Source organism: Chroicocephalus ridibundus, unplaced genomic scaffold, assembly GCF_963924245.1.
Source record: "Chroicocephalus ridibundus unplaced genomic scaffold, bChrRid1.1 SCAFFOLD_84, whole genome shotgun sequence".
Classification (NCBI taxonomy): domain Eukaryota; kingdom Metazoa; phylum Chordata; class Aves; order Charadriiformes; family Laridae; genus Chroicocephalus; species Chroicocephalus ridibundus.
In genome coordinates, this window is record NW_026961297.1 from 39,691 (window position 1) to 110,384 (window position 70,694).

The 70,694-nt window shown below is 51.7% G+C and overlaps 1 protein-coding gene across 1 annotated transcript; it reads left to right on the forward strand.

Annotated features, from left to right (window-relative positions):
• Positions 1-2,678: 2,678 nt before the first annotated feature.
• Positions 2,679-33,643, forward strand: LOC134509198 (microtubule-associated tumor suppressor candidate 2-like). Its single transcript, XM_063321677.1, has 9 exons — positions 2,679-2,753; positions 5,441-5,507; positions 10,596-10,810; positions 21,731-21,836; positions 23,660-23,733; positions 25,294-25,392; positions 27,175-27,294; positions 29,910-30,007; positions 33,274-33,643. Exons 1-9 carry the CDS (start codon positions 2,679-2,681, stop codon positions 33,488-33,490), a joined length of 1,071 nt encoding a protein of 356 aa, XP_063177747.1. The 3' UTR covers positions 33,491-33,643.
• Positions 33,644-70,694: the final 37,051 nt, after the last annotated feature.

The window sequence follows — 70,694 nt, forward strand, 5'->3', positions numbered from 1 at the left end:
TGTTTGAACAACACCAGTGTCTTGACCATCCTCAGGCCTGCATCATGGCATCTTTTACCAAGTTATTTTTCCAGGTCCTCACATGCAGTTATTTCGAAGTCCTGCAGATTTCTTTTTCTGAACTACACTGCTCAGTTTTGGCCACTGTTCCATTTAATTGGACAACATAGGAAGTTCTGATCAAATGTGAGAAAGAAAAATTCCTCCTTCCTTCCCACCTCTCTGCCTACCTGCCTGGCTATCTGCCAGTTTTTCTGGAGCTGCTCAGATACTGCACCAATATAAGTCATACCTCAGTCTGTCCTCAGGGAGTTTTGACTTGAATGGAGAATACATCAGGGCAATTTTCAGTGTCTTTTTTGCTTGATGAAATGCAGTCCATCAGCGAGCCTTTCGTGGCAGAAATACTGGGAGGTCTGTACCTTAGAAAGCTGATGATAGGAAAAAGAGTTGCTACTGTGTCTTCTATTCAACAGCGCAGTAGTTTAAGCATAGAACAAACGTGTTGTTCTATTTTTCTTTCTGTCTGAGGAGACAGGACATATTCCAGACAGAAGACTTAATCATTGTGTTGTAGAGTACAGGTATGAGGAAGAAGGCTTCCTTCATCTCCATCATGAGCGTAGTTTTATTTTATGAAAATTACTTCAATATCAGAGTCATTTCCTGGGATGCAGCCAATGGAAAACCTTTCTCATCAGTTTTCCAAGCAATAATGAAATCCCTCATTCACTAAAAGTACCTGAAAAATGAATGCAACATTTTAATTTGTACAAAAGCCACTGTTTTGGTTTCACATTTTGACCAAAAAAAAGAAAAATTAATCCCAGATCACATCAAAGCAATTTTTTTCTCCCTTGCCATTGAACTGTCACACTGAAATGCCAGATATTTTCACAATCTCCTTACAGCGCCTATGACCTTTTCACCCACGGGAAACAGCTGTGTCATTAGTATGGACATTGAGCCTTTGGCCCTTAGTGCTCACCCTCAGTGGCTGTACTCACACCCGTGCCCGGTGAAGGGAGCCTACAAAGCTCCTTTGATACGCCGACCCTGTTCGACACAAAACTCTCGGGAGGGCAACAAAGGTTCCTGCTTACTCCGCCTTCCCTTTCAAACTTTGTTGAGATAAATGTGAATGAAGATTGATTAATTCAATGGGATATCCCGTTAATTTGGCTTCTTACACATTTGTTTTGGCAGATTTTTCCTCGCATGCTTGTGAGTTTTCTAGTTGCTTTGGTGTTTTGACATTGGACATATATGAACTGCAGCATTGGACCTGATAGCTTTCCATTCTCACGTCAGATCCAGTTTTGCTCTACTGTCATGTTTGGTTTCCTAAGCACTGGCATTCCCAATTTCCTGGCTGCACTGACACTGAAGTGCTGGTTATCTCCAGAGCCACATTGATGATAACGAGGACAGGCTTTTTCATTTGGTATTAGCATTGTGTTTACACTGTTTGCAAGAACACGTGCAGACCAAATCTGTCATGTTACACTGACAAAGCAGGTTACAGGAACAGAAAATATCAGGGGTTTGTAAGTTCCCTGAGCATCCAGGAGACCATGAGGATGATCCGAAGGTTAGCCAAAACTACCCCTTGCCTGTCTTGCAGAAGAGGAAGATAAGGACTCGTGTTATTGCTTTCTAAAAGAACCCCCAGAGAATGAGGGGCTGTTTGAGGCCTGGTCACTGAGGGCAACCCTTGCACATCTGACCTCCCAGGAAACATAACCGTGAGGTCCCAAAGAGCAGTCAGAAAGCTCTAACCAAAATAAAATACAATGCAAGAAGTACTGGTAGGGTAGGGACATGACAGTGAAGGCACCTCAGTTGTGCCAACACCAGTGGCTCAAGATAGCCCCAGAGGCTGCTCTGGAGACCACAGCCCCAGCGTGGTGGGAGGCAGCCAGGAGGTCCACTGTTCTGGTAGGGTGGTGTCCATGCTGGCGCCTGAGTTATGGGATAGCATTTTTAAGCTGATACCATGGCGATTCTCCACTGTTCTGGAGAGGGTCTCACCACCAAATGTCCTTAAGGGTAGGACAAACCAGCACCCACCCAGATGGATACTGGTATCCAGGCCAGAGGCTGTGAGCAATGCCACAGCCTTTCACTGGCAGCGGACAACAATGCTGACCATGGCTGTGTGCGGTGTGAGCAGGTTGATGACCTGCTCAGCCAGGTGGCACAGCTCCAAGATGAAGAGATGGAGTTCCGAGAAGAGCTGAATAGATTGAGTAGATTGAGAGAGGAAGTTCCACCTAAACATGAGAAGGATCTTCTTTCCTTTGAGGGTGGCAGAGCACTGGAACAGGCTGCCCAGAGAGGTGGTGGAGTCACCGTCTCTGGAGACATTCAGAACCTGCCTGGACACGTTCCTGTGCAACCTGCTCCAGGTGACCCTGCTCTGGCAGGGGGGTTGGACTAGATGATCTCCAGAGGTCCTTTCCAACCCTATGATCCTATGATTCTATGATTCTATGATTGAGGAACATCAGAGAGAGTGAGAGGGAAACTGACCATTTCCACAAACTGCTCTCTACAAAAACAGAACGGGACATAACTCTTAGTGGACCAGAGGATTCCATATCCTTTCACCAGCAAGCCCCCCAGCTGTCCCGTAGTAACCCGCATGAGCAGGGTCAATGGGAACAGGTCTCTGTCCGATGGAACAAAAGAAAGAAAGGGAGCAAGCAGGTTCCTTTAAGAAGTGCACCACCTACAGTGCCCTTGCAGAACAGGTATGGGGCTCTGCAGAAGGAACTGGTTGCAAGCAAGGAAGAGGGCTCTCGAAGGTCAGAAGAGCCTCCAAGGCCAACTCACCTCAGGCCAACCATCAAAACTGACCCTGAAAAGAAAAATCGAAGGGTCATTGTTGTAGGTGACTCCCTGCTGAGGGGAGCAGAGGGCCCAATATGCAGACTGAAGCCGCTTCAGAGAGAGGTCTGCTGCCTCCCTGGTGCCCGGGTAAAGGACATCGTAGGTAAACTCCCCACCCTTGTGAGCCATTCAGATTATTACCTACTTCTGGTCTTTCAGGTGGGAAGTGATGAGGTAGCAATGAGAGGCTCACAATCATTTAAAAGAGATTTCAGGGCCTTAGGGCAACTGGTAAAGGGATCAGGAGTTCAGGTTGTGTTCTCCTCCATCCCTCGGACATCAGCGATGGACAAGGGAATATATAGGAGGAGTCAACAGGTCAGTTCATGGCTCCGGGACTGGTGTTGTAGACAGGGCTTTGGCTTTTATGATCACAGCTTGGTATGTGAGGCACCAGAGCTGCGAGCAGCTAATGGGATGCACTTATCCCAGAAGGGGAAAAGGATTCTGGGGCAGGAGTTCTGGGGCAGGCCTCATTGATAGGGCTTTAAACTAGATTGGAAGGGGGAAGGGGTCAATAATGTCATGCTTGCCTGTGCCAAACAGTGGGGCAGCACATCAGGGGCAGAGGGATGGAGTCCTAGTAAGGGCTCTCAACTTGTTGCCCTAAGGCAAGCCAGAGATGACGCACCGGGACACCCCAAGGGAATCAAGGGAGATTCCCGCAAGAGGGTGACAGGGCCAGCCCAGCTGAAGTGCCTCTATGTGAATGCACGCAGCTTGGGCAATAAACATGATAAATTAAGGGCCACTGCGACATAGTGGCTATTACTGAAACTTGGTGGGATGATTCCCGTGACTGGAATGTAGGGGTAGATGGATACAAGCTCTTTAGGAAGGACAGGCAGGGTAGGAAGGGAGGAGGTGTTGCCCTCTACATCAGTGACCAGCTAGAATTGGTAGAGCTCCACATGGGGAAGGACGATGAGCTGGTTGAGAGTGTATGGATTAAGATTGAAGGGAAGATAGGGGAAGGTGATGTCACAGTAGGGGTCTGCTACAGGCCACCTGCCCAGCAAAGCCAAGCAGATGAGGCCCTCCATAGGCAGAGAGAAGTGGCTTCACGTTCACAGGCCCTGGTCCTCGTGGGGGATTTCAACCACCCTGACATCTGCTGGAGGGACAACACTGCAAGGCACCAACAAGCCAGGATGTCCCTGGAATGCATAGATGACAACTTTCTCCTCCAAGTGGTAGAGGAACCAACCAGAAAAGGTGCTATACTGGACCTTGTTCTCACCAACAGGGAAGGGCTGGCAGATTCCGATTTCCTGCTATTACAAAAAATAAAGCTGTTGTGTTATTTCCCTTTACAGAGTTAAAAACTAGATGCAGGAAAAATAAGCAGAAACATTAAGCTCTGAAATCTTTCTTTTTTTCCACTTTCCTTTTGGTAAAACAGAGTTAATATGCTCTCCTACCTGCTCTGTATCCTGCTGCTGAACTAATCCTTTCTGTGCCCTAGATTTTTATTAGCCTTGCTTGCTTATTACCAAAAGATTTACTTTCTAGGACTCTTTCTAATTCCATTTACTACTACATTGCCTTTTCTCTTGAATATACTTTTTTTTGTAGTGTCCTTGAAATATTCGTGGCCTTTTCTAACCTAGGACATATTTATAATAGCCTGATCTATTTTTCCTAATCACTGGTGATCTTCCCAGCAGGATATGTTCCTTTGTCTTCTTCCTAATGTGATTCAGGATACATTCCAATTTAAAGTGCCCTTATGTTTGAACCGTTATGCCGGGATTTATTGGACTAAACCAAACTCCAGGAGAATTTCCTGAGGTTTTTCTTTGTCAGTTTGCACAGCACTCGTGAGATGCTGACAAAGTCCTTGCGTTTTAGCAATAACACCTTAGCATTGTTAACATAAATATGTTTTAATTTTCCTTTGGCCAGCTCATCTGCTTTGATTCCTTAAGTATTCAGATTTCTGTTGAGACAGGTCAAGGAAAGGAGCTCTTGTCCTTTACAGAAACTAAAATATCAGAAATAAATGTGGAAATAGGCATGAACGTCAGGCTGTTATTGGTGTCTGTATGGGTATGCCCACCATGCCTAGAACGGTGTAAGTACAGTAATCTGCTCTTCAAATTTGGCGCTGTGAGCTTATCACTACGTCTGGAGGTGGTTAAATGCAGGCATGAGTAGATAAAAGTGTTTTACCAGAATTAGTAAAACCATCTTGTACGTATGCAGTCCAGCCATAAATGGTGCACAGATCGAACACAAAATGATAGAAAAATAGAAATGTCTTTTTAGATACATAGGAGTAAATAGAGTATTCTGTGCTGCCCTGTGCACCTGAGTGTGTGTATATGCATTCATAGAGATACAAGGTATTTGTAGCCAGTGAGTTGTGGCTCCTAAGCTTGGTTTAAAAACTGAATGAGTTCATTATAATCCATGCCACTCGCCAAAAAAAAAGTGGAAAAAAAATACCTGAGGAATCAATCTAATCTGTTTTACTCAATGAACATGTGAAAGTGCTTATCTGGGATAAACCTGGGGACTCTACATATTTCTCTCTCTTTTTCCTTAGAATGAAAATGCCCTTGTGAAAATAAAGGAGTCAGGAGTCGAGCTTGCAAAGATCAGGGATGAAGTTGGTAAGTAGTACAAGCAAAGTCCTTTTTCTCACTTTACACAAAAGCTGTAATTCCCTGGGACCTGGTCCTGGGGAACCTGCATACATACGGTGAAGTGTCTTCTGAAGCCCAGTGGCAAGGGGGTTTGGGGCTTTGCAGGGAACCATGGTTTTACCCCTTTGTTGTGGAGGTGGGTCCATCACAACACACACTGGAGCTGGTTGTGCATCATCTTTACCAGACAAATGGTTCTTCACAAACTCATAGCTTCCGTTCTCAAACTATGTACCACCACTGCCAAGGAGAAAGCAGAGCGTGATGAGAAGTGGGAACTTGGGTCTGTTGTGGTGCACGGTGCCTGGGAATGCATCGCTTGTATGTACGTTTGCGTGTTTTGCAGTTCAGCTACAAACTGAAGGACACCAAGCTCAGAACTTTCTTGTTAGTGACAGGTCTCTTCCTGGTTGAAAGGCGGCAAAAGCAGCATGTTTGTGCTTTTGTCTGTGTATTCCCCCTGTATCTGCGTGCATCATTTTTCCTGTCTGGTTTCTGATCTAGACAGGAGAGACAGGGAGGGCATAAAGACATTTCAATTCTTGAGAGAGAAGATGGGCTTTTGCGCTGGCTTCAGTCAACAGGCTGAGTTCTTTTGGGCTTAAACCTCCCCAGAATGGGTGTGACATTGGGTTCATCTACCGCAGGGCAAATGGAGAAGAGGAAGGGCCCCTGGAGGGAGGACCATCAGGGCAGGGGACACCCTGAGTACCAAAAGGTGTTGGAACCACTGGTGACTGGAGCTGTGAACAGGGGGGACCTCTCAGCTTTCCCTGCAAGTGGGAGCCCAGGTGCTGGGTCGCACAGTAAGCCCAGATTATGCCATCTGGCAGGACGGTTTGCAAAATGGGGCTCAGACCCTGTGAGCTGGGCAGAGCTGCAGATCCTCCCTGTGATGCTTCTTCACCTTGGCGATGACAACCCAGTGCAGAGAAGCTGATCCCAGCCCTTTTTTCATGCCCAACAGCTTGTGCTCCCTGCTGTGCTCCTCTTCAATTCTTCTGTCTGATCATCATTTCACAGCGAGCTTTATTGTCCCCGTGGCCAAAGCATACTGCAGCAATAGGAAAGCAGCATTTCTAATTATTCCCTGATGCCTGCCTTCATCCATCCTCTGCATCTCCACAGCTCTCACAGAGAAGTTGTTGCCACCAGTGCATTCTTTAGCCAGGGCACACCCAAAGCTCTCCATTGAATACCCACTTCTAATCTGAGAGAGAAGTTGGGTTTGCTCATTTTCATGAGTGCTTTTGCAAGTGGCGGTGACATGGGAAGGAAAGAGAGGTACGGTGCTGGAGATAAAGAGCTCTGCTTCCTTTACCCCATGTTTGTACAGCTGAAGTGAATAGAAATCACTGGTGGTTTTGTGGGAGAACTTTGCCAGGGAGGTAACTGAGTGCCCATGCGGGGGTCACAGAGCAGCATGTGCAGGAGATCACTGCACTGCCTGCCCTTGCCACTGCTCCTGTGCATGCAGCAATAGATACCTCCTCTGCACAAAACCCGAGTCCTGGTGGAGTACGTGGAGACAGTTTTGGTAGGAACACCCAAATACTCCGGCAGAGCAGTCTGAGGTCTCAGCTGAGCTGTAACTGCTTCAGAAGGGAGATTAGCCATGGATATGTATGTGCTTTCTTTCTCGGAGAGGGGAAAGATGGTGTGAAATAGTCCTTTCCTCAGTGGTCCTGTGGGCATGTGTACTGGAGAGGAGCCATCACAGGCCACCTCTTCCTGAGCTAGCCATCACTCTGGGAGACACCGAGATGCTGAACAGGGGTGGCTGGTGACCTGTCCTGCTTGTTGGAGGTAATCCTCTCTGTACAACCCCGAGATGCAACATGCCCAGGCAGAAGGATTCCCAGTAGGGATGGACAAAAAGATGAACATGGGCAGGTATTGCACTCCAGCAGGATGTGAAAAAATTCATCAGTAGTACAAATCCTGGTATGTGTCCATACATATGGAAGATGAATGTGTATGTTTTTTAGTGTAAGTCAAAAATTGCTGGACAGTCTGTTTTCCTTTGGAAGAAAATTATAAAATTAAGTTTTGTGAAACTGCCAGTGTTTTAAATCCACGGGCAAGGTGAAACGGCAAATGGCAGGTGCATGAGAGTGGCTCTCGTCAGTGCAGTTCTCTGCTGTCTCGAAAGCAGTGCAAGCTGTGGCTCAGGGTGCTGCTGGATCCATGAAGCCCACCTGCATTATAGGAAGGTTATTTTGGTCTTGCTATCAGATGAATCCATATGTTGAACAATATTGTACACATTGTGCCAAGCTTTATGCAAATAAAGAATGAAACCGTCATTTATTTGACAACAGCAATTATTGTATGAAGAAGTTTAGGGAAAATCTGCAGAGCAGGTTATTTTGACTACAACCAGGTTGTAGTTCTGACTTGTCTCGGTCACTTTGATAAGTAGTCTCTCATTAATTTAAAAATAACCAGTCTGGTTAAACCGCATGGGTGGTGGTCAGAAATTCCTGATTTCTCATGTGTAAGCTCACCGTGTCAGACTCACTGCTGCAAATGCCTGGATGAGTCAGTACAAGAAGGCTGGACTAGCCAGGGTTGATACAGGCCGTGTGTTCAGCATTGAGTTGTTTAGGCAACAGCTCTAATTCAGAATTGTGATTTAGGGCCTGAATGTGCTTGGTTTTGAAAGCACACAGTCTTTGTTAGCTTCAACAGAAACTGCAGGATTCTGCTATAAAAAGCAATGAAACTGGGAGATGCAATCCACTGTTCAGAAAAATGAAATGTATTTTTAAGGAAATCTCTTTTGGTAAATAAAACCACTGCTGAAGCAAGTGGTTTCAGATGGACTTGCTTTTGGTTAGAGCATGTCATTTCATTGCCCAGCCCTCCCTGTGTGCTGGGTAATCTCATTAGAGTGGCTAGAGAGAGAGAGTGTTCATTACGGCTCCAATTTAAAGCTTGAGTAAATTTGAATTCTACTGAACGCAGAGCTGCGAGCGTTATCCGTTGTCCTCCAGCTCCGGGATCGCTTTGCATGCCAAAGAAAATCAAGAAGCAAAAAGCAAGAGAGAGAGTTTAGAGGGATAAACCAAACTGCCAGGAGACAAGACCTTTCAGCTAATGGCCATATAAATTGTGCTCTTCCATTTTGGGTATGAGGCAGGTAGGAAAGCTTTCTGTGTGCCGCTGCTGCCGTGCTAAGCTCGCTGGTTCAGGCTCACTTTCTCTCTTTCTGTAAGCAGCGGAGAGCTTGAAAGGGACACAGAGTCCCTCTTAGTGCTCCAGAAGACATCAGGATCAGAACAGGACCCCAGTAATGATATTTGTTTGGATGTACTGAGCAAGTCCGGATATTGGTGTCCGCTGAGTGTGGAAGCAGAGATCTAAACAGGGCGAAAAATAGCTCTGTGGAAGGGGATGGCTAGCGTGGGTGCACAAATTACTGTGCACGGATGCACCTAACATGAGCTGTGGTCACAGCTGTAGGTAACTTTGACAAATTGTTGCTATCCTGAAAACAAATGAGCATAGTCTGATACCATAGTAGAAAGAGACAGGAAAACATCGGGGGCTTTGCCAGATACTGAGCAAATATATGGTCGTAGGATAAACACGTTTTTGAAACGTTGAGAAGTTGTCTACCCAAGGAGACAGCTGCTTCCAGCTCACTGATTTACAATGCCATACCGGTCTGTGCATGGCACGTGCATTTTGAAAGGCAAAGGATGGATGAGTGGCTAATACAGATGTTACATCCAAAACGTGATCATTTTTCTAAACCCGCTATGGGTCTAAATCAGAACAAAGGCCTAGCAGTGCCATTAAAATCACATCTCTTCTTCTCTAGTGCTGTTCTAAACGTTATGGTCATGATGATTTTAGTTATTTCTTACCTGTTAGATCTTTGCAAGTGAGCAAACTTGCTGTCTAAATGTAGTCTGGCTGACCTTGTCCAATTTACAACAGGTCTTCCATCTGGATTGATTGCAACCGTTCTTTAGCAAAGCAAAAGGCCAAGACACAGTGTTCGTGACACTGCTGTCCTGGGACCTGGGGAACAATATAGGTCAGGAACCAAATGGGGAAATAAACTGGATATCCTTGAATAGAACTGTTGGAGTTGCACCTCCTGAAACTAGTTGTAGACATGGTTGTGTATTTGGAGACATGGTCACTGGGTTAGTTCACAAGAGTAAAAATTTCACAACTTCTGATTGCCTTCAGTACCAGCCTTTCGTTTGCACTCTTGGACTCCGTGAAGCACACAAGATAGTGGTTTCAATATATAAAAATATTTTAAGCAAGTATGCATTCATGGATTCAAGAGGTCCTTGATGGAGTTGGTGAAAAAAACAGGTTTATGGTGTGAGCAGCTTCTAACAGCCGGAAAACGGGAGGCATGAGATGTATCTCCTTCTCCCAGTCAAGTGGCCAATCGTACCCCCTGCATACCATATGCATAGGATGCACCTTGAGAGCCCCGGCATCCTCTGCCTTCCTGGCACATCATTGGAAGTGGCGACTTAGCCAAGACTGTGGCTTGAGAGAAGGAAATAAGGAAAATCTCATATCCCAGTTGAAAGGCTTTGTGTCAAGCGACTGTCTCACATGCTGTTTCTTATATCCAAGGCAAAGTAAAAGCCCCAACGCCTCAATTTGTGGATCCAAGACTATGCTGGCCAGGAGCGGACATCCCGTCACCCTGCAGGTCCACGGAGTTCCCTGCTTTTAATTATTATTATTATTATTATTATTATTATTATTATTATTATTATTATTGTTATTGTTATTGTTATTGTTATTGTTATTGTTATTGTTATACTTAATCAGATCCCAGTTTTGCATTGGCCTTTGCATAGTCTGGCAGTGCCTCTATTTAGACAAGTGCCTGTGTGTATGTGTGTGTGAGAGATGGGGACAGAGAGAGAAGGGACAGCGAGAGCTTGTTGATGGCTGAGATTCATGGGAGCCCCAGGGTCGGCGAGAACGACTGCGCTCAGTGCTGCACAAACAGATCAACGCCACTGTTTGCTCCCGAGGAGCTCAGAGCCTGACCGTACGGTCTTGTCTCCACAGCCCTCAACACAGAGAGGTGGAAGAAACTACAGAGCGAGAAGGAGGAGCTGGAGAGGCGCTTTGAGGAGGAGTGGAAGCGGCTTGGCAGGCAGCAGCAGGAGGAGCTGCAGGCGCTGGAGCAGCAGCTGCAGAAGGAGTACGACACCAAGAGGGAGAGCCTGCAGGAGCAGCACAGCCTCCAGCTGGAGCAAGTCAAATTGCAGCATCAGGATCAGGTCAGTCTCTGCCTGTTCCCTGTGAAGAGTAGACCATGCCAATACTGAGTGGGTGTAGGTAATGAAATATATTGAACACTCCATCATAGAATCATAGAGTCTTCGTGGCTGGAAAGGACCAACCATACACACACAAAAAAACCCCTACAATCTCTGCCACTAGAACATGCCCTGAAGTGCCACATCTACACGTTTCTTAAACACCTCTAGGGATGGTGACTCAACCACCTCCCTGGGCAGGCTGTTCCAGTGCCTGACCACTCTTCCAGTAAAGTCATTCTTCCTAATATCTAATCTAAACCTCCCCTGCCGCAACTTCACACCATTTCCTCTGGTCCTGTCATTATTCACCCGGGAGAAGAGGCCAACACCCACCTCTCTCCAACCTCCTTTCAGGGAGTTGTAGAGGGCAATGAGGTCTCCCCTCAGTCTCCTCTTCTCCAAGCTAAACATGCCCAGCTCCCTCAGCCTCTCCTCATGAAGGTGTTGGTAACGAACTGATGACTGGAATAATATATTCCTGATTATCTTTATTGCTTTTCCTCCCTATTATTCCTATAGGTATTTTTACATAGTAGCACATTACATTTCCATGTCTTGTCTTCACATGCTTCCAGATGTTTTACAACACAAATATTAAGACTAGCTCTGCTCCCCATGCATACTACTACCCAACCCACCTATTGTAGCCAATGTATATGAAACCAAGGGTTGAACAAGAATCTGCTTAACACAGGTAAGGCCAGCATAGTCCTGCCTGTTGTTATTTGCAATGCTAATTAAAGGGCGGTAGAGCAAAGTGATAGGGCCCATGCAACACGTAGCCGAAACACCGGTGATACACTCTGTGTTCCCTGATTTCTGCTCCACCGTTCAGTCTAATCTCTTAGATTGTACATTCCAAGTGTTTCTCCCTGCTTTGCTTTCTGCAGGTAGGTAGGAATACTACTCTCTGCAGGTAGGAATACTCTCACATGCAGCTACTTTAGTCTTATTTTTAATGGCTGGAGTGAACAAACACTAACTCACCTATGGGCACCTCTCACATGGTGGCAGAACATCCTGCTCTGGGTTGTGGCAATAATGCCTTTACCTTGCCTTTTCTCATTTGGAACTCAGTGAGCATGGGATACAGATCTGATTTTTCCAGCTGCAACCCTTACTATTGCCCACAGTTCGTGAGGGCTTTTCTCACACGAGTATCTGCTGCACTCAGGTGCACTCTGCAGTCTGTGCCCTCGCACTTTGACATGCCACAGCCCTGGCTGCCATGGGCATGCCACCCAGGTGTCTGATGCAGTACAAGGGCCAGAGATCTGCGAAACGTGAGCCTAGCCAACAGACCCCCTGTTTGCCAGCATCGTTCTCTCCATCCTGGGGATTTTGCCAATGCCCAGGGCAGCTGGAGTTGGTAGAGGGTGACTTTTTCCCTCTCTCAGGCAACGTAAATTGGCAGCAACAACCTTTGGCAACGAAAGGTCGAGGAGAAGGTTTTATGTCTGCATGCTCTGTATCTCAGGGTATCTCTAGTGCGCATTTTGGGGCTGCTGCCTGAAGCAGGAGCCTGTGGCCAAGCAGGAGCCTGTGGCCAAGGCTCCAGAGCTGCTGCTCCACCCTGCTCGTGCCCAGGGCAGAGCACAGACGTGCCCCACGTGGTTCCCAAGGACGATGACAGCGCTAGCTGTGGGCTTCAGAAGCAAACCACCCCCATCAGCAGAACCCTGTGCCTGAGCTAATTTCCACCATTTAAGAGGTAAAGGCTGGTGCAGCACTGTGTGGCCGTAGCTGAAGCGCCTCCAGGAGCCAGGGAGGGGGGCTGGCCTGCGGGGAGCTCATGGGAGAGGAGAGCACCGACACAGCGCAGCAGAGGCGGCAGCCCACTGTCTTTAAGGTCAACTGTTTGTAAAACGGGAGATGACACCATTTGCTGCCTGTGCTTGATGCACTGTAAAACACTCCTGGGATGGGAATGCAAATACAGACTGAGACGGTGACAGTTTTATGTCACTCATGCCACAGCTGCCCGGTGTTAGATTTATTGTGTAACAGCAACGGTACGCCGGGGCCGGGCACAAGCGTGGTCCTCGCTGGCACGTGGGTCAGACAGCCAGGTCAGACACACGGCATCCCAGCCTGTGCCCCAGAGTTCCTGCTGCCCTGGGGACAGCCATGCAATTTGGTTTGATTCTTCAGTGGGGGGTTTGCTGAAGAACTCTTGCTGGATTTTACCTATTTCAGTTGCTGTGCCTGCTAGTTGTTCCTGATTTGCAGGCTTATAACATGCAACACAAAGGCTTTATCTGACTGGGTTGTTTTGTCCTGGACAAACTACCTTTTTCTGTTAGGGCATTGATTTTCAAAGATGCATTAGAAGGTGCTGTCAAATAGGTTTTTGTGTTCTAAACCAGATTTTTCAAAATCTTTCTCTGTAAATTCTTACAGATGAAGATTTGGTTCTGATTTCAGTTTATGCAAGACGGTTTTCTTGCAATGCCCCTCAAATTTTCTGCTTTGCTTTCTGATATGAAGGATGGGTGGTATTCCCAAAAGCCTTGGCTTCTTTTTCCTTTCACTGTGTCAGTGTGCCAGTTTGCCTAGTAGAAGATATTAGCTCTAGCTGCAAGCCTTGCCTCTCCTGGATCACCAGGCATAAGCATTTATGAAGGAATTTGTTCTGCGAGTTAATTTTTTGCTGAGATAGTTTCTCTCTGCTGCTCTTTGAAGTGTTTCTGCAAACTTCCGAGACCACAAGAACAGATGGTGGGTTTTTTTCCCTCAAGTTGATCAGTGCAAGAAAGGGTGATATAGGTCACCATAGGACTTGACTAGAAGTATACTTAATTTTCTCCTGTTCTTATCTATTGCCATTCTATTAATCACCACACAGAAACAATGGAAACACATCTTTCCTTCTGTTGGGCAAATAGTTCTGTCTCCTCCAGCCCTTTGGTTTGCTCCAGGGCTCTTTGTTCCTTGAATTACTGAAGTTAAGACAAACATTTTTCTCTACTGCTTTGAAAGTGCTGCTGTGAGCCTAGTATCTCAGAGTTTAAGCCCATCTTTTCAATCCATGGTTCCGTTAGCATCTCATGATGAGTTTTAGCAGGTTTTCCCTTTCAATTCCTACTCTGGCGTACACCCATCCTGTGTCAAGTGCTCTTGGATCGGAGGAGGCTGACAGGCTGGACTGGGAAGCTGCTCACCGGGAATGTTTCTTGGCCAAGGAGAAGGAGAACTTTTTTAGCCTAGGAACCAAGGTGCATGAGGAATAAGGATCCCTAACGGCTGCCGACCCAAAGGGTTTGTAATCCTCTGGTTCTTCCTTCCCCTTCTCAGAGGAGGAGGAGGAGTTCCTGGCTCAGACCATGCCAAAACAAGCAAGCCTACTCAAGGGACTGGACTCATTCAGCTCCAACGCTGCTGAGCTGGGACTGGTCCCAACCAGCATTAGACCAGAGGCACTGTCCTGGTTCCGGTGGGGATAGGGTTAATTTTCCCTGGTATTCCATGCCATGTGAGCCACGCCCACCCTGAGCTGCCGGGGGAGGGGGCAGGAAGTTGCTGCTTAAAAGCGGGCTGGGGCGTCCCGGGGCCGGCCGGTCGGCGAGCGGTGGGGAGCGGCGGTTCCGTAATCGCGTTTGTATATTCCCCTACCCGTGTTGTTGTTGTTGTTGTTTGCCTGTTCCCTTTGCTGTTCTGTTAAACTGCCTTTGTCCCAACCCAAGAGTCTTGCCTTTTCTTACGATCCTTCCTCTATTAGGAAGGCACGTGCGAGCGGCACGTGGTTCTTTGTTACCATCTGAGGCTAAACCACGACAGTCCTTTTTGGCGCCCAACGTGGGGCACGAAGGGTTGAGATAACGACAGAATCCAACTAGAACGTGGAAAAAACGGTTTTGGGTTTTTTTTTCTTCTTGTATGCATTTATTTTATTAGGTAAATAGTCACTGGTCATCATGTTGCTTGGTTTGTTCTCATGGCTGTGTTACATAAATTCCTATATGGCTTATGTACTCCCTGCGATGCTGTTTACCATGTCTGGAAGAGGGATGAGGATTATCATTCTGCTGTCCTGTGCGATATCTGTTTATGATATGATAACATCACTGTTCAGACGGCTATTTTGGGGTGTTTATGTGGTTTTGTTGTCCTGTCCGTACATTGGACACTGTCTCTCAGAATTTGTTAATAGTTTCCCCAGCCCTTTTGCCTCCCTTTTCTCCTTCGGGTCAGGTATGACAGCTTTTGAGAATCTTGAATATCCTTGGGATACTCAAACCAGCGTGTTCCTAGTGTTATGTCTCCTGAATACGTTCCAGGTCTTGTTTAGGGTTAAACGACTATTTAAGACTACCACCCGGAGACCTGCTCCGAGGCTGGATAGTCAGGGGTGGCACGGCATGTGGGAGAGCATGGGCAGGTACCTAGAGAACTACTCACCTCCAATGGTCTGGGACTTCACCCCTGAACAATTACAGGACCCTGATAAAGTGGTAGAATATTTGAAGGGAAAATGCTGTGGCTATTCTAGAGAGGCACAACTCACCGCGCTGTGCTGGGCCCTGGCCAGTATCTACCAGGCACTGCTCAGAATTATGCAGCACCCTCAAGGGGAAGAGATGGAAACCAGACTGGTGGCCCCTGCGGCGGGCCCTGCGGTGGCCCCTGCGGCGGCCCCTGCGGCTACTGCAACCCCTGCGGCGACCCCTGCGGCTACTGCAACCCCTGCGGCAGACACTGCGGCTACTGCAACCCCTGCGGCAGACACTGCGGCTACTGCAACCCCCGTGGTAGCCACTGCCACTGAACCAGGAAACCAACCCGTGCCGGTATCAGTTGCCCCCATACAGAAGAAGAAGTACACAAAGAAATCAGTTCGCTTAGTAAGAGATGATGATGAACCAGGGCCATCACGAGAGCAGGAGGAAGAGGCAGAACCAGAGATAATTACTCGATCCCTATCCTTGAGTGAGCTGCGGGATATGCGAAAAGATTTCAGCCGACTTTCAGGCGAGCACATTGTCACCTGGCTGCTCCGGTGCTGGGATAATGGGGCCAGTAGCCTGGAATTAGAGGGTAGGGAGGCCAGGCAGCTGGGATCCCTGTCTAGGGAAGGCGGCATTGACAAGGCGATTGGGAAAAAGACCCAAGCCCTCAGCCTCTGGAAACGACTCCTGTCAGGCATGAGGGAGAGGTACCCCTTCAGTGAGGATGTTGTATGACAACCAGCAGGTGGATCGGGCCGCCAGGATTGAAGTGGCTCAGGTGGATCTGGACTGGCAACGTAAGGGTGAACTATTCATAGCTCGGTGGGCCCATGACTCCTCAGGCCATCAAGGGAGAGATGCGACATATAGATGGGCTCGTGACCGAGGGGTGGACTTGACCATGGACGCTATTGCACAGGTCATCCATGAATGTGAGACATGCGCTGCGATCAAACAAGCCAAGCGTTTGAAGCCTCTTTGGTATGGAGGGCGATGGCTGAAATACAAATCTGGGGAGGCCTGGCAGATTGATTATATCACACTGCCACAAACCCGTCAAGGCAAGCGCTATGTGCTCACAATGGTGGAAGCAACCACTGGATGGCTGGAAACATACCCTGTGCCCCATGCCACTGCCCGGAACACTATCCTGGGCCTTGAAAAGCAAGTCCTGTGGCGACATGGTACCCCAGAGAGAATTGAGTCGGACAACGGGACTCATTTCCGAAACAGCCTCATAGACACCTGGGCCACAGAGCATGGTATCGAGTGGGTGTATCACATCCCCTATCACGCACCAGCCTCTGGGAAGATTGAACGATACAATGGACTGTTAAAAACTACACTGAGAGCAATGGGTGGTGGGACTTTCAAACACTGGGATACACATTTAGCAAAAGCTACCTGGCTAGTTAACACCAGGGGATCTACCAATCGGGCTGGCCCTGCCCAATCAAAACTTCCACGTACTGTAGAAGGGGATAAAGTCCCCGTAGTGCACATGAAGAATATGCTAGGGAAGACAGTCTGGGTTAGTCCTGCCTCAGGCAAAGGCAAACCCATCCGTGGGATTGCATTTGCCCAAGGACCTGGGTGCACTTGGTGGGTGATGCGGCAGGATGGGGAAGTCCGATGTGTACCTTATGGGGATCTGATTTTGGGCGAGAATAGCCAATGAATCAGATTGTGTGCTGTTAATTGCTAAGTAACACTGTCATTGTATGTCCTCATTGCTATAATTACTATCAGTTGTACTACAAGTAAGGCACAGGGATGATGGGATAAGAACTGATCTCAACAGCTGGCGCCCAGCAGTTTCCTCAAGATCTACATCTTCAGCCCACGGACCGCGTGCATGAGCCACACCAGGTGCACCAGTCACAAGCTCCGAAAAATACAGCATGCAACAGACCAGCACCACCCAGCATCTCACCTGCCCTGAGAGACTGTTCTAACAGATGGAGCCCAAAGCCGTGGATTAAAAGAACTCAACGGACACTTTGGAGGGATGACCCATAAACTAAGGGCATTATATGTGTGTATATATATATATATATATATCAGGGGAAAGTGGTGGCAATTCATTGGAACCTGCTGGGCATGGCATAGATGGTATGGAATAAGGGGTGGATAATGTCCTGGTTCCGGTGGGGATAGGGTTAATTTTCCCTGGTATTCCATGCCATGTGAGCCACGCCCACCCTGAGCTGCCGGGGGAGGGGACAGGAAGTTGCTGCTTAAAAGCGGGCTGGGGCGTCCCGGGGCCGGCCGGTCGGCGAGCAGCAGGGAGCAGCGGTTCCGTAATCGCGTTTGTATATTCCCCTATCCGTGTTGTTGTTGTTGTTTGCCTGTTCCCTTTGCTGTTCTGTTAAACTGCCTTTGTCCCAACCCAAGAGTCTTGCCTTTTCTTACGATCCTTCCTCTATTAGGAAGGCACGTGCGAGCGGCACGTGGTTCTTTGTTGCCATCTGAGGCTAAACCACGACAGGCACCTAACCCACGAGCTAAAGAGCTCTTACGCTGGGCATGGGAAAAGCCTTGTCCTTGAGCTGTCCGTCTGTGCAGGCTAATTTGGAGCTTGTGTTCATGGCGTCAATAACAACGGCAAAATTTGCAACGTTAGTCATCCCACTTCATGGTTTCCAGTCACAACTGAGTCTTCCGCACTGTATTGCTGTAGTCACCTTTTACTTTTGCACAAGATCTGAAAGGTCCCTTCCAACCTAGGTGATTCTATGATTCTAAGGTAGCTGTTGTTTCTTTGGATACACAGTTGTCAGGTTTTGAAGGCTCATCTGTCTCTGAGGAGGTGAAGGCAGCTCTTTCGGCATAGCTGAGCGTGAGAGCCAAACTCCTCACAAACAAGTCATGTGTGACAATGCATCCCAATAGTCCTCATATCTCCTTGCAAAGTAAAGGCTGCGATCCTGGCTTGCCAGCGTTTCTTGCTTGAGCTGCTCAGCTCAAGCTGTTTTGTCCACCAACTTATTGAACTTGTCCCACTAGAGCCTCCACTTGATTTTGCTTTATTAAGCCTTAAAAATCCCACCTGAACTTCTCTTTGTAGCCAGAAATAGCCATGACACAGGTTGAGTTGATCAAGCCGATAGAGAAAGTTAGTGGCAAAGCTGGAATTAATATCCAAGAGATCTGATTCCCAGTGCTAAGTAGACTATCTGCCATGAAAAACTGCAGACAGGAGGTCACGCTGGAAGATTAGAGAGAGTCATGTGGGATGTGGATATGAAACGTACAGAAGACAGAAAAATCCCTGGAGACCATTTGGAACATATTACTTGGCTTTGTAGATAAATAACCTGCCAAGGATGGTGGCAACGAAAGGAGACCCCTTCACCTTGTGAAGGCGTTGGAGTTGAGCGTAATCATTCCTATGGGGAGCTGCTCAGCTGAGAAGCAATTAGAGTATGAATAAAGACTTAAGCAAGGGAGAGGTAAAGAACATGGCGATGCTCATGAGGGTTCAGCGCACAGACACGGTATACAAGGACATGGTGCTCTGGGAAAAGTCAAGTGATATTCTCTATCCCGTTAGTAGCCCATTGAGTCATGGGCCCCCCCTTCCCCTGCTCTTTCATGCAATATATCAGCAGGCTGAGTCTCCGTTGTTTTGCAAACAGTTCTTCACCACTGAATTGTCTCCCATATTATTGTGAAAATGAGTTTGGATAACTTTAAATGCCTGTCTTTCATTCTAAGAGCATGCTTTCTCCAATACAGTTGGAAAATTTGCTTCTGTTGGATAATCTAACACATACATTTGACAGTTAGACACAGTGAAATAACACTTATTCCAGTCAAGACATGCTCAGCTGCAGTAACTTTCTACCATTATTTAACATAAGAGTGAGGAAAAAAGCTGTTTCAAGTCAAGTCACTTTGCAATGAACAGCTGTTTCATTATAAAAGTGAAATAGTTTGATCCTCTGAATTCCCAGATATCACAGAGAACGTGTTAAATGTAGAGAATAAGATCACTGTGATTACAAAACCCAGAAAAGCAAATCGATGCCTTGCATTCAGAAACTGCTCTGGACCACTGACTTAACCTTGATCACTGCTTTTCTCTGTATCTTCTTTAACGATGCATATCAAAACACCATTGTTAGGGATCTGGCTTTGCCTTTAGCCAAGTCTAGTCACAAGCAATGTACCGAAGGAGCCCCAAACCCATCGGGTGCACCCGAGCACAGGCTGCCCACTGCCCTCTTCCAGCTGCCTCCCCTGCTCCCCTTATGGCTGCGTGTGGTGGGGTGCAGTTTGCTGGGCAGCCTGCAGCAGCAGGACCTCTTTCTGGCCTCAATATGAGAGCGGGAGAAGGTTTTGTAGCCTCACCGTCACCTTGGTTACTTCCACACCCGCATGAAAACTCATGTGTCTGCACAAAGGTTCTGTCATATCATTCATCAGTTTATTAGATGTGGACTCCAAACACACGATTCAAGAGGACACAGGAATTTGGGTATTGGCGACTTCGTAGATACTCTTTTTCATGTAAAAGTGTAGAATCATAGAATCATTTAGGTTGGAAAAGACCCTTGGGATCATCGAGTCCAACCATCAACCCCACTCTACAAAGTTCTCCCTTACACCATATCCCTTAACACCTCCTCTGCACTCGCTGCAGCACCTCGATATCTCTCTCATATTGAGGTGCCCAGAACTGGACACAATACTCCAGGTGTGGCCACACCAGTGCTGAGTACAGGGGGACAATCACCTCCCTCCTTCTGCTGGTCACACTAGTTCTAATACAAGCCAGGATGGCATTGGCCCTCTTGGCCACCTGGGCACACTGCTGGCTCATGTTCAGCCCCTTGTCAATTAGAACCCCCAGGTCCTTTTCTGCCAGGCAGCTCTCCAGCCACACTTCCCCAAGCCTGTAGCGATGCATGGGGTTGTTGTGGCCCAAGTGCAGGACCCGGCACTTGGCCTTGTTGAAGCTCATACCGTTAGCATTGGCCCATCGGTCCAATCTACCCAAGTCTCTCTGTAGAGCCTCCCTATCCTCATGTAGATCAACACTCCCGCCTAGCTTCGTGTCATCTGCAAACTTGCTGATGATACACTCTATGTCCTTATCAAGCTCGTCAATAAAGATGTTAAACAGAAATGGTCCCAACACTGAGCCCTGAGGGACACCACTTGTGACCGGCCGCCGGCTGGATTTAACACCATTGACCACCACTCTTTGGGACCGCCCATCCAGCCAGTGCTTGATCCAGCAGATCGTATGCTCATCCAGGCCGTGAGCCGCCAGTTTTTCCATGAGAATTCTATGGGGGACAGTGTCAAATGCTTTTCAAAAGTCTAGGTAGACAATGTCCACAGCCTTTCCCTCATCCAATAATTGGGTCATCTTGTCATAGAAGGAGATCCGGTTCGTCAGGCAGGACCTGCCTTTCATAAACCCATGCTGACTAGGCCTGATCCCCTGCCTGTCCATTATATGACTTGTAATGGCACTCAAGATGATCTGCTCCATGACCTTCCCTGCTACCCAGGTCAGACTGACAAGCCTATAGTTTCCCGGATCCTCCTTTCTGCCTTTTTTGCAGATGGGTGCTACATTTGCTACCCTCCAGTCCGTTGGGACCTCCCCAGTTAGCCATGACTTCAGGTAGACCATGGAAAGTGGCTTGGCGAGCACGTCTGCCAACTCTTTCAGCACTCTTGGATGTAACCCATCCGGTCCCATAGACTTGTGCGCATCCAAGCGGTGTAGCAGGTCACTGATCACTTCCTCTTTCATTGCGATGACCTCGTCCAGCTTCCCCTCCCTGTCTCCTAGCTCATGAGGCTGGGTGCCCACGGAATAGCTAAAGACTGAGGCAAAGTAGGCATTGAGCACCTCAGTTGATAGAGTGCAATTCATTTTGCATACCCACTAGTAATAATGTCAATGTTTCTCTAGAAATAAGTATTTTACAGATATGAATAATTCATAGGCACTTTCCATGGAAGTTAATTCAAGACCTTACAATAAACATCATTGCAGCAAAGTGCCGTGAAGACAAAAACCAGGGTGGCTCAGAACTGTGTATGTTTATCTGACCATCAGAGGGAGTCGGGTCATTAATATAATTTAGATTAACGGAACGTTGAGATTTATGAACATTTCATGAATGGCTGTTTTTGCTTAAGGGCTTTTTGGCCTTTTGCTTTGTTATGTACCTCTTTTATCACCGTTAAGTTAAAAGAGCAAAAATGCTACCACCAGTGACTACACGCTACCACTCAAGGCGTCAACATGCCTGTTTCGTAATGAATAAACCTGCTCAGGTGCTGGCAGTGTCACGCTCAGGAGATCCCTTTACTGTTTTCAGCTCACTGGAGCTCTTTCGCAGTGGCTTGTCAGTGTGCCACAGCATGCCTAATCGTGTCTCCATGTCTCCATCCATTGTCGTTGGAACAGGTGGAAGATATCACAGCTTCACACGAGGCTGCACTGTTACAGCTGGAAAATAACCACGCAGTTGCCATTACAGTACTGCAGGATGAGAATGACTGGAAGATTCGAGGTAAGCCAGCGACAACCCAATGGCTACAGAGCTCTTCCAGAGCGGAAATTAGCGCTGTAGTGAGATTGTGTAAACCTGGATTTTCTTCCTCCAGAGTAGATGATAGAGAAAGTTCGTGTTGGTCTAGTGCTTTCACGTGGGGTGGACCACCAGGTTCGTGCTAGTGGTGAGGGAGAGCTGTATGCAGTGTGTACAGCATCTCACTTGGACCTGAGACTATCGGAGGGGTCTCTGCGACAACAATAAGGCTCTCTCCATGGGCTGCTGAACACAGAGTCCAAGTTCCACCTCACTTCACACCCAGACTTTTCTCAAGAGCCTCAGGAGGTGTTCAGGAGGCTAGAGCTCATTGAAGATCTCCAAATTTAGGTGCTTAAATGCCTGCACTGCTTCTAAAAACAAGACTCATCATTTTCAGTAGCACAAGTCTGGCCATGCTGAGCTGACCAAAGCCACATGCCGGTGCAAATCTGCACCTCAGCACCGTTACCTTAATTTTATGTTATGGTTTTTCCACAGGATCGGATGCTGCAGAGAGAGCTGCTTCCTCCCTACCAGCTCAGTATCTAAATAAATGTCTTTGTACATGCTTTAGCTGACATTTAGCAGATATCTGTACAATCGCCCTCTTTTTTTTTTCTTTTAAATATAAGCATGGTCTAATATTTAAATAGCTCTGGTAGGTTTTCCCACAGCTTTCCCCAGACCAAGCCACATTGCTTAGCTCTGCACTGTGTCAATTAGAGACACAGTCGACAGCACAACTTGAGCTGAGAACAGCCTATTCCCCTTTCCCGTAGGCAGAGATGGTATCATCTAGCGTACGATTTTTAAATTAACATATACAATTTCGAAAATAACAAAAGAAGAGCTGTTCCTTGCTTGAGGATGTTCATATCTGTCCATTTGCGTTAGTATTTTCTGACGATAAATCTTGGCAGCGGTTTATCAGGGCTCTGGTGGCCAAAGTTTGTACTCCCTGCTCCTGGTGTGGCTACGAAATGCCCTCCTGCGCATGGAAAAGGCATTGCAGCAGCTGCCGTCTGGTGCCATGTACAGGGCACTAGAGCAATAGTAGTATTATTGCTGTTATTGTGGCTAGCGAGCAATAGTTCGAGGGAAAAACCCCATAGATCTGGGGGTAAAGACACAAAAAATAAAGTGTCCGAGTACCAAAAAGGTAGGTTCTACTGCTGTACTGAATGACAATTTGATGCCATTGGTTTAGAGATTAAACTTTATACTGCTTTGGTTATTATTAAGTCCAGTGTGAGTTGTTCTAGTAAGGAAACCTTAAGTCATGTAATATAAATAGAGGAGTTTTTTCTCTTCGGGGTCTGTCAGTCTCACTGATGCAATAAACCTCACGGGTCATTCGCCACAGCTCCTGGAGAAGTACTATCACATGTATTTTTGCATCCCAGTTACTGGCCCCTCTATCTCCCCAAAGAAATTCCAACCCAAGCTTTTAAGTATATTCAGTGTAAAACTCTTTGATTTGGGGACATTCACTCTGAACGGGTATGTCAGACTGACCCTTTTCAGATCAGAGCCCCTGAGAGCCGGGAATTCTGAGCAGTTCTGAAAAGTCAGAATCTGTTCGTGTAGAAATAGAGGTACCCGCAGCCACCGAAAGGGCAGGAAATCCTGATGCTCAAAACAATTCACCTAAGGTCACAGAGTAGATTACGACCAGTTTCCTACTCAACCTCCATGCCCTAAAACTCCATCCCGAATTGCGCTTGGCTCCTGATGTCTGTGCTCTTGGACCCTGGCTTGCTGGATTTCACTTAGCAGTGTCGTGTCTGTGTGTCTTCCCCCAGAACTGAATACTGCTCACAAGCTGGAAAAGGCACAATTAGAAGAGAATTTTGAAAAGCTGCGGCTGTCACTCCAGGTTAGCAGTTTTGTTATTCCCCACCCCTGGAATGATGTTGTGGAGCAGCTGACGGGGCAGCCCCAGCCCCATTGCCGGCTGCTTCTTACCAGCTCTAGTACCTCTTGTCCTCTGCCCGGCCAAACTGGGATCTGGCAGCAAAGGTGCCCCCTCAGGTTTTTTCCTCCCCTGCCTTGGCTGGTTCAGCAAAATACTATCTGAAAGAGGAGAGAGGGAAAACCTAAAGGGAGGAAAAGGCAGCTGGATAAAGCAACGAAATGTCCTTTTGACCCTGCTGGCGGCTGGCCCAGCATAAGGAGCAAAGATGAGCTCTTCCCTGCATGGTGGGGAGAGCTCCAGCACCTGCCGTGCCTGTGAGCATCACCTTCTCTACGTGCTACCCTCGGGCAGACACCCCCGGGGCTCAGAAACGCTCGCCTCTCCCTGCCTGGCCCTGTGCCTGTGCTCTCAACTCTTTCCCACTGCCTGAAGACAGAGGAGCCAGTCCCGCGTGTAGACACATCGCCATTCCCACCGGAAGGCAATGCGGTCCCTGGTGAGGGATGCCCCGGGGCTGGCCCTGCTGTGCAGCCAGGCTGTGGCTGGCCAGGATCAGCCCTGCCCATCATATCTCCCACATCCCACTATTTAACACCAAGCTCAAGATCATCTTGGCTTTTTCAGTCCTTCTAACAACTCCATGCTGTTCTCACTCTCTAGATGAAGAAATCCCAAGGAGTGGAGGGCAGAAACATGCCCCTGGGATTCATGCTAAGTTTGGAAATCTTGTGTGAACAAATGAAAATGCCACAGCAAATAATGCAAGCGCTGTTTGATTTCCTAGGCAGAGATGAATTGCACTTTTTAAAACCCCTGACGAGCACATATCGTTGCACCCAGCAACTGCCACTGCCTTCCTCAGGCGGCTGTGACAGTTTGAGGCGTGTCAGCAGTTTTGCAATGAGCACTGATGTACTGTTATGGCCAAGAAATTACATGTATGAAAGATAAGACTACCAATTTCACGGCAACGGTGGCTTTTACAGATGTTGTATATAGAGAGGTAACACAAATATGATTGCTTAAAATAACGTGTTGTTCCTGTGTATAGCTCTGAGATGAAATGACGATCTTTTAAAGCCCACACCACTAATTCATCGTTGCGTGTTACCATGTTAGAAGCCCAGAAAGGTGAAGGAAGCAGGGACGGGGTAGCTACCGCCTCATTCAGGCTCTAGGGACCGCACAAATGATCTCTTTCATGCCTCTGATAGTAAATGCCAGCTCACTTAAGGAAGGACATGCTCGTTCTCATCCAGCCCAAGGTGATGGCGTGATTTAGCATCCAAGAAACTTCATGAACTAGTTCCAGTTAGCGTCAGCCAGCCTCAGGCGTTGCAGAGATTTTGGGATTTCCTGAGGCACTGGGTTATCACTGTATGTTCAAGTGGCCTTGCATAAAACATACCACCTTGCAGAAGTTTCTAAGCCTTGTTCGACTCCCCTGGTGGTTTCTCAGTGCAGATTGACTTGTATGAATGTAAGAGGGGTGATAACACGGTTGATGTGTCTCCCGTCCAGGACCAGGTAGACACCCTCACCTTCCAGAACCAATCTCTGAAGGCCAAAGCAGACCGATTTGAAGAGGCTCTGAAGAAAAACACCGAGGAACAGCTGAAGGTAGATGGCGACTATAACTGTACGGTCATCAAGATACATGTTTCTAAGTATGACTCACATCATGCGATTAAGTGGATGGCAATGGGATCCTTACCCCAGGGACTGGGGGGCAGGTCCCAACCAAGACCCCAGTTAGCTTTGACGAGGAGTCAGAAATCTTAGTCTAGGTTCATAATTTTCTGATTTTACTTCTTTTTATTTATTCTTTCACCCAGCGTTTGTAGCTCTATTTCCAACACATTTCACATTTCATTAACTCCATCTAGTACATCCTTACTGTTGTCTATTCTTCTTTCCCTTCTTCCTCTCTTTACTTTTTGTCTTTTCACATTTAGGTTTCTTTTTTTTGTTGTTGAGTGCCTTCTGAACTAACTTCTTTGATATCCTCTTGTCGTGGTTTAGCCTCAGATGGCAACAAAGAACCACGTGCCGCTCGCACGTGCCTTCCTAATACAGGAAGGATCCTAAGAAAAGGCAAGACTCTTTGGTTGGGACAAAGGCAGTTTAACAGAACAGCAAAGGGAACAGGCAAACAACAACAATAACAACACGGATAGGGGAATATACAAACGCGATTACGGAACCGCCGCTCCCCACCGCTCGCCGACCGGCCGGCCCCGGGACGCCCCAGCCCGCTTTTAAGAAGCAACTTCCTGCCCCCTCCCCCGGCAGCTCAGGGTGGGCGTGGCTCACATGGCATGGAATACCAGGGAAAATTAACCCTATCCCCACCGGAACCAGGACACCTCTGTATCCCCTCATTTGTTTCTGGGCTTGCAGGGGACAGCCCTGTCATATGAAATATTTATTCAGCTGCTGTCTATGGGGGCCATGCTGCTTATTTACAGCGTGTAAGTAAACACACACTGCAATTATTTATCTGAAATGAAATAAATAACACTGAAATGACCCTCCAAAAAGAGGTTTCTTTTAACCTGGGGCATTTCCGTGTGTTCACAGCACAACCCCATCGGCAGTTGTATCAACAGGACAGGGGGGACAGAAGAAAAACAGTGGGGTGAGGAAAGGGCTCAGTGAGTTTTTAGGTGAGAGCACTCCTTAGGAAAGGAGCACAAATGTCTGGAACAGGTTTGGCCATGGGACACAGGGAGCATCTGTCCCTTTCCACCTCCACTGAACTGATTTATGTGAAAGGACAAATTCTGCTGTGTCACAGTGATGTTAATGCTGAGTACCACCAGGCAGTTCACTGGGAAAAATACAAACAGCTGAAGTCAGCAACAGTATTTCATCAGTGTAATTCAGAGCACATCTTTTGCCCATGAATCGAACCCTGGTGTCCCCTACCTCTGAAGTTCTCAAGCAGAGGAGGAATTTTTTCCCACTGGATCTGATCTTTGTTAACGGGCACCGTGATGCAGTGATGCAGGCAAGGCAGAACACTGTAGTTTTCCCTTCCAGCCCCCTTTTCCAGTTTCCTCAGTTTCGGGTTTGTACTTTTCCTAAGCCAAAATACCTGCACAATCATAAAACACCTCATGCAATTCCCAAGCTATGAGTAGGAATGAGGTTGCTGAACAACCTGGCAGCCCATTCTTCTAGCCATGAGGCTGGTCAAAAGAAAGGTACCACTAGCTATCCAGCCAAAGGGATGGTCTCAAGGAGAATATCAGGGTTCAGATGGGCTGTGGAGGCCCAAGTCCAGGTGCTTTTCACATCACTGAGACTCTCAAACCACTGTCTGCATTGAGGAAACTTTATCTTATGGTGGAAGATGCATTTATGACTGATATGTATCCAAATCACTGGTATATGTCCTAGATTGTACGAGCTCCGTATCTGCACTTAGAAGAAGATCTGAAGAGCTTCAAACATGTTCTGGAAATGAAGAACCATCAGATTCACCAACAGGAGAAGATGATTATGGAGCTAGAAATGCAGGTGAGTTGTCATTTTTCCTCCAGAGGAGACGTCACAGAGATGATAAAGTAAAAGTTTGGTTACAGCAGATGAACTTAAAAAGGGTGAGACAACACATGGTGTTGGGGAAAGACACAAAGAGGTTCATAAATGGCTATGTATTGTGCTGTTCCACTGTCAGCCTGCGTAGCTGATTCTACTGTACCATGTGTCAGGTTTTCACTCAGAAATTGGGATCTTATCCCATCCCTTGATTTCTCCTACACATCCGTTGATCTATGTTGCTTTTTCATGCCATACCGGCTCAGCCTGTTACGTTAGCCAGTGAGGCAAGTGGTGTAGGAAGAATGGAGGAAGGGGAACTTTGTGGAAGGCCAGGGCTTTATTTTGTACACCAGCCTGCACCGTGTGCCCCAACAGGAGTCAGGTTCAGGGCTGGAAAGGACAAGTGGAGGAAGATTGAGATGTGTGTGTCTTGCTGCTGCTTGTGCAGGCATTTAGGGAGCTCCCAGCCGCGAGTATGAATTAGCGATATTCAGCAAGCAGTCCCTATGCTGGGAAAGGTCTCTCCAACCCTAAAGCGATGCTTTTCTGCAGCCTGTGCTGTTTTCTCATCCTTTGCTTGTCGGGGTCCCTAACGAAGAACTCCCCGGTTCACCATCAATTACATTTTTTTGTTGGAAAGGGGATTGATTTTGTAAGGCATATCCTACAGTGACAGTAAACGTGTGGCGTGGTGAGAGGATGAGGCACCACCTCAGCTGGGGAGCCAGAACAGCTGGTTCAGCACAGCATTCAGCAAGATTTGTTTCCATTTACGGGGAAATTGGAGAACTCTGATGGTGATTTTGCTGAACAGATGCTTGAGTAAGTGGAAGTAGAGAGAAGTGCCTCTACAACTGAGGCTTGTTAACTGTGCTCCTTCCAACACGCTGCTCCTGGAGCAAAGCCAGCATCTGAAAACATGCGCTGTAGTGTTATACTGAAAAAACAAAAAATCCCAAACAACAACCTACATAGTTCCTGGTCATTTTGCTGCTTTTGCTAATTAACCCCATGTGAGCACACAGGCCTGCTCCTGCCTTTTATCACAGTAAAACACTGGCCCTACTGTTGTCCAAAGGCACAACTGCTTTCTCTTTAAAGAGTTACCTTTGTAGGTGCAAGAACATCTTCAGGGCATCTCCAAATGCTCTGAAAGATGGGGTGCCTCACAAGGGAGCAGGAGGGCATTTCAAATACAGGGTCAGGCTTGGCTCCTTGTCCTCCCTAAGGGAGGCTAGAAATGAAGGTGGCAGGAGAGGAGTGGTATAGGGTGAGGGTTGCAGTGGAGGGGGAAGGAGATGCACAGATCTCTTCCATGCTTCATGCTGGCATAGCTACTACTTATTAGAACTACTGAGGAAGCAGAGAGGCTAGCCGTGGTAGTGATGCCTCTCTCAGAGCATTTCAAAACAGGGCCAGAATCCTTGTGCTGCTCTAACAAAATGTACTGGGAGAGGCCAGAATATCTAAGAATCGGGAGTATCCTTTACAGTTACCTGCATAGACTGGGAACCACTGCACAAAACTGATGTCTCCACCATGAAGTGTGAGTTATTGCAAACTCCTGTGCACAATATTTTGGTTCTTTATAAAAGGTTGGGAAATTGAGTAACCGAGCTCACACAGAAATAAGGTTACCCTGTGATATCTTGTTTTCTTCCAAAAGTGTTGAATCCAGCAAAATTCAAACTGCTGGAAAACCAAGAACTAAGGTGATAAATTATGTCATATTCCAAACTTGGGGAAAAGAGGGCATCTGAGGCTGTGCTACATTTTACTGATGTTTTAATACACTGCTATTGACATGCTCAAACTTTGTCCTTGAACTGTCCTGAGGAAAAGCTACCTATGCTTGGGATGGGATTAATGTCATTTAATTGTAGCTTAAAGTTAAATGACTAGTTTAAGCCTGTCATTTAAGCCAACACTGCCAGCAGTGGAGGGAAGTGTCTCCAAAGGGCAGCCCACCTCATGTGAATGCAGCAGCCATCTAAGGCTGCTTCTGGGCGTAATCCGCCCTGGTGGGTAACTCCTTCCTCCCCATACCCATGGAATCACAATCCTAGAGGTTGGATACCAGACATTTATGTCCAATGAGGTTAGTTGAGCTGGATGAGGCACATCATACCACCTGGCATTCCTCCTTCATCGATATGATGAAGTGGGCTGACCACTCCCACTACAGTGTCCTCTTCATGCTGGGCATCCCCATGCTTCCCAGGTGCCACCAGCTCCCTGTCCACAACAACAGCTGGTAACGCTGGCGCCTGAGGGATGGAAGTTGTCAGGGCATCATCAAGGAAGACGTTTCATTTGTGCTGACAAGACTAAGAACCTCCTTTTCCTCAGTTAGAAGTAAGGGTTGGTTCGGCTCTGCCTCCACTCCATGCTCTGCTGATGACCCCACTTGCTTCACCAGTATGATGTGGTGTGAGTCAGACCTCTAAGTCTTAGCTGCATCTCAAGATGACCACATCCATCTATCCCCAAATTTTAGAATTTGCTCTAGGGACAAATAAAGATAAAGAACAAATCCTCTTGGATCAGGTGTTGGGCTTTCTTCAGACTTAACGAACCTTCTTTTGTTGCAGGTTGAGAAAAATTTTAAACTGGAAGAGAAAATCACCATGCTGCAACAGCAGAATGAAGAACTCAGAGCCAGAATTGAGCAAAACACTGTCATAACAAGGTTTGTGCTGGTATTTGCAATCTGTCTGAGCCTGAAAGGAGACTGCAGATCTTGACTGCCCACGGCTGACACTTATTTCAGAAGGGGAAAAACTTACTTCCTCCTGAACGTCTATTGGTGTCCTGATCTGCTTGTTTTATTAAACAATCCTTTTTATATCGGGGTTTGCTTACTCTAACTTAAGGAATGCCACATATCTGTCTGTGTATTTCCATGATTTTGACATGCTGCTGAGAGCAAAGTTGCCGGTGGCTTCTGATCTCAGTGTCAGTGCCCTGAGACCCCTCAGTCAGTGGGTAACAAAGGTGGGAAATGGGGCAATTTCAGAAGAGACATCATCACGGTGCCACTGTCACTCAGGCAGGGTTATCCTTAGGTGGGTTTTTTCATCTGCACTGTCTATTTGCACCCTTGTCACAACCTGATAAGGGTGACACGGCTCCGTGTGTTAGGTAGTGTAGAAATAGAGAAGGGTAGGACAGTCCCTGTCCCAGAGAGTTCATAGTCTGCTGTAAGGGAAGAGACGGCAGCTGGAGCCAGGCAGAAAGGGTACCAGGGGGAGACGCTGGAGCTGAACTTGTCCCAACACACCAGCTGTCACTGTTGCCCCAAATTATGCCATTGGCCTAAAATGCAATTTAATTTTTAGCTGACTTTTTAAAGCTTTGGTGTCTCATCTCTGGTTTCAATTTAGTTTTTATCTTTCCGGTGCCTCCTCTATTAACGGTTTAGCCTTTTAAAAAAATTGTCTCTTGCGTGTAGATATTTTTAAAAGGCAGCATTGCTTGTACTAACATTCAGGTTGGGCTGAGGATTATGTTTCATCACGCCTGATTGTAAATAGCTGTAACACACGTGTCACTGTCTGAGGAGGGTATCTACATACAGCCTTTCTGTGCCCGGGGAGGAAAAGCAGGAATTTTTAAGGTCTGGTTCACCAGACCAGTTTGGGACACCCGCTTTTGGACTGGACGAATTGTGGTCTGGAAGTGGCAGTCTCTCTCCAGGCCTGTGACGGCAGCCAGGGTGCCTGGTTCGGTGCTTGGTGTCTCCCTGCGCAGCAGCTCCCTGCCCTCGGCTGGGCGAATAGCACCCTCCACCCCCTGCCAGCAGCCGGCTGCAGCGTTTTGCTTCGTGCCTGTAACTGTGTAGGTACTGGTTTCGAAGAACATCTACCAGGAGAAATTCTGAATTTGAGGTCGGCCTGAAAAGTCAACTTAGAGGACAGTCATTTTCAGCAGTAGCAGTTTGGGGACAGCATCAGACAGGGCTTTGAAGCTGGAGTTGTTAAAACATGTGTTTTCCTGGCAGCGGTAGCCACCCCAGCTGCTCGTTTCTGTTGTGCTGGCACTGCCTGGGAAGTGCAGGGTGAACGAGCTCAGGGAGCTGCCCTTGCCGGGGAACAGCGCGGATTAGAGCTATTTCTGTTGATTTGCAGTTTGGGAGCCTGCACGGCCGTGGCAGCCCAGCAGCAGCAAGAGGAGGGAGGGGAGCAGGAGGGATGAGGACAAGAGCAAAGCCAGCCTTTGCAGCACGGCCAGGATGGGGGTCCTGGAGGCATCAGGGGGCCGAGGGGCGCACTACAGAGCTATTTCCAATCATAAGCCAAGGGCAGGTTCAAAGGAAGGGAGAAGAGCCTTGCAGGTAGATCATGCACCAGCTTTGGGCACAGGAACTCCACAGAATCTCTGCTGGGACTTCCCCAAGTGCTTGAATAAATCATCTGATTTCCCAACATCTCAGATTCTCCCTCCAAATTAACCAGCATTTTCTTGGTTCTCTGGACTGGGGATGTTTGAGGAATGGTTGTTTCCAGCACCCTAGAGATGAAGGTGACCAGGAGGGTGTCTGGTCTCTGTTGGCATAACCTAGGCACCTACTGACCTCTCAGCCTTTTGGGAGAGGCTTTAACATGAGTTGAGGGCACGACTCAAGTGCTTTCCCCTGCATCCCTACCATGTCAGTGTGCCCCTGCAGACCTCTGTGGCTTTATGGCTGTGATTTGTTACAGCTCCTCAAACTGCAGGGAGGCTGGCAGAGGAAGGCGTCTGATCCTAAGTCTGCAGTGCTGGGGATAGGTTAGGTCTAAAATTGGAGCATATATCTCAAGATACAAACTCAATAGTGAGAACACATTTGCTTTTACATTGCCTCTCTTCCTTCTTCTGTCTGAATGATGAAGAGGGGCTGAACGGGCATCTCTGCCTTTTAGAAGCAGCAACGCTGCATCTGCCCATCTCCCTGCCCCTGGCGCAGCAGAGGCAGATGCAGGTTGGCTGGGCTGAAGGCAGAGTCTCTGCTAAAGGATGCCGGCACTGCTGGGCTGTGCGAGCTGCCACTGTCTCCATGTGGCATGAAGGTGGCTCTGCCTGTGTCCGGTCACGTCACCTTAGGTGACACAGTGTAAATTACCAGCGCAATGTGCACGAGGCTAAAATAAGTGCGATAAGCTCCTTTCTCCATCCACGTGCCAAAGCAGGTCTCTCTGGAGGACATGTCCACATGCTGTAAGGTGTGTTCACAGGCATCTGGCTACTTTTCTGCTCAAACGTCTCCCTGCTTACCTGCTCCTGCCCAAGCGTAATGGGGCTGCAGAAGCTAGGTGTTCCTGCATGCATCCTCCAGGATGGTGGTGTTGCCAGCACATGCCCAAAACACTTGTCTGTCAGGTCCCGCAGCCTGCCTGCACTGCCCTGTCTTTTTTAAAACCAGTCACCTGGTTAGGTGAGACCTTACTGCAGCCTTTCAGTACTTAAAGGGGGCTTATAAGAAAGATGGGGACAAGCTTTTTAGCAAGGGCCTGTTGTGATAGGACAAGGGGTAATGGTTTTAAACTAAAAAAGGGTAGAGTCAGATTACATATACGGAAGAAAGTTTTTACAATGAGGGTGGTGAAACACTGGCACAGGTTGCCTGGAGAGGTTGTAGATGCCCCATCCCTCGACACATTCAAGGTCAGGTTGTGAGCAACCTGATCTAGTTGAAGATGTCCCTGCTCGTTGCAGGGGAGTTGGGCTAGATGACCTTTAAAGGTCCGTTTCAGCCCAAACTATTCTACGATTCTGTGATTCTAGGGACGGAATGAGACGTGACACGACGGGACGGGATGGGATGGGATGGGATGGGATGGGATGGGATGGGATGGGATGGGATGGGATGGGATGGGATGGAGGGAGGTGCTGGGGGTCCTGCCTGGCCCTGCCTCTTGTGCAGAACTGGCTGCATTAATTCCACCACCTTACATGTTGTCCTGCTTACCTCTCCAGGCAACTGTCAGAGGAGAACGCTAATCTTCAAGAATACCTTGAGAAAGAAGCGGAGGAGAAGAAGAAGCTGAGCAGGACTAATGAAGAGCTTCTCTGGAAGCTGCAGGAGAGAGAAGCCGTGAGCCCCGTGAAACTCCCACCGCCATCGTCCACTTCTTTTTATCGCTGCTCATCAGGGCACTCCTCTCCAGCAAAAGTCAGAACCTTGCGGCGATGATTCGGCGCCTGACCCCCAAAGGTCCCCTGCCTTTTCTGCATTTCCAATCTGCTACATGTTACCATCCAGCGAAGTATTACCATCAACAGGCGCCCAGGGTTCGTGGCTGCAGGCATGCTCGGTAGCTGCATAGCTTTGCACTAGGCAGGGTACTCTTATCGTCCCCACATAGGAGCTCTTGGTTCTGACGTGTTGATTAGGGTAGCAAAAAAGATAGCAAAAAGCTAGGACAGCAGAAGGTTAGGATAGCAAAATGTTTAGCTTGGTGTACTAACATTTTAACTGTGGTTAGAGCCAAAAGTTGGAAACTACTATGTTAATGGTTCATCAGAATGAACTTTTGCTGCAGTATTTCAGGTTAGTTACAAATACAGTTCAAGCTGTTAATATTTCTGTATATGTGTCTGTGTTTATATACATGTACGTCTTGTACCTTTATACCTATATATAGACACACACACATATATATGTAGTTGAAGATGTTCTGAATTGCTTTTTTTATATTATTGGATACTACTAGGCTAGAGATGAGAAACCTGAGGGTTTTTAGCGAATTTGATAGAGGTTACTGGTTAACGTGTTTCAATTTTAGTGAATTTAAATCCTAGTTAGGTCTTACCTTGTTTTACCTTGTCCTGGTTTGGGTACAATTAAAATCTCTGCTTGTAGGTTCTGGTCCATTTTGATTTGTTTAAAGTCCCGTAAGCAAGAAGGAGAAGGTAAGTTATTCAACCTCGATCTTTGCTTGCCAAGAGGTTGCCAGTATGAGGATGAGATACCGGGCACCTGATAGGGCTCCAGGTTCCTCCCATCTGTAACACCAAACAGTGGTGCAACACCAGTGGACTACATGGGCGCAACTGAGGTCAGAATTTCTTTCCTTCCCCATATATATATTACTTCACATTGCTAAAGCTTACGCAAAGTTCCAGAGCACTTTTAAGGTTCATGGAAAAAAGCGGCTAAACTACCTTTAACTTTCCCTGCTTGGGGTTCACCCAGGCTTGGCGTGACCCCCACCCGAGGGGGTGGCGAGGATGAGGAGTGGATGGGGTGGGACGGGCTGCAGGTCCCTCGTGGGCACTGCTAGCAAGAAAAAAAATATGCCTGAGCGTAATTTTTTTTGAAAAAAGGGAGATCTGTGGGATGCTTTTCTACCCAGCTTGGGGCAAAGAGCCTGCGTGCATTCCTGCTCTGAGCACCGGGGTCAAAGTAAGCGAGAGACGGTACGTGCAGAGAATCCCCGGGGTGCAGGAGCACAGCGGGGAGGGCGGCGCTCCTACCCGGCTCTGCTCGGATGGGAGCTGTGCTTCAGCTTTCCTGGGAAGTACTCAGGATTCACAGACCGCAGCTTAGATACAGCTTCAATCACCATCAAAGCGCCTGTGGCCTGTTCCACAGCACTAGAAAAAAAAAAAAAAAAAAATTGATTTTTTTCTCCTTTTTAGAGAAATGTATTTTTGTAGCAGCTTTTGCGTGATACTGTGATAAACTGAGCATCTTGTTAGAATAGATCCTGCCACACCAACTACTACTGTTGAAGTGCATTACGAGATTTTAGTGTGTCCAGCGAGTAGAACCTGAAAGTAGGACAGGCACCCAACACACACAGGCACACAAAGCCCCTCCTTGCCAAGTACAACCTTAATCACTTTCATACTTGCTAAATGCACAGATAGCTGCAATACCTACTGCATTGTCATGTTGCAGTCTGCCCAAACAATTCTGAAACAATGAGATCACAGGATCATAGAATGGTTTGGGTTGGAAGGGACCTTAAAGATCATCTAGTCCAACCCCCCTGCCATGGGCAGGGACATCTTTCAATAGATCATGTTTCTCAAAGCCCCATCCAGCCTGGCCTTGAACACTTCCAGGGATGGGGCATCCACAACTTCTCTGGGCAACCTGTTCCAGTGTCTCACTGCCCTCACAATAAAGAATTTCTTCCTTATGTCCAATTTAAGTCTACCATCTTTTAGTTTAAAGCCGTTACTCCTTGTCCTGTCACTACAGGCCCTGGTGAAAGGTCTCTCTCCATCTTTCTTAAAAGGCCCCTTTAGGTACTGGAAGGCTGCTAGAAGGTCTCCCCGCAGCCTTCTCTTCTCCAGGCTGAACAACCCCAGCTCTCTCAGTCTGTCCTCATTGGAGAGGTGCTCCAGCCCTCGGATCATTTCTGTGACCCTCCTCTGTACTTATTCCAACAGGTCCATGTCTTTCCCGTGCTGGGGGCCCCAGATCTGGACACAGTACTCCAGGTGGGGTCTCACCACATCCGAGTAGAGGGGCAGAATCACCTCCCTCGACCTGCTGGCCACGCTTCTTTTGATGCAGCCCAGAACACAGTTGACCTTCTGGGCTGCGAGCGCACATTTCTGGCTCATATCTGATTATTCATCCACCAGTGTCCCCAAGTCCTTCTTAGCAGACCTGCTCTCACTCCCTTCGTCCCCCAGCCTGTATCGATACCGGGGATTTACCCAACCCAGATGCAGGACTCTGCACTCGGCTTTGTTAAACCTCATGATGTTCACGTGGGCGCACTTCTCAGGCTTGTCCAGGTGCCTCTGGATGGCATCCCTTCCCTCTAGCGTATCAACTGCACCACTTGGCTTGGTGTCATCTGCAAATTCGCTGAGGGTGCACTCGATCCCACTGCCTATGTCATTAGTAGAGGTATTAAACAGTACTTGTCCCAGCACAGACCCCTGAGGGACACCACTTGTTACCAATCTCCATTTGGACATAGAGCACTTGACTGCAAGTCTCTGGATGCAGCCATCCAGCCAATTCCATATCCAACGCCCATCCATCAAACCCATATCTGTCCAGTTTAGCGACGAGGATGTTGTGTGGGACTGTATCAAAGACCTTGCAGAAGTCCACGTAGATGGTATCAGTTGCTCTTCCCTTATCCACCAACATAGTCACTCCATCACAGAGGACCACCAGATTAGTCAGGCGGACTTGTTGGTAGTTTCTAGGGGCCTCCTTTTTACCCTTCTGAAAAATGGGTGAGACGATACAACCAGAGTTGTTACCGTGATGCTAATATGAGCTTTTCCATGCTAAACACACTAGAGCATATTGATGGGCTCTCTGAGCCCGTCCTTTTTTAATTTATTCATTCTTTCCCTCTAATTTCTGGTGCTTTCCTTATCACTTTGTTAGTTTAAATTCATATGCAAGAGATGCTTCCAGCAGTGAACTGGGAGTGGGGCTTTTATGGTGGGAAAGCTGGGACCAATCCCAGCTCCACCATCGTTTGGTATCGTTGCCAATCCCTTTCCCATCTGATTTTTGCCTCCCAATCCTGCCTCTCACTGGGTTCTTCCTTGGCACGGCCTCTGGGGCCTACCCGATGGCTAGCAAAGCTGCAGGAAGTTTTGCCTGACCAGTGGGGACCCAGAAACCCATCGCTGCAGTGGGCGCCAAGAGTGGTTCCTTCTGGTGCAAGCCCAGAAACGTGGACTTTTTTCCCCCCAAAAAGGTCATTCCTTTTTTTCCTGCTCTTCCTCTCTCCTGTCCCTCCTTGCCTCTGCATGCCAGAGTAGGTGTGAAGGGGAATGAAGACCCCCCGAGCATGCGGCCAAGCCGGTGACTCCGGCTCTCGCCAGGGAGCTGTGACCCTGCACGGTGAGCTCGGCATTCCCAGCGGTGTGGGAGCCACTTCTCTAGTCCTTGCTCCCCAGCCATCCCTGCTCAAAGATGAGCAAGGGGAAGCTTTTGCTTCTGGGGGGCTGGACACTTCCCAAACACCGTGGCCACTGCGGTGGCTTTCCTGTTTTGCAGGGTAGGGCGGCCTTTGGTAGCAGAGGGAACATAGCCAGCGCCGAGCTGGGTTTTGAAAAGGAGAACGTTTGATTTGGTTCATCTTTATTCAACGCAGCGGCAATAAAACCAGCTTATAGTTGCTCTGAAGGAGGCCCAGAGACTGGCACCGGGAGCAGGTGACAGCAGTGGGACAGCAGGAGACCCAGCGGCGAGCGGGGGACACGGAGAGCTGGAAAAGCTGCAGGAAATCTCTGTTTTTCTGCAGGAAAGCGCTGTTTGGCCCCATTGGGACAACACCTCCCGCGGCTGCCGGCTCCGAGGGGTTATCTCGGCCAGCGGCAAAGTCTTGCGGTGGGGGCGGGCTGTGGGGAGGAAAGGAAAAACTATCAAGTGCAAAAATCAGGTATTTTACGTCTCTGCACTGATGGTGGTTGTGTCCCATGGACACGCTGAGGAGCCTCTGTACAGTTTCCCATGCAGCAGGAGTTCTGTGGTCCCGTTTACTATGTGGCTAATGATTACAGGAAGAGTTTGTATTATTTTGGTTATGATGTACAGATAAGTGTAATATATTCCTGATAATAAATACATGCGCCAGCGCACATGGGGGCCGACGCATAGGAACCAGCGTGTCCTGCCGTGTTTTCTGTATGTCTGTGCACACAGGAGCTGGAGTAAATGGAAAACAAAGCAAAACCCCATTAGAGAGTTACCCTGTGACAGTAGAGGCCAAAGCCAGACAGCCACTGAGCCTCCTGGCAGCGGGGCTGGGTGATTGGGTTACCTGACTCTGCTTTACGTGCTATAAATTAGATCAAAAATCCCATGAATTCATTTTCTAAGGGTGCTTCCAACGCAACTGGGGCTCCTGGGAGACCTGGGATCGTGGTCTGCGATGCTTTTATTAAGGTGTCGTGCTTCAGCACGTGGTAAGGGGAACATTTTCTGCCAGTGGTTCAGGCACAGCAGCAAAGACGCACGCTCAGCAATGTGCCGGTCACCCACATTTCAACACCCCTTCCCCTGGCCCTGCCCTCCCACTGAGGACACCCCGTTCCTCAGGCTTTGCCACAAGGATTGAGAAGGGGCCAGGGCACGTCCCACCTCAGGAATGGGCCCGATAACGTCCTTGTGAAAGATTTCCTACCAGGCCCCTGGCTCGCTTAGCACAGACGAAGCCGTGAAGGACCACGACTGGGAGGAGAAGGAAAGCGGCAGCTCTAAAGGAGCTGTAAACACGCCAACGGTCAGTCGCCGTGGAGACCAGCTTCAGTGCAGGTAAGGCCTCACTGGGGAAGGGGATCGCGGCGGATAAGGCCGGCAAAGGGCTCTTTTGAGGGCTCTTTCGAGGGCTCTTGTAGCCAGGAAAGGCGGCTAGCTCGTGCCGAAACCGGCAGCTCGGGGGCGGGCTGCTGACGCGGCAGGGGCAGAGTCAGCATCACACGCGGCAGCTCTAAACGGGTGGTCCCGGAGCGCAGCGGCCGGCCGCTGCGCACCCAGCACGCGGGTAGCCTACGTGGGTCACCCAGGGCGGCACCGCAGTGCGAGCGAGCGAACGAACAAGGAGCAGCATTTCGTACGGTGGGTCACTGGAAGCCTTGAGTCTAAGGTAAGCAGAAGCTGGGCAACCACAAGCAGAGGAACATCGGCGTGCAAGGGCACCGGCTCAGGGCGCGAGGGAAGCGAACAGCAGAGATCCTCCATCTCCCGGCACGAGAAAAGAACATGGCTGTAAAACAGTCAAAAGCTTCTGCGAGGAAGAACGTGGGAACTCAGACTGAGCTCCTCTGCAAGCATGTGGCTGTGCAGGTCGCGGGCTGTAATGAATGCCTGAGTCTGGCACTGCTCCCACAGGGTTCCAGAGACACTGTGTGCATACGGTGCGATCAAGTAAATGATCTGCTCAGGAAGGTGGTTGAACTGAAGGAAGAGGTAGAAAGGTTAAGAAGTATTAGGAACTGTGAAAACAAAATAGATTGGTGGAGCCATACCCTGAGGCAAAGGCAGCAGGAAGAGGCTCTATCAGAAGTGGATGACCCACTTCCCTCCTGTCACCAGGCAGAAGGAGAGGACTCAAGGGATAAGGGGGAGTGGAGTCAGATCCCTCCTCGGAGAGGTAAGCGAAACCTCTCACGGCCCCCCTCACCATCCCAACTGCCCTTACGTAATAGGTATGAGGCTCTGGAAATTGAGGACCAGGCGATTGAGGATGGAGAAGCTGATCCATCCAGTGAAATGCCCAGTGCTCGTCACTCACCCCCACGCCTCAGGACGCCCTCAACAAAGAAAGAAAGAAGGGTTATTGTAGTAGGTGACTCCCTTCTGAGAGGAACAGAGGGTCCTATCTGTAGACTGGACCCATCCCACAGGGAAGTCAGCTGCCTCCCTGGGGCCAGAATTAAGGACATACGGAGGAAACTCCCTTCCCTGGTCCAGTCATCAGATTACTATCCGCTACTGATATTTCAGGTAGGCTGTGACGAAGTAGGTACCAGAAGTCTGAGGGCAATGAAGAATGACTTTAGGGCCCTGGGACGGCTGGTTAAGGGATCGGGAGCACAAATAGTGTTCTCCTCTATCCCACCATTTGCAGGGGTAGACGAGGGGATAAATAGGAGGAGCCAGCAAATTAACTCCTGGCTCCGCGACTGATGCGTCCGGCAGGACTTTGGCTTTTTGAACATGGGCTGATCTACAGGAAACCAGGCATGCTGGCATCAGGCGGGGGAAGCCTAACCCGAAGGGGAAGAAAGAGACTGGGACAAGAATTAGCAGGGCTTATCCATAAGGCTTTAAACTAGGATTGATGGGGGATGGTGACGAAAGCAGGATCACAAAAGTGGTGCCTGGGAGCAACATAGCAGTGCTCATGGGTAAAAGTGATAGCAAGGTCTTGCAGCCTGTCTCAGCGATGGTGGGGGATAGTGAATTGTGTGGCAGCATAGACACAAGGAGTAGTGATAATTTGGTAACTACAGTAGTGTCCGAGAATGATCATGTGCAAATCAGGGCCTGTCCCCCCAAGAAAGTGGCAGGACAATTAACCCAACTGAAGTGCATCTACACTAATGCACGCAGCATGGGGAATAAGCAGGACGAGCTGGAGGCCATCGTGCAGCAGGGAAACTATGATGTGGTTGCCATCACGGAAACGTGGTGGGAAGACACACACAAGTGGAGTGCTGTAATTGATGGCTACCAGCTTTTCAGAAGAGATAGGCAAGGGAAGAGAGGTGGTGGGGTGGCCCTCTATGTTGGGGCGGTTTTGAATGTCTAGAACTCAACAGTGTGAATGACAGTGTTGAGTGTGTATGGATAAAAATCAAGGGGAAGGCCAACAAGGCAGATATCATGATGGGAGTTTGTTATAGACCCCCTAATCAGGATGTAGAAACCGATGAAGTATTCTATAAGCGGCTGGCAGAGGTCTCGCGATCATCTGCCCTTGTTCTTGTGGGGGATTTCAACTTCCCGGATGTCCGCTGGGAATACTACACAGCAGAGAGGGAACAGTCCCGGAGGTTCCTGGAGTGTGTGGAAGACAACTTCCTAACACAGCTGGTGAAGGAACCTACTAGGGGAAGTGCCCTACTGGACCTACTGTTTGTTAACAGAGAAGGTCTTGTGGGGGATGTAAAGGTTGGAGGTCGTCTTGGGCAGAGTGACCATGAAATGATAGAGTTTTCAATTCTTGGTGAAGGGAGGCGGGGAGCCAGCAAAACTGCCACCTTGGATTTCCGAAGGGCAGACTTTAGCCTGTTTAGGAGCATGGTTGAGAGTGTCCCTTGGGAGGCAGTTTTGAAGAGCAAAGGTGCCCAGGAAGGCTGGTCATACTTCAAGCAGGTGCTCTTAGAAGCACAGGAGAAGGCCATCCCCATGTCCCGAAAGACGAGCCGACGGGGAAGAAGGCCAGCCTGGCTAAATAGAGAGCTTTGGCTGGACCTCAGGAAAAAAAGGAAGGCTTACATTCTCTGGAAAAGGGGCTTAGCAACTTATGAGGATTATCAAGATATAACAAAGCTATGCAGGGGGAAGATTAGAAGGGCCAAAGCTCAATCAGAACTCAGCTTGGCCACTGCAGTTAAAGACAACAAGAAGAGATTTTTCCAGTATATCAACAGAAAAAGGAAGACTAGGGAAAATATAGGTCCACTGATGAATGAGATGGGTGCCCTAGTGGTGGAAGACACAGAGAAGGCAGAGTTACTGAATGCCTTCTTTTCTTCGGTCTTCACTGATAAAGCCGTTCCTCACGCATCCCATACCCTGGAGGCAAGGGGGAAGGTCTGGAGAGAGGAAGACTTTCCCTTAGTTGAGGAGGACCGGGTCAGAGACTACTTGGCCAAGCTGGACATTCATAAATCCATGGGCCCTGACGGGATGCACCCGCGAGTGCTGAGAGAGCTGGCAGATGTTATTGCTAGACCACTCTCCATTGTCTTTGCAAGGTCATGGGGAACAGGAGAGGTGCCTGAGGACTGGAGGAAGGCTGACATCACTCCAATCTTCAAAAAAGGCAAGAAGGAGGACCCAGGGAACTACAGGCCGGTTAGTCTCACCTCTGTCCCTGGGAAGGTAATGGAGCGACTCGTTCTGGATGTCGTCTCCAAACACATAGAGGAACAGGAAGTTATTGGAAGTGGTCAGCATGGATTTACCAAGGGCAAATCATGCCTGACCAATCTGATAGCTTTCTATGATGTTATAACTGGTTGGCTGGATGAGGGGAGAGCCGTAGATGTCATCTACCTTGACCTTAGCAAGGCTTTTGACACTGTCTCCCATAACATCCTCATTAGGAAGCTGAGGAAGTATGGGCTAGACGAGGTGACAGTGAGGTGGATCGAGAGCTGGCTGAGTGACAGAACTCAGAGGGTTGTGATCAGCGGCAGAGAGTCCAGTTGGAGGCCTGTAACGAGTGGTGTCCCTCAGGGGTCAATACTTGGACCAATTTTGTTCAATATATTCATTAATGACCTAGATGAGGGGACAGAGTGTATCCTCAGCAAGTTTGCTGATGATACCAAGCTGGGAGGGGTGGCCGACACTCCAGAGGGCCGTGCTGCCATCTAGCGTGACCTGGACAGGCTGGAGAGCTGGGCAGAGAAGAACCAAATGAGGTTCAACAAAAGCAAGTGTAGGGTCCTGCACCTGGGGAGGAAGAATGCCAAACACCAGTATAGGTTAGGGGCGGACATGCTGGGAAGCAGCTCTGAGGAGAAGGACCTGGGGGTCCTGGTAGACAGCAAATTATCCATGAGCCAGCAGTGTGCCCTTGTCGCCAAGAAGGCCAATGGCATCCTGGGCTGCATAGGGAAGACTGTGGCCAGTAGGTCGAGGGAGGTCATTCTCCCCCTCTACTCTGCCCTGGTGAGGCCACAACTGGAGTACTGTGTCCAGTTTTGGGCTCCCCAGTTCAAGAGGGACAGGGAACTACTGGAGCAAGTCCAGCGTAGGGCAACCAAGATGATTATGGGACTGGAGCACCTCCCTTATGAGGAAAGGCTGAAAGAGCTGGGACTCTTGAGCCTGGAGAAGAGAAGGTTGAGGGGGGACCTGATTAATGTTTACAAGTATCTAAAGGGTGGGTTTAAGGAGGACGGAGCCAGGCTCTTTTCAATGGTTCCCAGTGACAGGACAAGGGGCAATGGGCACAAGCTGGAACATAGGAAGTTCCGTTCAAATACACGGAAAAACTTCTTTACGGTGAGGGTGACAGAGCACTGGAACAGGCTGCCCAGGGAGGGTGTGGAGTCCCCTTCTCTGGAGATTCTCAAGACCCGCCTGGATGCAGCCCTGAGGGATGTGCTTTAGGCAATCCTGCTCTAGCAGGGGAGTTGGACTAGATGATCTCTAGAGGTCCCTTCCAACTCTGAAGATTCCGTGAAGAGCAATTCCGGGATCCTGGAGGACTAAGGTGCCATAGAGATGCGAGTTGGAGGACTGAGGGGGCCCCTGGAGGACTAAAGTGCCATAGAGGCAGAAGTCGGAGGACTGAAGGGGCTGTTGGAGGACTAAAGTGCCATAGAGACGCGCATCGGAGGACTGAGGGGGCACTTCCTGGGTCCTGGAGGACGGCGGGGCCATGGAGATGTACCGCCAGAAAACTGCTGGGCACTGACTGGGGCACGGTAACGCGCAAGAGCCGATACTGGAGTGCCGACGGCCGCTCTCGAGGCCGGGCGGGCAGCACCGATCGCGCTCCAGGTGGCGTGGAGCTCGCCGGAGTCCTGGCGGTCCTGGTTCGCCCTCCGGCCGCCGCTTTCTTGGGACACTCGCCGGACTGGCCTCCGCGAAGCCGCGCATGCGCACGAGCTGCGGCACCAACGCACAGCGCTGCCGGGGGCGGGGCCAAAGTGCACACGCGGCTCCCCACCTGCAGGACCGGCCTGCAGCCGCTGGGCGGCAGCACCCCCTCCATTATTTCCACACACAGGTATATATATTTAGGGAATTTATATTATCTGTTTACACTTAGACAGAAAATCTGCTTAGACTTCTACATTAACACTTATGATACCGAATATATATATTTAGACTGTCTGCTTAAACATCTATTTTGACAGGAATATCTTCTTATAAATACATTTTAAGTATTTTTATATTGTAGGATCTTTTATATAACACAGAAGCACAAGATCAGAGAATCCTTAGAGATAGAGGTTTTTATTTTGAACTTTACATACATAAATTAATATTATTTCTCAATATATAATTCTCATATATAAATGAGAGAGCTTGTTTGCTGTTTCAATACCTCACACCCATAGTTACAGGTTCTCACATTTTTTAATGCATCCCAAGAATTTTCAGACGTTTTCGGGGGTGTGAACCACCGCTTTTGGGAGACTGTCACGTAAACCCCCCATCCCCCACTCACCTGCTCCTCTGCTGCATCATCGCTGCCCCGGTGACATCGCAGTGTCCCAAATGACAGAGACACCATTCTATTCCCCCCAAAAAAGGCCCAAAACGCCCAGAGCCAGGGCTGGCCCCTTCCCCTCAGCGGGACTCCACCACTGGCTGCAAACCTGGTGCCAGGACAGTCCCAGGGGGACGTGGCGGGTACTGGGGAGGAGCTCCAGGGGGTCCCAGAGGGCTCTTGGGTTCTCTGGGGGGCTCCGGGGGGGACCTGTGGGGTCCTAGAGGGGGTGTGTGGGGGTGTTGGGGGGAATGTGGGGGGTCCCAGAAGGCTCCACGGTGCCCTGGGGGGAACACGAGAGGTCCTAGAGGGTCCTGGATAGTCCCACAGCGGTCCTGGGAGAACATGAAGGGTCGCACGGCCATCCTGCAGAGCTCTCGGGGGGACAGGGGGGTCTAGGAGATTCTAGGGGGTCTCCGGGGGATCCTGAGCGGGTTTGGGGGAGCCCAGGGGTTATCAGAGGGCTCTGGGGGGTCCCAGGCTGTCTCAGAGAGCTCCGGAGGGGGTCCCAGTATCCCCACACCTGCAACGTGGACGGTGACGGCACAGGCCCCCAAACAACAGCTGGTGTGGAGAAGGCAGCCTGTGCTGGGGGGAAAACGTGGCAGTGATGGGGGACGCTCCCTTGAAGCCAAAGACAATGAGCTGGGAGGAGTCGCTGGGCCCCTCGCAGACCCTCGGCTACAGCTCGCTGTAGGCCTCCTCATCCTGTGGGAGGAGGGTCACGGGGACCCTGAAACGCTGGGAGATGCCTCCACCCTCCCCTCCCACCCCCAGCCCCCCTGCACCCCCCCCATCACCCCTCAGCCCGTCCCTATCTCCCCCTCACAGCCCCTCTCCAACGCAGGACCCACTTCAGGCCATAGCCCCGCCCCTCCCCAAACTCAGGGTTCCCCCAGCACCCCATCCCCCAGCTCAGGGCTCCCCTCTTGCCCCCACCACCACCACGGCCCCCCCAGGGCTCCCTTCAGGCCCCCACGTCCCCATCCCAACCCCCTCCACTGCCCCCCCCTCAGAACCCCCTGTTTGCCTCCATCACACTCTCAGGGCCCCCCTCCCCACTGTCTGGGCCCCCTCAGCCCTCCGTTCCCCCAGCCCCCCTCAAGGCCCCCCCTCACCCCTCGGCCCCCCCCAGATCCCCCTCAGCCCCCTCATTCCCCCCACAAAGCCCCCCCCCAACCCCCCACCCCGAGAGTCCCTTCAGCATCCCCCATCATCCCTCAGTCCCCCTCGGAGACCTCTCAGGACCCCCAGCCCCTCTCAAGGCCTCCCCATTACCCTCAGGAACCCCGTGCTCCCCCTCAGCCACTCCCCAGGGACAACTCAGCCCCGCCCGTCCCCCTCAGAACGCTCCTCTTCCCCTGCATCAGCTGCCTCCACCGCACCTCGGGGCCACCGCAGCCTCCCTGCTGCCCCCAGCCTCCCTCAAGTCCCACCCTCAGTCCCCCCAGTCCCCTGCGGGATTCCCCCAGCTGCCCCCAGTCACCCCTCGCGGCCCTCTCAATCCCCCCGCCGTTCCCCGCCACGTTCCCCGCCGCCTCCTGCTCACCTTCACGTGGTCCAGCTTCCTCACCACGTGCTCGCGGCGGCACCGCGGGCCCGGCCCGACCGAGCGCCCAGCGCCCGCCCGCCGCGCCCCGCTCTCCGCCCGCACCACGCGTCTCCGATTTCGAGCCGGCCGCCATTTTTCCCCAGCCCCCTCTGCTACCAGAGCGCCCCGCCCACAGCGCGTGCCCATTAGTCGCCGCCCGCCCCCGCTCACTCACCTTATTTGCAGCAGCGCCGCTCTATTGGTCCGTCGCTGCCGTCAATTCCCACCGCCCCGCAGCCCCTGCGAGCGACACGACCAATGGAAGCGCGGCGAGGCGATCCGACCCGACCTATGGGAGCTCTCATTGGCCCACCCGCCCGTCCATCCGCCCGGCAGCGGTTGCAATGCCTCAGTACAGCGGTGTGGCGTGCACTGCGCAGCGAATGTGCTCTGCAGCGCTGCCACCTTCTGGCCACAATGCTGTACTGCAGGTGGGGCGACAACGCATGCGCAGTCCAGACGTACGGCACACGGACTCCCGAAATCCACCGTGTACAAGAAATATATGCAAGAAATTAAAATTTATTTGGGGAGACAGATAGAGGGAAAGGTTGCAAGTTTTATTTAAAACTAACAGGGATCAAGAAACATAAGCAAGAATTAGAAATAATGAGATGGAAAGTAAGAAATAAAGTTTGAAAAGATACCGGGTACAAGAGAGAGAGTCAAGCACGAAAACAACAAGGACAGGGAGCGTAGCAGAAGTCATCTGTGGTGGTTTGACCTTGGCTGGCCCCTTCGTACTCCCCCAGCCACTCTATCGCAGCCCTTCCTCAACAAGGCAAGGGGAGAAATGAAAATCAAAAAGCTTGTAGGTTGAGACAAGGACAAAGAGATCTCTCATCGCCACAAGAGCAACAGACTCAATTTGGACTAGATGATCTCTAGAGGTCCCTTCCAACTCTGAAGATTCCGTGATTCCGTGATTCACCCCCAGCCCGACCACCGCCACCCTGGGGGCCCTGGGCAGCCCCCTCGGGGCGCTGTGGGGTAGGGACAGCGTGGGGCTGGTCGTAAGCTGTGCGGGGCTCCGCTCCCAGCGGGGAGAGCTGCCGGGGGAAGCCGCACAAGCCGAGCCAGACCTTTTCCAGCAAGCCGGCGCCAATGGAGCTGCTCTCTGCCATCGTGACGCTCCCGCAATCGGCCCCGGCTGCTCTCTTCAAGGGCGCAAGTGCCCCAAAGGGCAGAGGGAATGGCCGGGACCTCTCCCAACAGGGACAGCTTCAGGGCGGACATGGGCATTTTTGGCTCGAGGAGCTCAGGTACCCCGGGTTTTCCCCCCTGCAGACGCACACAGCTCTCAGGGGAGACAAAGAGCAGCACAGAGAGCGACTGATTGGCTTCTGCATAACGAGGAGACCAGCCCTTCGATGGCATGAGCCACCGCTGGGAGGACATGGGACCGGCAAGGTCTCCATCGGGAGGCGCAGCACGGATCGACGGGTCTCTCTGGGTGGCAGAAGGAACCGCCCGTAACAACCAGCAAATCCACTGGCCGCGCTGAGCAACGGCGGCACCGAACGCCTTGGACTCGCCGCCTGCGCTGAGTTCCCGGGACGTCGGCGTTATCCCAGCAAACCCGCGGGTGCTCTGTAAGGCCAGTGCGTTCCTCTGTAAGCTCTTCCTCTGTTCCCTGCCACAGGAATTCCAGCCACCGTGCTGCGCTGCCCAAGGGCTGTTCGCCCCCTAACCCACCCAGTGGCCCACGGCCCACGGCTGAAAGTAAAACAGCGCTCAATTGGAGTCTGTGGCCCCTGGGGTTGGGGGGGTGGTTTGTGTTTGTAGGAGACGTGGGGTGGGAGTCAAAGGCCGGTGGGAAAAATCTGGACGGGGCTTTGGAAGTCGGCTGGGAGGTTTGCCCGAGTTTCAGTGAAACTGAGGTGTCGCTGGTCGTGTCCCCGTGACGGGACAGGCTCCTGTCCTGGCTCGGAAGAAACCCTGTCTGGGGTCATCTGCCCGAGAAGAGGGAGACGAGGGTGCGCTGAGAAGTCAGACACGAGAACCGTCAACGGCTCAGGGCCCTCGTTGACATTAGATGGCATTTCTGAGGGTTAGGGATAAGGTCGTGTCTTCACGAGACACTAACTCTAAATAAGGGATCTCTTGTGGCTCGGTCGTGAAAAGATTGAAGGCGCCTGACTGGAATATTTGCTTTGGAAATGCCCAAAGAGCAGGCAGCCACCTGGCAGATGTTCATTTTGACGGCTTCTGCTTTCTGCGTTATCTGTTGGACAGACAAGTCACCCGGTGCGGAATCATGCACCGCATTTAAACACGCTGTGGTGTTTTTTGCGTTCCGGGCCTGTTTTGAAAAGAATCGACGAATCGTAGGCGCTGACACCATTGAGGAATATGGGATTAGGAGCAGCCGATGAGAGAAACGCAGACCAGCGGGCGGCACTGGATGCCCCTTGACATTCACAGTGGTGTTCGGGGAGGTTCCCTCTGCCGGCTCAGTGGTGGCGACGACGACGCGCTCGGGTGGTTGTGATCGTGAGCTGCACATTGAAAAAGGTAAATGTCAGCAGTTGGCCGGTTTGACCAAGGGCTGGACAAGAGCCTCCTCAGGGTCTCTCTGAAGGGTGGCTGATCCTACCCGTGCTGTCCCCCCGCCGCCTCCTCAGGGGGAGCGCAAGGCCTGTGGCTTTGACAGTTCGTGTCCCAGACAAAACCCCACCGACGCTTCCGAGCACCCCAAAGTGCCAACAGAAACCAGCTTTTAACAAGCCCAACAAAAAGGGGCGCAGGGCACAGATCTGGAGGTGACTCCCGTTGAGCGCGAAGGAGAAGTGTCCCGTCAAGGAAAGGTCTTGCCAATCCCCAAATGAGTGGACCACCGTTGAGGGCAGCACCCAGAGGGAACCTCCCGTGGGGCCAAGAGCACGTCTGTACCTTTCTCTCTTTTTCCTACAGTCCCTCCTGGGAGGCAGGGGGAGTTTTACCACATTTATTTTCCACATAAATTTTTATCAGGGTTGTTCTCCTCAGGCTCTGACCCGCAGTGAGGCGTCCCGCCGTTTTACAGAGGGAAAGGGGAGGGAAAGTGCATGTACCGCTTCTTCTTTGGTGGGAACACTTGGTTCAGTGCTCATCGTGCACACTCGGATGGCGCTGGAGCCTGAGCCACGACCCCAGCTCTCCCCTCGGCTGGTTGGAGATGGATCTTCCCCAGGGATGGAGGCGGGAGCGAGTCTGTCTGGGGTCAATGCCTGGCACATCAACCCCACGGGAGTGTGAAGCTCTGGTGGACTCTGGTGCAATGTTTGCCTTTTTTCGAGTCACCGGGGACTTCACCTGACTGCCATGGCTTTTCAAATATCATGGAGAGTGGCTTGGCAACTCCACCAGCCAGTTCCCTCAGGACTCTGGGATGCATCTTGTCAGCCCCCATAGACTCCTGCATGCTCAGGTTCCTCAGGTGGTCACAAACCTCATCTTTTGCCACAGTGGGGGGGACTTGGCCCCTCAAGTCCCTACCTTGAGGTCCACCCACTCAAGAGGTGTGGGAAGAGAGGTTGGCAGGGAAGACTGAGGCAAAAATGTTGTTGAGTACCTCAGCCTTCTCCTCGTCCATTCTTACCAGTTTGCCAGTCTTGCTCATCAGGAGGGGTACGCTTTCTTTGACCTTCCTTTTCTGGCTGACATATCTATAGAAGCCCTTCTTATTATCCTTTGCCTCCCTTGGCAAGTTCATCTCCAGCTGCGCCTTGGCCTTCCTGACCCCATCCCTACACACCTGGGCAACATCCCCATGCTCTTCCCAGGACACCTGTCCCTGCTTCCACTGCCTGTGCGTTTCCTTCTTGCCCTTTAGTTTGACCAGCAAGTCTCTACTCAGGCATCACATTGATTAAGGCTTTATCCATGGGGATTATCTCCACCCCAGCCACTCCCAATGCATTGAATCTCCCCTTCCATATCATTCCTAGTCGCTTCTCTGTCTCATTCCCTGTCCATTGCAGACCAACCATCTGCAATATAAATGTGGGCACCAGATGAACTCCTCCTGGGGCCTTTGACAAGCACTTAGACCTCAAAGAGCAGAGAGGTGCCTCTAGGAGGTCCTCCTCTCCCCGAGATATGCTTCCTCCACTGGTGTCTTTAGGATGCATGAGTGGTAAATGGAGAAAGATGGTCAGCCCCTGAGAGCTTGTTAACGTTTGAGTTAGTGGTGAGGCAGTGATTGGTAGTGGGCAGGGATGCCAGAGAGGGCAGAGGAAACTCAGTGACAAACAATTCTTATGGGGAGTGGCTGAGGGAACTGGGATTGTTTAGTCTGGAGAAAAGGAGGCTGAGGGAGACCTTATCGCTCTCTACAGCCACCTGAAAGGAGATTGTAGAGAGGTGGGGGTGGGTCTCTTCTCCCAAGTAACAGGCAATAAGAGAAGGGGAAGCAGCCTCGAGTTGCACCAGGGGAGGTTTAGACTGGATATTATGAAAAAAGTTTACTCTGAAAGGGTTATTAAGCATTGGACGAGGCTGCCCAGGGAAGTGCAGCCATCCCTGGAGGTATTCAAAAGACGGGTAGACGCCGTGCTTAGAGATATGCTTTAGTGATGGTTTTTGTCAGAGTTAGGTTGGTGGTTGGACTCGATGATCTGAAAGGTCTCTTCCAACTTAGGCAATGCTATGATTCTGTGCACCCCAGAATGCAGGTTGCCCTCTTGGCTGCCAGGGCACACTCCTGACTCGTATTAGCCCAGCTGCCAACCAGCGTCCCCACATCCCTTTCTGCAGGGCTGCTTTCTAGCCACTCCTCTTCCAGCCTATACTTGTGGCCACCATTATTTCATCCCAGGTGTAGATTGCAGCGTTTGTTCTTGTTAAACATGCTGAGAGTTGCCTTCTCTGGGTCACGGACACAGGCGCTAAACTGAACAGGGCCCAGGAGCCAGCATCCCTGTGCTGCCCCACAATGCCCCAGCATGTCCCAGTACGTACCCTCCGTAAGTCCATGCTGACTGCATTTGAAGACAAATTTCTCTTTTTGGTGCCCAGAAATATCACCCAAGAGGAGACTAACTGGTGGCACACTGCTCACCAATGTGAGCTTGTACAGCCAGTGAGTTGTTCCCTGAGTTGCATTTTTGGCCTCGTTCAGAGCTGGGTGCAACACTTGCTTGTCCTCTCTCACAAGAGACCTCTGCTAACCCAATGACTTTTCAAAAGGGATATTCCAAAGAAATGTCAATCTTGTTCTGTAACTTCACTACCACTATTTTGCCTGTTATATGATGGATTTCATTTCTCTAATCTTTCTTATGTTTTCACCTGTCCTGATACAATGACCATGTCTAAAGTCATCTTTCCAGGTGCAGACTGTCTAGACAAGGGCCTTTTCTATTATACTCCCGTTTTCTCCTTCCCTTACTCTTTCTTCATTCAGGTTCCTGTCACCCATCCAGCTGCTGCTTTGAGCTTCACATGGTTAAAAGTTTCCCTGTCTTTCAGTAGTCTAATTGTCTCCTGTAGCCAACTCTTTAACTATGTTTATATCAACCTTTCTGTACCTAGCCATCCAAAGCATTTCTCATAAGATTACCCCTTGCAGAAAAGCAACCTCATTAGAGGCAGCATGTACTTAGCATATGGCCGCAGGGGGTGTTTTATTGTTTACCAAACATGATCCGACATGATCAGGCTTTACTTTTCTTTGCTTGCAAAGAGGAGAAACCCTTCTGTGCCCGGGCGCAGCCAGGTCTCTAAGGGGCTCAGGTGGGAGCTGGTGCAATGGAGCTGTAACATCCAGCTGCAGAGACCAGTGGAGAAGTCTGATGGAAGGACACTGATGTAAATCCCAACTGGGCAATGACAGACATGGTGGGGTTGGGGTGGGGGCGGTGAGGAGCAGCATTGTCCATACAGTGTCAGACCTCAAGGGACTGCTTTTCCTAGCCATCCAGACCTCCTGAGGAGACCCTCTGGATCAATATCAGTTGCAGAAGACTTCTATCACCTCTTCTCTAGACTGAAAAGTAAAGTAAAACAAACCCTTTAAAAAAAAAACTTATTGGGTTTTCTTTGAAACCTTCCTTCTTAACTACAGTATGAAAGAGCTCCAATTCACTGTAGAAGCCTTGAAGACTTGAAGGAAATTAAAGGAAGAGAAACAGCTTGTTAGAGCTTTCTGTACTTTAATGAGCCCCATGGCGTATTTAGCTCTGAGTCCACGAACCTCAGATACTGAGAGAAGATTGAAAACACTGCTCAAGGAGTCAGAAGCAAAACTCAAAGTACCTTGAAGCACTAATTGGCCACTGAGGCCCATTACTGACAAAGTCTCCCGGTGGACTCTCAGAGGAGATAGCTGGAGGCTGGGATTGCAGGAAGGCAAAGGCACTGTGCAGGTGGCTGTAATGCGGAGAAAACTGTTGCTTTGTTTGATGAAGCAGAAAGGCCAAACCTGACCCTCAGGCCCTGGGAAGGCAGATCGTGCCCCTCAGGTGTGGCTCAGGGCTCTTCCTGGGGGTAGTGGGGTGTGAGGGTGAGCAAGGCCAAGGGTAGGGAGACTGTGCAACACCTCCCGGCTTCCCCATGCCACGGTGAAGCAGAAACCAAGCCCAGAGCCTCAAAATAAAGTTTCTTCTGGTAGGCCTTGGTGGCAGAGGCAACTGCCATAGCCAAGGGGACAATGAGCTTGGTGCTGTTGGGCTTTGTAGCCTTGCCAGAGCCCTGGGCCACCTCCACTGCAGGCTGTCCATCACTGCCCCATGCCTGCGCCTCTTTCCTTGCAGGCTGCAGACACCCATTGTGCTTTCCCACATCGCTCTTACCCCGGCATTTCTATACCTGTGCTGATGTCTCTCCACTCTCACCGGCTGTTCCTTGAAACACAAAGCCATGGGCTAATACAGACTCCCTCTGGGTGACCTCTTGCACCACAGTGCAACCGTTTGAGTGAGATTTCTTTTTCCTCACATGCAGTCCGACCCTTCCAAGCTGCACTTTGTTGAGGTTTCCTTCTCTTCCCACTACCAAGAAAATCTCCATGATCTCTGAAGCCACCCTTCAAGCAGGTGCAAGCTACTGCTAGAGAGCCCTGGGCCTCCACTTCAAAAGGTACAGAAGCCCAGCTCCCTCAGCTTCTCCACACAGGCCCCAAACCCCATCCTGGCCAATGTCCTTTGGAGCTTCTCCAGTTCCTCCTCCTTCCTTCAGAACAGAGAGCCCCACACACAGACACACTAGACCAGATGTGGCCACACCAGTGCTGCGTCAAGGGGGATCATAATCACAGGATCTTCGTGGTTGGAAGGGACCTTTAAGATCATTGAGTCCAACCATACACACACAACCCCTCCACACACACAATCTCCATCACTAGAGCATGCCCTGGAGTGCCACATCTAGACATGTCTTAAATACCTCTAGGGATGGGCACTCAACCACCTCCCTGGGCAGGCTGTTCCAGTGCCTGACCACTCTTTCAGTAAAGTCATTCTTCCTAATATCTAACCTAAACCTCCCCTGCCGCAACTTCACACCATTTCCTCTGGTCCTGTCATTATTCACCTGGGAGAAGAGGCCAACACCCACCTCTCTCCACCCTCCTTTCAGGGAGTTGTAGAGGGCAATGAGGTCTCCCCTCAGCCTCCTCTTCTCCAAGCTAAACGTGCCCAGCTCCCTCAGCCTCTCCTCATATGACCTGGTCTCCAGACCCCTCACCAGCCTGGTAGCTCTCCTCTGGACACGCTCCAGCACTTCATAGAACCATAGAATCAGAGAATCATTTAGGTTGGAAAAGACCCTTGGGATCATCGAGTCCAACCATCATCTCCACTCTACAAAGTTCTCCCTTACACCATATCCCTTAACACCACATCTAAACGAGTCTTAAACACATCCAGGGATGGTGACTCCACCACCTCCCTGGGCAGCCTATTCCAGTGTCTGACCACTCTTTCTGTGAAGAATTTTTTCCTTATGGCCAGCCTAAACCTACCCTGTTGCAGCTTGAAGCCATTCCCTCTTCTTCTATCGCTAATTACCTGTGAGAAGAGAGACCAGCACCAACCTCTCTACAATGGCCTTTCAAGTAGTTGTAGAGAGCGATGAGGTCTCCCCTCAGCCTCCTCTTCCTCAAACTAAACAGTCCCAGCTCCTTCAATTGCTCCTCATCAGATTTATTCTCCAGGCCCTTCACCAGCTTCGTTGCCCTCCTCTGCCCTCGCTGCAGCACCTCTATATCTCTCTTGGATTGAGGTGCCCAAAACTGGACACAATACTCAAGGTGTGGCCTCACCAGTGCTGAGTACAGGGGGACAATCACCTCCCTCCTTCTGCTGGTCACACTATTTCTAATACAAGCCGGGATGGCATTGGCCCTCTTGGCCACCTGGGCACACTGCTGGCTCATGTTCAGCCCCTTGTCAATTAGAACCCCCAGGTCCTTTTCTGCCAGGCAGCTCTCCAGCCACACTGCCCCAAGCCTGTAGTGATGCATGGGGTTGTTGTGGCCCAAGTGCAGGACCCGGCACTTGGCCTTGTTGAAGCACATTCCATTAGCATTGGCCCATCGATCCAATCTGTCCAAGTCTCTCTGTAGAGCCTCCCTATCCTCATGTAGATCAACACTCCCGCTTAGCATCGTGTCATCTGCAAACTTGCCGATGATACACTCTATGTCCTTATCAAGGTCGTCAATAAAGATGTTGAACAGAAATGGTCCCAACACCGAGCCCCGAGGGACACCAGTTGTGACCGGCCGCCGGCTGGATTTAACTCCATTGACCACCACTCTTTGGGACCGTCCATCCAGCCAGTGCTTGATCCAGCAGATCGTATGCTCATCCAGGCCGTGAGCCGCCAGTTTTTCCATGAGAATTCTATGGGGGACAGTGTCAAATGCTTTTCAAAAGTCTGGGTAGACAATGTCCACAGCCTGTCCCTCCCAAGGGACTTTGTCCAGCAGTCTTCTGAACAGGTCAAAATTTGCCCTCCGGAAGTCTAAGGTGGCAGTTTTACTAACCCCTCTCCTTGTTTCCCCAAGAATCAGAAATTCGATCATCTCATGATCACTGTGCCCTAGACGGCCACCAACCTTTACTTCCCCGACAAGTTCTTCCCTGTTCACAAGAAGTAGGTCCAGGAGGGCACCTTCCCTGGTCGGATCACTTACCAGCTGTGTGAGGAAGTTATCTTCCACACATTCCAGGAGCCTCCTGGATTGTTCCCTCTCAGCTGTGTTGTATTCCCAGCAGATATCCGGGAGGTTAAAGTCCCCCACAAGAACAACGGCAAGTGATCACGAGATTTCCCCCAGCTGCTTATAGAAGGCTTCGTCCGCCTCACTGCTTTGGTTGGGAGGTCTATAGCAGACTCCCACAGCGATAGCAGCTTTATCGGCCCTTAACCTAATCCAAACACTCTCCATCCCGTCATCGCTATACTCGATTTCTGAGCTCTCGTAGCATTCTCTAATATACAGGGCCACTCCTCCACCTCTCCTTTCCTGTCTGTCCCTCCTGAAGAGCTTGTAGCCATCGATTGTGGCACTCCAGTCCTGTGAGGCATCCCACCACGTTTCTGTGATAGCCACTATGTCATAGTTTCCCTCGTGCATCATGGCTTCAAGCTCCCCCTGTTTGTTGCACATACTGCGTGCATTGGTAGAGATGCACTTCAGATGTGCTAATGACTCCAGCACCTTTTTGTGGGTGTGGGCCCCATTTCCCACCAGACCCCTCTCAGGTGCTTCCATGATTTCTAAGCATCTATCCCTTCTCTCCAATGAAATGTCAGAGTGAGAGTCCTCACTATCCTCCCCTTTGATTTATTCCTGACAGGCCCAGTTGTCTCCCCTTCCCCCCTCAGATCTAGTTTAAAGCCCTGTCAATGAGCCTTGCTACCTCCTGCCCCACAATTCTTTTCCCCTTCTGGGACAGGCGCGTTCCACCTGCCACCAGCAGGTCAGGTCACTCCTATAGCAGCCTGTGATCAAAAAACCCAAAGCCCTGCCCATAACACCAGTCCTGGAGCCACGAGTTGACCTGTTGCCTCTTCCTGTTAATTTCCTCATTCATGATTGCCACTGAAGGGATAGAGGAGAACACAACTTGTGTTCCTGACCCCTTAAGCTGTCACCCCAAGGCTCTAAAATCTCTTTTAATCGATTTTGGGCTCCTCCTACCCGCTTCATCACTACCCACCTGAAATACTAAGAGGGGGTAGTAGTCAGAGGAGTTTACTAGGGCCAGAAGTTTGTCCAACACATCCCTGACCCGTGCCCCAGGGAGGCAGCAGACTTCCCTGTGAAGTGGGTCTGGACGGCATATTGGCCCCTCCGCCCCCCTCAATAGAGAGTCACCCACCACAATGACCCGTCTGCTTTTCCTTTTGGAGCCAGCTGTGATGCTGGGTCCATGGCGACTTGGTCTTTCTGACGTTCCTGGCCTGGGTGTCTCATCCTCCTCTCCAACAGCCAGTTCCTCCTGCAGGACTCCATGCCTGTTCTGCAAAGGTAACTGGGAAGGTGGGAGGGGCCGGGAGGGGATTCTCCTGCTTCCCCGAGCAGGGACCTGTTTCCATTCCCCCTCGTCTCTGCCATCCCCTCCTATTGCCTGGTGACGAGAGGGGAGGGGGTCCTCTGACTTGTGTGGGGCCTCACCCTGTTCCCTTTCTCTCCGGGAGCGGGTCCACCAGTCACTCTCCCTCTCGCATTCCCTCATGTTCCTCAACCTTTCCACTTCTTCCTTCAGCTCAGCCACCAGAATGAGCAGATCATTTACCTGTTCACATCTGACACAGGTGTTGTCTCCGCTGCCCTCCATGGCGAGTGCCAGGCTCCGGCACTCTTTGCAGCCAGAGGCCTGGATGCCCACATGTTTGCGCGGGGCCTCTGTCTGGGTGCCCACAGTTTTTTTAACAGCCGCCTTCGACCGGGTAGCAACCACGGCTGGATCTCTAGACACAAGCGAGACCTTGTGACTCGACGGCCAGCTGGGGGGAGCACTGGTTGCTCGCTCTGGGCAAGGACTAGTCCCTGCCCTCCCGGAGGCTTCCTATAACCTGGTGGCTTGATCGATCGGGGGAGGGGCTGTCTCTGCCCCCAGGCTCACTCAGCAGCCCGCCCACCAGCTGACAGCCCTCAGCACAGGCCGAGGGCTTTTGCCGGCTTCCAAAAGCCCCAAAAAGAGCTTTGTGTCGGCCCTTTTCGCTGCAGATCCCTTCCCCAGCGCAGTCTTACCATCCCTGAAGCTGGTCTCCGCGGCAAGAGTAAAGTCAGGCCCCCGAGTTGCAGGCAAGCAAACTTCCAGCTCTTCCAGGAGCTGGTCAACAGGACCTTCTGGGACACCGATGACAATCTCAATCCTATGAAACTGATAGAAATGGGACTTGCCGATTTGGATGAGGGACTGTGAGTCCAGGGAACGTGGAGTACAACGTCCTACCCTTGCCAAGGTCTGACTTCACAAGTGATGAGCAAAGTCTTGACTGTCAGAAACACGGAGTTTATTTTAAGAAGAAAAATCCCTTCTGTCCACTCCTCCAGCCTTCCTTGCTCAGCAAGAAGACAATGTGCTGCCTCCTGTTGGGCAGGTCATGAGCAGCCCAGGTGAGAACGGCCTCCAGCGTGGCCTCTTCTCTCACAGGGAGCTCCCCCTTCTCCAGCAGGCGTTGCAGGTCATTGAAGGAGAGCTCCAGAAACTCTGCGGACACCCTGGTCACCTCCTCCAAGTGACGCAGGATGAACTCGTGGGCTGCTTCTCGCAGGTCAGCACAGCAGCAGTAGTGGGTGAATCTCCAGATGCCGATGCAGTTTTCTGAGCACAGCTGGGCTTTTAAGAAGTGTCAGCAGAGGCTGACGACGCCCAGGACGTTGAACCGGTCTGCCGCCACGAGCAAACTTTCAACGTTGTCCTCCGTGAGGGGCACTGTGCCGGTGTAGGCGTACTCGATGAGGAGCCCCATCGTTTCAGGGGAAGCGCCGTGGTTTTGATAGACGTTGCTGTCGGCACTGCTGCAGTTGCTGGAGAACAAAGCCCTGAAAAACCAAGAGAGTGCTGCTGGGGAAGAAAGCGGCCTTGCCGTGGGAAACCCTGAGCCCGTGATCCCCTGTGCCCCCTTCCCTGTGCACCCGTTTGGGCACTAGCAGTAGGCACGCTGGGAGGCCGTGGAGTTTGATGAAGGAAGGCTTTACTGGGCGCTTGTTTTCAAGAGGAGCCACAGGGCGAGTGGGCACCTGGCTTCAAGAAGAACAGCAGAGAGTAGCCGTGTGTGGGGAAGGAAAGCCTCCCGCCTGACAGCAGAGCAGCCAGGCTGGCCACGCTCCCAGCCCCGCACCCTAGCTGGGCCTTCTCAGACACCACTTCCAGCTTGTGGAGGACTTTGGGTGCCTGGGCAGGGAGCAGGACCAGGGGGAACTGCCGGAGGAGAGTTGGAGTGCCGAGGGAAGCGCTGGAGATACAGCCAGGCACAGTGTGGCACGGAGCAGGGAGCGCTGGTTGGCCCCATCCCCTCCTCTTTCAAGCACTCACCCGAAGTACGCACTGCAGTTAGAGAGGACCATCTTGTGCGCGTTGAATTCAACGCCGTCCACGCTGAGGATCACATCGCTTGGTGTCCCTTCTGGACAAAGCCCGTGGAAGGCGGTGCAAGCCACAGCACTCATCTTCCCCTCCCTGGGTGAGGAGGAGGAGGATGCGCCGCGAGGCAAGCTGTCGCCCACCTCCAAGCCTGAGGCAGTGGGAGACGCTTCTGCCACTCTGGGGTGCTTACAGCACTTTGTCCTTGCCCTCCCTCCAGCGTCGTAGTAGAAGCCCTGCCTGTCTGCTGGCTCTGGAACGTGCCCCATAATGACATCACAGATGTTGTGTAGAAGTGTCACCATGCCAGTCTAAAGGGATCTGCCTCTGTTCAGCAGCTGTTCCGTACAAGCGTAAATAGCCAATTTGTGTTCTCTGAGGAGAGAGATGTGTGTCAATAGACACACAGTGGCGATGTCTGGGCCGTAGGAGGTTCCGAAAAGGCAAAGAAAGCCTGTTTCTATCTCTCAGGATTCTACAATTTTTTATGATGTAAAGGAGTTTAGACTACGAAAAGACTGTGGACAGATTTCTTTAGAAAGAGATGTTCAAGCGTCAAAATCCCTGTCTAGAGAGAGCTGGTGGAGGGCACTGGCCGGCTGTGGGGCTGCACTGCGCGTGCACAGCGACGCTCCCATTGGTTGGGCTGCCGTGCCGCGCTCCCATTGGGCGGTTCCCCGTGTGCCCTCCCACTGGCCGGATCGCCTTTCCGGGGGTGGAGCATGGTGGGGATTGACAGCGGGAGCGGGCCAATGGAGCAGCAGTGCCCAAGGAGGAGGGGGTGGGTGGTGGGGCGGCAGCGGCCAATGGGCGCCCGCCGTGGGTGAGCCGGCCTGGGGGAAATGGCAGGCGGCTGGAAATGGGAGTGCGGTGGTCCCGGCGGAAAGCGGGGCCGGGCGGGCGGGTGGTGGGTCGGGCCGGGCCCACGGGGCCGCTGCAAGCACATGGTGAGGCAGCTGGAGTGCGCAGAGGGGAGTGGGCGGCCCCGAGGGGTGATGGGGGGTCTGGGAGGGCCCTGAGTGGGGCTGGGGGAATGGGAGGGTTGAGGGGGGGCATTGACGGGTGGGAGCGGGGTGGCTGGTCACAGCTCCCCATGGGGTCGCTTGGTCCTGGGGGGTTTGGGGTGCGGTGTTGGTGATGGTGGAGAAATGAAGCCTGTCAGGGTGGTAAGAAAGCAGCGCCTGGGCCGTGCTGGTGCCGCCCCAGAGGGACGCGGGGCCGGGCCCTCCACAGTTCGCCAGCGCTCCCCCCAAAGTGTCGGTGGGGCCCTGGGGGTGTCAGGCTGTGGGGTGGCTGCGGTCCCTCAGCGTCGCCCAGGGGGGCTGCAGAGGGGGGAAGGAAGCAGAGAGGGGGAGCCGGTTTGTGGCCCGACCCTGAGAGCGGGACTCCTGCTGCCGGGGCTGGCAAAGGGGCTGTCATGGCTGGTTTTGGGGCTGAGAAAGAGAGGGAGTTGTGTGACTTTGGGCTGAGGAAGAGGGCTCGAGATGAAATCCGCGCCAGGCCCCTTCTTTCTGCATGGAGGGTCCGTGCCGGCCCCGCTCCCGAGGGGGCAGAGGTGGGGTGGGGGTCCCCCGGCTCACCGCCCTTGGCTGGGTGTGACAACCAGGCTCATTTCTCTGCTCGTCTTTTCTCAGGGTCATCTTCTGCGGCACGGCAAGAAAATCCTGCACGGCTGATTCCGCTCGCTGGTCAGGTAGTCGCACGCCTGGGGCGAGACACCTTTGCGAGTTCAGGGATGCTACAGATCCTCCCCATCAAAGCCGCAGAAAAGGCAAATTTACTGCCAGTGGAGAAAAGCTGGCGAGGAGTTTTGCGCTCATTTTTGTGCAGATATTTAGTCGTTTGAGGGCCAGAGCCCTCCAAGAGAAGCGTTATAAAAAAAGGTGTTTTTATTAATACTAAGTGAGAAGTGTAGAGGAACACGAGGAATGAAGTGCGTGCTTTTTATTAGTGCCGACAGCTCTAGATTCTCCAATAACAGTACTTCAAAAGTGCTTACGTCCAGAGCGCTCTGAAAACCATTAATTGATTAATCCAGCGCCAAAGGTTGAGAAATCATTTCAGGAGCTCAAGTCTTGGGATGTTTAATAATGTGAGACGGAGCCTTTCGCTTGGCTTCTGGGCCGGGCTCGTGCCCAGGTCAGCGATAATCCAAAGGGGAACCGCTCGCTCCATCGGAAATAACTGGTGTGAGTGGAAATAATGAGCATCTCGTCAGCCGTGGGAGGGAAAAGGGAGATCAAGAGTCCGCCTAAACAAACCTCGCGCCGTTAAGAGATCATTCTCTGGGGAGTCACTGCCAAGATTATGTTTCGGGGAAGATCGTCTTACCGAGCAATGTGCTGCATCCGGTTTGGAGACTAAATATCTCCAAAGTTTGGGGTTGATTAAGTGCTTCTTGGTTATTAGTTGGATATCCTGGTTGGGTTTTTTTCCCTATTTACCACCTTTTACCGCTAAACGAACTGCAGAGATTTCCCAAGTAGGCACGAAACAGCGGATCAAACGCTGAGGGTGGCCACCGTGAGCCTGGGAGAGAGGCCGGAGCGGTGCTTTCCTGAGCTGTCCCCCACGGTGCACCCTTGCCCCGGTGCTCCTCCCCAGGCAGGGGGCCTTTCTCTGTGGCTTCTGGAAGAAGGTGTCCACATGACTCTTCTTCCCTCTGTCCGCAGAGTTCCTGATTTTTGGAGGAGACATCTTGAAGTTTGCTGGTAGGTTCGTGGGACAACGATGACCTTGGGCACTGAGCTGCAGCATTTAACTCCTGTGGCGGCCATTTGCTGTGCTCTCCTTCTCAAGAGGCTCTGCGCAGTGCCTTGAGCCAGCTCTTTGGCCACGCACGCACCCCTCTGGCAGTGCCCTCTCTCCAGTGCTGCAGCTGCAGAGGAGCGCTCGGGGCAGGGGGTGCCACCGCTGCTGGCCGGCTGCTGCTGTGGCTTGCCCAGGAGAGGAGAGGTGTCCCGGTGCCCAGGACATGGTCCTCCAGGATGATGGCCTCCCACAAGCCCATCTTCCTCCGCACGGCGGCTGGTTTCTGCTGTCCCTGCTGCTGAGCGTAGGTCGGGGAGAGTCAGGTCTCGACTGAGCCTTTACCTTCCCTCCCTTTCCCCAGGAGACGCTGTGCTGGTGCTGTGGAGAACACCAGCCCAGGAGGTGGCCGGGACCATCAGCCTGGTGCTGCACTGTAGCCGACAGATCCAGAAGAAGTACGGAAGGCGTGACACGGATGTAGGGCAGAAGGTCCAGCTGAAGATAGGTACGGTGCTGTGCCAGACGCAGATGCGTGGCACTCTTCCGTGTCACAGGGTGCTTCTGGTTTGCTGGGCTTCTGGGGCAGGCAGCTGGGGGTGACGCCCAGCATTCTCAGCACATTCTCAATGTCGACTTGGTTTGTCTATTTCTAGACGCCCATTTCAGGGACTCATGTCAGCATCTCCTCGAGGAGGAGGGAGGATGCTCTGCCCCTCCGTAATGCCCGTCTCCCTGCTGGGCTTCAGATGAGCTTCTGAGCAGCCGAGATGCTGGGGGCTGTAGAGTTCCAAATGTTCCCTGTGTCAGTTCTGCTTCTCCCTCTCCCCAGGGATCTCTGCAGGGCCCATGAGCCTCCTGATTTTCGGAGATGAGATCTGGCAACGCTTCTGCATTTTTGGCCCATGCCTGGCTGAAGTTCGTGACGCCGAACAGGTTGCGGGTGCAGGTGAAGTTGTCCTCTCGGCAACCTGCTGGGAGCTCTGTGAGCAGCACCGGCTGAGGACCAAGCGTCTTGCAGGCGCAAGACCTGTGCAGGCAGGTGGATGGGATGGCCTCGAGAGCCATTCTGAGAGCCTGGGCCTGGCCATGAAGGAGGGAGGTGTCGGAAGGCTGAGGGGATGAATGTGGAGAGAGTTGTAGGTGGGAAAGCGGGCAGGCAGCCGAAGCTCTTGTCCTCCCATCTCAGGGGTGACGATGGTCTGGGCTTGCTTGCTTTGAGGGGTCGGGAGGCACTGGGAGGGTTTGAGCCCCAGCAGCAATGTCCTCTGTGGGCCATGGAGCTGTGGTTGCTTGGAGATGGGCATGCTTGGAGAACGGCTGCCCAGCTCCGGTGCTTCTGAGGAAGCACTGCTGTCCCATCCAGCCAGGTGGGCTCCTTCTCCCCTTCTCTGGGCAGTGACGGTGGAGGGCAGGCTCTTTCCCCTGGGACTCCTGGGGAGGCCAGTGGCAGTGCTTTCATTCTGTGTGTCTTCAGGTGACGGGCATGGATCCGATGCCTTGGTCCAAATGCCAAGACGCCTTTACGCAAGCTTGTACAAGACCCAGTGAGCCACCGCTCAAAAAGGGAAGGTGAGTGCCCACTTCCCCTTGCTCTGTGATTGTCCCGAAAGGTGGGGCTTTGCTGCTTCAGGGGCCAGAGAGGAACCACCTTCTCCCTCTTCCCTCTGTCCGTTAGCACTCATGCTGTTGGGCCTCCCAGGGCGGTGGCTGCTGCCGCCTCCTCCTTCCAGGGGAGAGCTCTGCCCTCAGCATCTGGAGGTGGCAACGTGAGCAAGCGCAGAAGACTCTTTCTCCCTCGATTCCAGGGCCAGGCCCTGCTTTGCAACAGCTCGTAGTCCCGTCTGCCCAGTGACCACCTGCATTTTCTCTCCTCAGGTGCCATGAGACCTGCTCTTCCCTTGCCCAGTGACCTGAATGCCGAGGATGTGCTTAGGAAGTACATACCAGTCGCAGGTCTCGGGAAGGTACAGCAAGGCCACCGCTGTGGGGACTGCATTTTTGGAGGGCAGAAGAAGTGGTGCCCTGCAGAGATGGAGTTCTCACGGGAACAGACCAATCAAAGAAACTGCACCCTGAGACAACAACGCGGGGGAACTGAGCCCAGGGGCACTGGTGCTGCACCATTGTCTGCGTTGTCCTCAGAGAGACATGGGCGGCGGGAGGACGACTCCTGTCTCTCTGTCTTTTGCGTGGCTATGGTTCTGGATGTGCTGTGCACACGACGGTGGGATAAAGGGGAGATTCCCCTGAAGTCCCTGGAGCATCCCTGAAGGTCTCCCCTCATGTCCGTACGGGTCCCCAGATGGCGCGTTAATGGAGCAGCCTTCTCTCCTTTGTCGTTTGTGTTCTGACTCGGCGTCTGCCTGCCGCAGGCTGGGCGGCCTGCCCGCCCTTTGCACTGAGAAGAGGATTTGTCCCTTTCTCTGCTAGTGCCCGCTATCGCCAGCACGCCTGCTCTCCCTCGGTACCGGTGTGGGCAGTAAGAGCCCGGGAGAGCAGGCTGGTGAAGCCGTCGTGCTCTTGTCTTCCAGTTCGATGCAGGACTGCCCATGGACCTCCTCTCTGAGCTACGGCCAGTCACCTGCATCTTTGTCCAGCTGCATCTCAGCACCATCCTCAAGGAGGCCGGCAGGGTGATGCTAGAAATCCTCTCTCCTCACGAGGGTCACATCAACAAAGTCCTCCTGTGTGATAAAGTGAGTGGGGGGGAACGGTCACCTCCCCCAGCACCAGAGGGTGGGCAGTGAGCGCGAGGGAGAGACTCCCTCTTAGGCGCTGTAGCAACGCGTTCCACATCTGTCCTGGGCAGGGCTGCATGTTCCTCTGTGTGCTGGGACTCCCTGCAAACAAGCTGCCCTGCGAGAGCCTTCACGCCTTGCAGAGCGCTCTGGAGATCTTCAACTCGTGCTCCACCATGCTCGAGGAAATAGAGTGAGTGTGCGGTGGGGGTTGGCGGGGTGCGTGCTGCCTGGGACGGCGCAAGGGGGCTTCCCAGAAAGAGATGTGCCTTCTAGTTTGCCCTCCCGTGTCCCTGGCAGGAAGGAGGCAGTGCCCTGAGAAGGTGGCAGGCAACCCCTGGGCTCAGCCCACGGCAGCCAGACGGAGTCCCTCCAAGCACGCTCTGCTGGCCACTGCGCTGGGAAGAGCCCTCGTGAGGGCCAGAGGCCCCTGTGGCTAGAGGCAGGCCCTTCTGGACCACTGGCCCATGAACGGGGATGGGGCCCAGCCACCTGATCCCAAGTGGCTGTCATCACCAGGCGGTGACATGGCGGGCGCCTTCTTCTCTCTCTCTTTGTTCACGAGAGGGCTGTGGCCCTGCACGTGCTCTGCCTCTGCCCCTTGTCCCTTGCAGCCTGCAGATGTTGGACCCCTGAGCTCTCCACGTCCCCGAGACCCACGCTGGCAGGGCAGGACAGCTGGTGGCCCAGGCTGGCACCGAGGGGAGGTGAGGGAAGGGATGAAGCCGGGCGGGCAGGACTGCACCTGGGGCGCTGCTGAAGCCCTGCTGTTTCTCTGTGTGCCAGGACAATGTCTGTGGCAGTTACCAGAGGGACGAGGTTCTGCGGAGTCACTGGCCACCCGCTGAGACACGAATACACAGGTATTGGCCTGGAAGGGTGCCGCGGGGCTGGTGGCGCAGGCCACACCAATGCGTGCTCTCTCTCTGTAACGCGTGCCCTCTCTCTTTGGCGGTCCTTGGCCAGAAGGTGAACTTGGCTGCCCGGATGATGGTGCACTACCCTGGGCTGGTGTCCTGTGATGCAGTGACCTACGCCGCCTCTCGGCTGCCCACTTCCTACTTCAAGGAGCTGCTGGAGAGAGAGATGAAAGTCCTCAGCCAGCCTGGCCCTGTCTATCAGTACGTGGGGGTCACCGAGGAGAGGTGAGTGTCCTCTGAGACAGTGGGAAGCCCTGGCGCGGCAGGCTTTTTGCCCCTCTCCGCTGCTGTCTCCAGCTGCTGAGAGAGCAGGAGTGAAACCACAGGGATGGGGAAGGTTTGTCTGTCTTGGTAGACACAACCTGGCCTTGTGGGCTCGGTCTAAAGGGCTTTGGGCTGTGCTTTCCGTGCTGGGCTTGCTCCACCACGTGCCCTGGGAATACTGACGCAAGGAGATTTTTGTCCCAGCTGCTCTGAGCAAGAAAGCTTTGGGCATGTCTGGTCCCCATGGGGAAACGTGGACCATCGGGACACTCTTCCTCAGGTCTTCCTGCAGAAATCTCAGCTCTTCTTCTGGGACAGGATTTGACCTTCCCTTCAGAGGGCGGTTTGAAGGTTATCATTGCCGTCCCTTTGAAACTGTGGGAAGACTTGAGCCAAAGGTGCCAGTTGCTTGGCATCCCAACCCCTTCAGGGACCAAGTCCTCCTTTCAAAGACACTTCGTGTTCCTGGCCAACGTGGTAAAGCTGTCTTTTAGCCAACAGCATGCCCTGGCTTCTTTCACTTGTCTTCTCCAATTTCTCTGGGTTTGGCCTCTGGGGATGGACTCTTGATATCTTCTTCTGTCCCACTGTCGCCATTTGGCTTCTTTACACTTGAAGCTGTGGTAGTGTGTTAGCTTGAACTTTGGCTGGGAAAGCGTGCAGGGGATAACACCCTGCTCCAAAGAAAAGCCAGTACCCGAGGAGCACCTCCTTCCCTGCCACGCCAGGCTGCTCCTCTAGGTCCCCTGGCTTCTCACCAGATCATTGACTTGTCTTGTCGTTTCCCCTGCTTCTAGCATCTTTGGCGTGGGTCTTTCCAAGAAGAGGTGGGAGTACGTCCCCTTGCTGGGTAGGTGGAGAATGCCTCGCTTTTTTGAAGCCCAGGTTCTTCCCCTTGGTGACTTTTAGTGCCTTGCTGGGAAGGGAGAGGCTTTTACCAGGGATGGTGTTGCCTGCAGCCGCCCTAAGGAAGCGTCACCTGTCTTGGTCTCTGCTTGCTTGATATTTTTGGGGTGGAAAGCGAGGTGGGGCGCCTGCTGCTCCCTGTCGTCTTCCAGACCTGGTAGGAAGGTTCCTTTCAACTGTGGAGCTGCTCACAGCCTGGGGGCTAAACTGATCCCTGTCTTTGGGGTCAGGAAAGAGATTTCCTTCTGCCAAACCGATAGAGAGTTTTGGCGGTGGGTTCTCCTCCTTGTACTCCTCAGAGTTCCTTTCTTGGCAGCATCTGGGCAAAGACATGGGAATGTCAGGACGCAGGGGATGCCTGTATTCACTCGGTGTCTTGCCGAATGTTTTGGGCCCTGTTGTGGGTTAACCCCGCTTGGCAGCTCAGCCCCACAGAGCCGCTTGCTCCCCACAGTGGGATGGGGAAGAGAATCGGAAGGGTTAAAGTGAGAACACTGTTGTGATGAGATACAGACAGCTTAATAGGGAAAGCAAAAGCTGTGCACACACGCAAAGCAAAACAGGCATTCATTCACTGCTTCCCATGGGCGGGCAGGCGTCTCGCCATTTCCAGGAAAGCAAGGCTTCATCACGTGTGACAGTGACTTGGGAAGACAAATGCCATCACTCCGAACGTCCTCCCCTTCCTCCTTTCCCCCGGATTTCCTTGCTGAGCACGGCGTCATATGGTCTGGAATAGGCCTTTGGGCAGTTGGGGTCAGCTGTGGCGGCTGTGCCCCCTCCCAGCTTCTTGTGCACCCCCAGACTGCTCGCCAGCGGGGCGGCGTGAGCCACGGAAAAGGCCTCGACGCTGCACAGGCGCTCTTCAGCCATAACTAAAGCCTCATTGTGTTATCAACAGCAATGTTTGGTCACAAATCCAAAACATAGACCTGTACGAGCTATTGCCGAAGAAAATTAACTCCAGCCCAGCCCAAACCAGTACAGTCCAGATGACACTGCCTTAGCTCCTGGGAGGCGCTGTGGGGCTCACGGCACAGCGAGGAGATGCTTTGAGTCTGTTTGGGACGCAGCTGCCTGAACCGGCTGCAGTCCTCCCTTCCAGCCTTGTGCTGGATCTCTGCGGGGAGTCGCGTGGGGCCGGCGGAATCTCTGTGCCTGTGGGAGAGGGCAGAGGGCGAGGGGGCTGCGCTGTGGGGCAGGGGGCCAGGTGGCCCTGCGAGCGCTCTGAGGAAGGCAGAGGTGCCCAAGCATGGACGAGCGGGTGGGAAGGAGGCCTGGGTGCCAGCAGGCTGGCCAATGTGGTGGTGGGGAGGGAAGCTGCGGTGGAGGGTGCCCACAAAAGGGACGGCTCTTTGCTTTTCAGCACGCTCCCAGCAGCTCGTTTTCTGGTTTGTCTTCGCAGGTCGGAAGCAGGAGACTGACCTCTTTGTCAGCTGCTCGAATGCCTACAGGGATTCAGGCCAAAGGAACATCCTGGCGTTTGAGGACACGATGGGCTGTGGAAAGAGCCACTTACTTGCTGATCGGGCCTCTTTAGGCCAGGATGCTGGCCACAGATACAGGTTTTCCACCTGTAGCTTTGGGACGCTGCCCCTGCCCATCCCCTGACAGCCGTGGAACGCTCCAGCCCCTCTGCCAGGGCACCTGGCCCTTGGACTGCAGCCTCCCGACAGAGCCTCCTGGAGACACTGCCTGGGAGCACCTGCGTGCTGCGCTCCCGCCTCTGCCTCTCTGGGGAGTTGGAGGTGGCTTCTGGAGCCACGGCCTTTCCTCCTTCACCCCTGGGTCAGGCGCGGATAGAATGAAAGAGCCCAAGCTCAGTGCTTTTCATCCCACTCCAGACCCCAGAGACAGCAGGGCTGCCTGTCTCGGAAGTCCTGCTCGCCCTCGGCCTGTTTCCCAGAAGGAGCACGGGGGCCTGTGCTCTGGCAGGCGGACCCATAAGGTCTGGAGCCCAAAGGCAAAGCTTCCAAGCAGGAAAGTGGCTGGGGAGAGACTTCATAGCATTCCCTCAAGAGACGGAGGCTAAATCTCGTCCCCTGGAAGACATTTGAGAATCCACTGGATTCCCCTCAGAGCAACCTGCTTTTTTTTCAGACCCTTACAGGAGATTTTGGCATATTTGTCATCGACAATGCCCATTTCATCGACCCTGACTCCTGGTTCATCACGTTACCCGTGCTCCAAAAAGTCTCCCTCTTCACAGTCATGAGCTTAGCCTCTCACTTCTTTTCATCTGGACAAGCTGAAAGCTTCAGCTGTGATGCAGAAAGTCTGCAAGGACCTCGGAGTGGTCAGCATCCCCAGGGATCTGGTGAGGTAAGTTGGAGGCAGAGGAGCACTTCCTGGGGGCCTGAACCTCTGCCGACGGTGGTAGGGAATCAGCCCCCCAGGCAAGGGAGCGCAGGGCCGCTAGAAGCATCCGGACTCTAGCGAGTGCCAGGCGTGGGCGGCTTGTTATGCCTCACCCTGGTGGGTGTGAGCTGAGAGCGGGCAACTCCCGAGACACCCAGCCTGGGAGGTGTCAGCCTTGGCTGCCGCACAGGGAGGAAGGGAGGAAGAGTCCTGAGCCCAGCCGTGTCTGCGTGTGAACAGAAAAGGCCTTGGTCTGGGTGGCTGGGCTGTGGGGGAGATTCCCCGGGGCAGAGGTCCATCCTCTCCAGGCTCCTGAGGAGAAGAAAGGCAGGGATCACTGCTCTGTGCTTTGGGCATTGTCCACAGTTCTTTTCCCATGGACTTCAGCAAAGGCTGGAGGTTCAGGGGGCACAAAAGCCCAAGGCAGCGGGAGGACGATCCCTTTCCAAAGTGAGGTGTAGCTGTGATGAAGGTGCTGGCTACCCTGGTATGCCTGAGTGACTGGCCGCCCACCTGAACCGTGTTTCACCTTACTTTCCTTGTGCTGGTCCCCAACAGGTCTGCTCCTGTGCAGGTTCCTGATCCGAACCAGCTCAGGGATCCCATATTACTGCGAGGAGCTGCTGCGCTGCCTTCGTGCCAACAGCGTGCTCCAGTTCCGCACCCGGAGGCAGTCTGGAAAAGCAAAGGACAACTGGGAGAGCCTGATCAGTAAGCACCTTGGCTGCGACTAGCGAGTTGCTGTGGCGCGTTCTCCACAGCAGAGTCTTGCCCCGTTGTTCTCCCGTGGCTCTGGGCAGGGTCAGATCTTGGTCTGGCGGAGGTGTGGGCTCCTGCGCGCCTTGCTGTTGGGGCAGCCAAAGCAGGGGCAGTGAGTTCTGGTGGCTCGGAGGGACCTACATTCTTGGGGCGGGGGTTGCGGGGCTAAAACACGGGGGAAATCATTCCGGAGCGCATGTGTTTGTGGTGTTTCTTAGGCATTCCAATGGGCATGTAGTTTAACTTGGCCAAAGGCTAGCTCACTTGAGAACAAACCCCAGCTTGAGGTGGGGGATGAGCTCGGGAAACTTGAATCCCAAACCGTAAATCCCTACAAGGGTGCCGGTAGTGGAAGAAAACGGTGGTGATGCCATCCGAGAGAGCAATGCCAGCCAGAGTGCCGCGGCCTGGGGAAGAGCCAGGACTGAGGCCACATCTGGCATTAGCACCAGCAGTTTCCCTGGCTGTGGAGGCGGCGCTGTCGGAGGCAGCAATGCTGCTGCTTTCTGCCCCGGGGCATTCCGTCGTCCCCTGGGGAGTCGGGAAGCTTTGACGGAAGGACTGTGTGGGAAAGCTGGCGTGAAGGCAGAACATCTTTGGGAGGGCTATGCCAAGAAATGCTTGCGGTGGGAACTGTTTTGCTCTGCTTCATGACCACCACGTTCAGGGCAGGCACTGGACCATGTCAGAGGGGACTTGTCCCATCCCAAGTGAATCGTGAAGCGCCCGCGAGCTGTGAGTCGCTTTGCAAACTGCCTTATCGGTGCTCTCTTGCTCCGCCCAGCATCAGCAGTCGAGGCTTCATCCCTCGCAGCAACTTGGAGCCCCGAGGCGGGGAATGACGGCAGGGTCTGCCTCCTCAGGCCAGGCGTGACCCTGGAGAACACCGCGCTGCCCGTCCTCTTGAAAGGTGAGGGGCCGAGCGCCGCTCTGCCGGCCGGCGGCTGTGCTGGGGCCCCTTCCCGGGGCAGGGGCTGGAGGGAGGCCGGGCATCCGTGTGCTGCACCCTCTGTGGAATAATTACTGAATTGACTAAAAATACAAAATACAGCATTGTTCACACATTGAGGAAAAATATAAAATCAAGAGGCTTCTGAGGTAGAAAATAGCTGCAGCTGACATGAAGAATACAACATCTGTGGTTCACTGATAAGGATGCTTGTGAAGCTACATGAGGTACGGGGTGGGATGCCATTATTCTGCGGCTTTGCCTTATGATGTACGGCAGATATGGGAATGGGATGATAGCGTGAAAGAGATAAGCTGCTGTTGGAGGAGTTTTAGTACAAAGGGGTCATCTGTGAACACTCCAAGCACCGAAGAACTATGTCGGCTTTGTAAGTTTGAAGGTTGTGTGAAAACATTGTAGGGATGTTAGAAATGCTGAGACCAACAAGATATGAGAAAGTGTGCTGAACTCAGCGTGCGAAATGCAGAGCTTCACCCAGGGTATCGGAGGGGTGATTGTCCGCGTGGACAGATGCTTTAAGCCAATTATAATGTGTTGCTTACCGCATGCACAGCTCGTGCAGCCAATCGGCAAAGTGTCGGCGCGTGATGCGGAACCGGAACGTCTGTAATAACTGAGCTACCTGCGCAATAAAGTGGCATTAACCTGATCACGTTGGTCGTTGTGTTATTGTCCGAGCCTTCCGCGTCGACAGGATTTTTTTGGGTTGGATTTGGGGATTTTTTGG

Coding starts and splice junctions, on each gene's coding strand:
- LOC134509198 (XM_063321677.1), top strand. CDS start 2,679: ATGGAACAAAAGAAAGAAAGGGAGCAAGCAGGTTCCTTTAAGAAGTGC. Junction 10,811..21,730: donor AATTGCAGCATCAGGATCAG/GTCAGTCTCTGC, acceptor TCGTTGGAACAG/GTGGAAGATATCACAGCTTC. Junction 27,295..29,909: donor TTATGGAGCTAGAAATGCAG/GTGAGTTGTCAT, acceptor CTTTTGTTGCAG/GTTGAGAAAAATTTTAAACT.